The sequence below is a fragment of the Salmo salar genome, chromosome ssa09 (assembly GCF_905237065.1).
Source record: "Salmo salar chromosome ssa09, Ssal_v3.1, whole genome shotgun sequence".
Classification (NCBI taxonomy): domain Eukaryota; kingdom Metazoa; phylum Chordata; class Actinopteri; order Salmoniformes; family Salmonidae; genus Salmo; species Salmo salar.
The window spans coordinates 86,919,250-86,991,338 of NC_059450.1; the positions used below are offsets into that span (position 1 = coordinate 86,919,250).

At 44.1% G+C, this 72,089-nt stretch overlaps 1 protein-coding gene across 1 annotated transcript; it reads right to left on the reverse strand.

Annotated features, from left to right (window-relative positions):
• Positions 1–2,033: 2,033 nt before the first annotated feature.
• On the reverse strand, positions 2,034–40,249 carry frmpd3 (FERM and PDZ domain containing 3). The gene is made up of 15 exons (XM_014213170.2): positions 40,137–40,249; positions 38,882–39,042; positions 38,511–38,613; positions 37,530–37,575; positions 31,759–31,863; positions 26,097–26,204; positions 23,326–23,457; positions 22,921–23,040; positions 22,345–22,481; positions 19,971–20,097; positions 15,346–15,435; positions 14,838–15,017; positions 10,355–10,490; positions 8,556–9,524; positions 2,034–7,416 (listed from the first exon to the last, which is right to left on the reverse strand). Exons 1-15 carry the CDS (start codon positions 40,175–40,177, stop codon positions 4,547–4,549), a joined length of 5,325 nt encoding a protein of 1,774 aa, XP_014068645.1. The 5' UTR covers positions 40,178–40,249; the 3' UTR covers positions 2,034–4,546.
• Between the last annotated feature and the right edge of the window lie 31,840 nt (positions 40,250–72,089).

Genomic DNA, 72,089 nt, shown 5'->3' on the forward strand with positions numbered 1-72,089 from the left:
ACTGTTAAACAGCCATCACTAACATTGAGTGGCTGCTGCCAACATACTGACTCAATCTCTAGCCACTTTAATAATAAAAAATTGGATGTAATAAATGTATCACTAGTCACGTTAAACTATGCCACTTTATATAATGTTTACATACCCTACACTACTCATCTTAAATGTAGATACTGTACTGTATACCATCTACTGCATCTTGCCTATGCCGTTCGGCCATCACTCATCCATATATATTTATATGTACATATTCGTATTCATTCCTTTACACTTGTGTGTATAAGGTAGTTGTTGTGAAATTGTTAGATTACTTGTTAGATATTACTGCATGGTCGGAACTAGAAGCACAAGCATTTCGCTACACTCACATTAACATCTACTAAGCATGTGTATGTGACAAATAAAATTTGATTTGATTTAGATTTGTCTCAATCCAACACATTCGCCTTGTCGCCCTTCCGCATCTGTGATGGAAAATGGCAGAGCTACAGCTTTGTTTGTCAAACCAGGAGACATCCCGAAAGTCGGTCTTCTCACAAAAACATCTGTATCATGGGCACTCTATAGAAAGGGGAGACTCTCACAAACACAAAGGTGTTCTCCATTTCGATCTACGACCCACACAATCCCCACAAGACTCGTCGGAAGTTGGTAAAGCTGATGTGCCAACTTTTGTCTGTAGTGTCCGAAACATTTGGGCTACAAACTAATATGACCCCACTGTAGAAAGGGGAGACGCTCACGAACATGATGGCGTTCTCCCTACAAGTCTCACAGGACGGGTCTAAAGGTAACCCATACAAATGAATGGAAGAATGGAGGTAGTTTTTTGCCAACAAAAATAAGGGGTTAAATATGTTAATAAATATATATTTAGATATTATCTGAGCTTTCTTATAACTTCCAGAAATAGGACAGACACTTATGTTATTCAATGCGTTTCAAAAGGCCAAATTCAATATTTTATCAAATATTTGTTTTCATTTTTTTGGGGGGGGGGATACCTAAATGCGTCCTAAAATTCCAAATCAAATAGCTAAATGATCCATGGTATGTTCTTCTGGGAAAAAAATCCATATGTCAGCTCTGAACCCCTCTCACGGTTTAGACTTTTAAGAAATTAACACGTATCGCTTACCGTACAGTTTTGGAAGCATAAGGACCTTATCTTTCATATCAGCGAGAAATAATTTTCAAAAGGTTCAATTGATACACCTTGATAGGGTTAGCGTTCCCAAACGGCCATATCTCCATGTTACAGAGAGTGTTTGCGGAAGACAGAGGGATCACATGTGCTAATTAGCTTTCAAGCATACTACGAATACCTGTGTGTAATGGAAGAAGGCCGCCAGAAAGGTGCTGTTACACTGAAAAATACTGTTGGCTGCAACTGTGATGAAGACGTTTAAAACAGTGTACAGCAGTGGAGAATGCTGAGGGGAGGACGGCTCATAATAATGGCTGGAACGGAGGATTTCATATTTTCTGAATATTCTCAGGTGTTTTGGAGTACTGCCTGCAATTGCACACAAATGTTTAATGACAAGAATGAAGAAAGTATGGCCAAGTAAAGGTTAGTGGAAAATATCCTGAGTAGGGCTAAAGAGCAGCCTATGAAGAGGTTTAGCTCTGCTGCAGAGGTTTAGCTCTGCTGCGGAGGTTATGTCTACATTGCTAATATTATGCCATGTTCTCTGCAGTAATGTGTTGGCAACGAGTGAAGTTTGGGTTGACATAAAATAGCCTTCAAGCTTTTGGAGTGATATGCTTAGTGACTGAGCAACATGTTCTCTGAATGTAGCCCGACAATAGAGGCCACAGTAATCTAGGCCAGAATTTTCGAGAAGGACAACATGGATTCGTAGCTACGTGGCTACTTCTGCCCAATGCTCGGTAAGGAAAAGGAAATCTCAAGTAAATCTATTTCATATTAATTTGGAAGTGAATGTCAGATGAGGCCCAAATAACTTGAATGTATCAAACACACATTTCAATCTACACCTAATGTAAATGTGACGTTTCCAAACTGAAGATTATAACTTCAAAACACTTTATTGCTCTTTAAACATGAGACAGGTTATACAGACAGAAGAACACAGTGAAGACAAGATTATTGACAAATAAATACTAAGTAAATAAATAAGTGCAAACAAACACAGTGGAATAGGCCATGAAACATAGGTTCATTATGTTATGGAACATAGGTCCATTACGTTATGGAACAAAGGTCCATTACGTTATGGAACATAGGTCCATTACGTTATGGAACATAGGTCCATTACGTTATGGAACAAAGGTCCATTACGTTATGGAACATAGGTCCATTACGTTATGGAACAAAGGTCCATTACGTTATGGAACAAAGGTCCATTACGTTATGGAACATAGGTCCATTACGTTATGGAACATAGAGACACATTCACGAATATGGCAACAACGCAACTCAACAATGACAACCACACAATATATTTGTATATTATCATTACGTCAAAAACGAAATGTTTGAAAACATTTCCAGGTGGTCTTGGTGAGAGAATGTTGCTTGATACAGTAAATATTTTGTTTTTATAAAAATAAACATGTCCCATGCTTTATACTCATTATATACTCTTAAAATATACGTTTTCGCTATTAGTTTTCTATGGAACATAACTACTATAAATGATACGGTACAGACATGTTTTGTCTTTTTTTACAAAACGGTGAAGAATTCGGAACCAATCTTCACACGTCAGTTAGTAATTTAAAAGTGTTTTCCAGGTTCACAAATATTCCAACTGTTTTACAATATTTACATCTTGAGTGTAGAATAACACAACTCCGCATAAAGAATTTCCATTGCAAAACATTATTGGCATAAGTAGCCTCCTCATATTTTTGTGGGTGTATATTCTTTCTTTCTCACTTCATAAAACTAGTAGTAACACTGTACCTGCCAACACCACTTGTAACTTGACCGTTTCTGCTTCTTGTAACTCCAAGAACAAAGGTAGAATTGGGGAAACATGCAAGACAGTAGTGCAGTGAAAGAATTCACGTGGCCTGGTATGAATAGTATCCTGTCAGAGTATAACAGTTATGGACAGAGTCTGAATAGTTTCTGTTGAGGTTAGCTGTAGGCTGCTTCGATCTCTGTGGTTTGACAACAGGATGAGACAGAAAGACGTTTTCAGACAGAAAACACAGGTGTCAGTTTTATTAAAATACATAGAAAACTACTTTGTGTGTTAGTGATTTATATATATCTCCTGTATTGCACAAGGGATAACAGCACATATAGAGAGCAAAAAGTATAACCCCATTGAATTGTTTGTGACACAGAATCCTGTAAAATAATTGTAGAGAAGAATATAGCAACTTGAATCTTTTGTAAGATGAAATAGTTTATAAAATGGAAGGTGTATGAGGAGTTTGTTTTCTAGAGCAGTGTTCAGTTGACTGAATGTAAACAAAACATGAACTTAGAGCATGTGTGAGCGGGAGCAAATGCTGAAGGTTGTGCAAAAGTCGAAGGCTAAGCTTGCTAAAGTAGATCTCTCATTTACAAGTGTTGATGTGCCGGTTTAGTGTGGATTGTGATTGTCGTGTGTGAGTACTGTGTGTGTGTCTCTAACCAAGACAGCAATTTGAGGTTGACTACACTAAATACTGCAGAGTGGGGCTGCCTTCATTTCCTTCATGAAGAACATTGATCCTACCCAGCTGATTGGTTAGCCACTAGTGAGTTAGCGTTTCTGTTATATCTGCTCACACTAGGTGTTACATACCTGTGGTTTTATTCTACCGGTGAGTAATTGGGCCCCATGTCTGTTTTATATCAACCCAATTCAAATGTGTGGATTTTCCAATCTTACAGGAGGTACAATTTCCAACATTGTGAATGTGATATTGTTGAGGTGCAGGTCATGGCATTGTCCGGATGACCAACAGAACTTATTGTGTCACAACAGTTAGAAAATGTAACAAACAAACACGTCAACTACTAACCCAGGCTTTGGACTACCTAATTCACAGAATTCGCTACTTTGACGTTTTCTCTGCGGTATTTTTGCCCAGAGCACATTAAAATGTCTTTAGATTTATTGTAGATGTATTACTCTTTATATTTGTTATACTCAATATCATTTTATATATTATTTTCATTATTTTTATTCTCCACAAAATGGTATACTTTGCTAAAAAGATACAACTCAAATATACATAGAAAAGAATGAGAAGGACCTCTGTAATGTGAGAGTTGGCATGGAGGAGTGGTTAGCCCTGTTTTCACCCAGCATTTCAGAGGTGTAGGTCCTTGCACCTTTTGTATAGCGGTGCCCAGGCGTCTGTCTCTTATGCTAGAACACCACAGGGCCACTCTAGGCTGCAACTGCCACAGCCCCTGTAAACGCATAATGGAGCAGTTGCATTGCGGTTTTTGCTGAGGATGGATCATTGCATGTCCTGTAAACAATAAATAACTACTGGGCATTAAGAGTGTGGACTCAGCCACCCACACTCCCAACTGTCATATATGATTATTTACTAACTTACCCCTTCTTTGTCTCTACTGGGTAGGCAGGGTTTTGATTGGGCGAGAGAGGGAGCCCATGTTAGTGGTGATTGTAGTAACTTGGGGACTCACACTCTTGTTAGGCAGACTACTGGAGTGGCCCATCGCCTCCTCGGCTGCACGCAACAGCAAAGTGTAATTGATAGCAACCTCTTCAACCTTCCGCAGCAGCTGCAGCCTTTGGGCCTCTGAACGCACCCCTCTAACCAGCTTGATGAATGTCTGAGTCAGTTCGCAGAGGACCAGGAAGCTGGCCGTAACAACGCTCAGCATGCGAGTGGGGCTCTTCTCGACGCTCGCCACCCGCCTGCACGCCGCCCTGAACTCCTTGAAGCGCACTGCCAGCTCCTGCTTGTACTCGGCGATCCGGGACGGCTGTAGGCGTGATTCGTTATCCACCTGGGGAATGTTAGCGCACTGTCGCAGGATTGCTAGCAGCTCATTAGCATCCAGCTGAGCATTGAGAAAACCGTCCGGCAGGCTGAACGTCTTCCCTTGCAGGGATTCGACCCTCGCCAGGCTCCCCTCCAGAGTCCCACAGGCCCGGAGGTCGATCTCCTGTGTCTGCGGCTCCTCTTCTTCTTCTTCCTCTACTTCCTCCTCCTCCTCCCCGCTGCAGCCCTCAGCATGGAGAACCTGGAGCGTTTTGCTGACAATGGGCAAGGTCTGAGAGCCCAGTTGCATCCCGGGCAGGACCTGGAGGGTGGTGGAGTAGGAGAGCTCTTCTTTCTCGCTGCTCTCATCTGCCGCCTCACACTTCCTGTAGCAGAAACAGAAGGAGCAGCACTTCTCCTTGTCGTCACTGTCCTCGCTAGGCAGCCCCAGCAGCATCTCCGTCGGCGCCCCCTCTCTGCTCTCCCTCAGCAGCTCTTCTCCCTGGATGAAGAACACTCCTTTCTTCCCCTTTGCCTCTGCAGCAGTCGTGTGAGTTTGAGTTTGATTGTGAACGGGCTCCACGGTTGTTGGAAGCCTCAGCCCTGCGGCCCTCACTCGCTCCATCTCCTTCTCCAGGTTCTTGGCTTTGGGTTTGACCTCGGTGTACAGCTGGGTGCCTTCAGCGTTGTCCACCTCTCCGATGCTATACCGCCTCTGGAGCTTCTTGTACTGCGGGGCGCCCATGCAGTCTGGTGTGCGAGACGTGCAGGTGGGCAAGCAGGAAGCCTGCTCCCCCCTTGGTTCCCGTGACTCCAGACTGGTCGAGCGGATTCGGGTGGTCTTGATCTCTAAGGTCTCAGGTCTCCTCTGACCTCCCTGGAGGTGAGGGGTTTTGGAGGTCGCTGGAGGGCTCTTGGAGCGGGGTCTCTCTCTACCTCTATGCTGCTGTGTCTCTGCAGTTGAGCCGACCGGCGTATCAGGCAGCCGGATGCCTCTGCACATCCTCTTGCAGTCGCAGCTGCGGCGTTGTTCTCTGGAGATTCCAGGGGCTTTTAGCACAGGACTTGTAAGGAGCTGGCAAGCACATGGGGTGCATGAGGGGACTGGCGAGGATCCCTGGGGTAGGTACTCGCCCCCAGACGACTTGGGCTTCAGAAGTTCTTCCAGAAACTCTAACTCGTACTGCCGGACCTTCTGGAGCTGGGCTCGGCGCTCATCAGTCTCCCGCCGAATCCGAGCTGGGAACGTGGCCGACAGAAGGTTCTTGATACTTAGGAAGGGAGCGCTACGCTGGGCCTTCCCTTTACCGCCACCCTGGTACTTGCTGTCGGCAGATGGGAGAGTGGAGACCTTGTCCACAGAGCAGGTAGGGTGTGTGGGGTCTCCCAGGAGAGGTAATGTCTTCGGGGGGCATTTATGTGGCTCAGCTTGAGCTTTACCCTGAGACCTCTCTGCCTTGGCCTCTGCTGCTTCCTTCCTCTCAGCTTTCACAGGAATGTGTGGGGACTGGGAGTACTTGGTTGGAACTTGGGGTCTTGTCTTGGCCAAGACGGGGTCTGCTCCTGCTCCTCCTGCTGCTCTCGCTGCGCTCTCTTTGCTGCTGGCCAGTTGGAGGCCTTTGGCACAAAGACGCTCATCATCTGTAGGGGAAGAGGAGTGGAACACCACCACCTTCTGGGTATGTGGATCCTTCAGTCTTAGCTGTGGCCCGGGTTCTCTAACTGGGCACGTGCAGAACAGGTCATCAATTGGAAAGAGGTCTTTAGAGCTTGAAGGCTTGATGGTCTTGCTAGAGGCAGTCTCGGCATCTTGGCACATGTTTGTGGGGCAAACCTTGGCGGAGGCAGTTCTGTCCACAGGCAAGAGAATGGGTAAGGCTTTGTTGGTAGTGTCCGGGCTCAGCTGCTCAGACTTCTTCCCCTTGACCCCCGCAGAGAAATTCGGGCTTAGTTTGCCCACAGCAGTACCGGGCGACCTTTGATCCTTGCCGACCTTAGGTGCCTGCCCTGGATCGGAGACTTTCAGCTCCTCAGGTGACTTCGCAGGGCGGTCTGGGGTGCACGCTTTGGTGGGCTCTGGTTTTGCCTTCTTGCCTTCACTCGGCTCACTCTGCGTTGGGTCTTGGGTAACGTCACTCCTCTGCTCCACTGTGCTGAGAGCTGGACTGGCAGTCTCCTGACCAGGGCTAAGCTTTAGGGGAACAGTCTTACTGAGGATAGCTGGTTTCGAGGGGAAGCCGCCGCGGATCTGACCCATGGAGAACGCACCGCCTCCAATAGTCTGGGTGGTGCAGCCTGGTATGGCCAAGGGGAAGTCTCTGCGACTGAAGATACGCTCCTTGTTGATATGGTGGGCCAGCAGGTAGGCCTGGTTCTGGTGCTGCTTCATGGCCGACACCATCTCTGAGACGTCTGTCAGCTCAGAGGAGTTGGTCTCGTGCCCTGAGTCTAGCGATGACTCAGGCGTAATGGCCGCCAACACAATCAACCCTATGGAAAGAAAGAAACACAAGACACTATAAGGGTCACACGGACGTCAGACAATATCACAGACAGATGGAAAACAGTCATTGATTTCTGAAAGATGGCACATCAAATACACTGTTTCTAAGTACTTACACTTGTAAAAATCTCTTGATGTTTCTTTTAAAGCTCTGCTAACCGTCTCTGAGCAAAACCTTGTTTTGCATCAAACTGAATTTTAATCAATACTGAGTAAACTCTTGTTTTTCTCTCGCTATCAAAAGATACAACACAAGAGACTATGTTCAGTGTCAAGCAGTGTGCTGTCAAGCCAGCCCTAATTCATCAGGGCATGAACTCACAAGATGTCTAAAGTGTTCCACAGGGATAGTGGCCCATGTTGACTCCAATGCTTCCCACAGTTGTACACACGGGAAACTGTTGAGCATGAAAAACCATGAAGCATTGCAGTTCTTGACACACTCAAACCAGTGCGCCTGGCACCTACTATTATACCCCGTTCTAAGGCACTTAAATCTTTTGTCGTGCCCATTCACCCTCTGAATGACACACATACACAATCCATGTCTCAAGGCTTAAAAATAATTCTTTAACCTGTCTCCTCCCCTTCATCTACACGGAAGTGTACAAAACATTAGGAACACCTGCTCTTTCTATGACAGACTGACCAGGTGACAGATATGATCCCTTATTGAAGTCACTTGTTCAATCCACTTTAATCATTGTATGTGTGTCATTCAGAGGGTGAATGGGCAAGACAAAATATTTAAGTGCCTCAGAACGGGGTATAGTAGTAGGTGCCAGGCGCACTGGTTTGAGTGTGTCAAGAACTGCAATGCTTCAGGGTTTTTCACGCTCAACAGTTTCCAGTGTGTACAACTGTGGGAAGCATTGGAGTCAACATGGGCCAGCATCCCTAAGGGAAAGCTTTCAACACTTCCATGCCCTGATGAACTGTAGAGGGCAAAAGAGGGTGCAACTCAATACTACTGTTTTGTACACTCAGTGTATAAAAATATTTCAAAGTGCGACTTAGTAGTCACTGTGCCCTAAAATGAACCATTAGCACTGAAAGGAGCCCTTGGTGGTTAGATTAGACTCTCTATATGAGAAGAAGTCCATATAGCATGAAACGGCATGTTGACCTGTGGTCTGAGCTGGCTGTTGGGGGTGATGGGGGAAGTCCTCTGATGCAGCTAGGGCCTCCAGGGCCTGCAGAGTGGACACCAGAGCATCATCCAGCTCCTGGGCATGGTCCCGTACTGTCCTGGTGGCCACGTTGTCTATCAACGTCACTGGGACATCCTCTGGAGCTGGTACCACTTCCTTGGAAGAAGCCTTGGCAGAGCTCTTGCTGACTGCAGCCCCAGTTGCAGGGCTTGGACGGGTGACGGGGTTGGGTCGAGAATTCTTTCCTCTCTTGGCCTCATCTTCATCCGAGCTGTTGTCCCTGAACCCAGGTGGAGGAGCAGCAATGGCCGGATGGGGCAGCTGCAGCTTTCTTCCTACGTCCTCCACCTCTTCTTCCTCCTCCTCTTCATTCCCCGGGGGAGGCAGGGCCATCAGGTCTACTGCACCTCCATCGCGGGAGGCACAGGCGCTGGAGCAGTGCTTTGACGAGGCGCCGCTGTGTCCACCGTTCAAGGCCACAGCCACAGCCACTCCCTCTGCCCTTAACCTGGCCTTGCAGGAGTCACAGAAGAACCGTGTAGTTCGCTGGGACTGCCCCATGGTTTGGGCTCTGCTCCTGAAGGTCACTGAGCTCTCCTGGACGGGGCTTTCTGGCCTCCCGGCGATCGTCTCTGTTTTCTGCAGCGTCGGGTCAGACTTGGTACGGGGCCGCCCTGGTGCCTCTTGGGAAATTAAGTTCTCGTTGACGTCGAGCTCGGGTTCTGCCTGCATTTGGAGCTCCTGCAGCTGTTGTTGCTCCCGGAGATGGATGTGGCATAGACCCAGGTGTTGGGACTCTGCGTGCAGTGGGGCGGCAGCTGTCTTCTGAGACTGGGACCCTGGGTCCCTCGTATGGGGTCTTTCCCTCTCGTCCCCTCGTCGGTCCCCACTGGACGCCACTGTGGTGCCGGAGCGCGGGTGGGCGTGGTGGGAACCTCTGTAATCTGCGGACAGAATTTTCAGAGCAGTTGAGAGGCTGAGAGGTGAGGAAACGCATGGGAGGATGGAGTGGGTCCTTATGGGAAAATAGAGGCGAAGGCTGGTGGATTTTTTTCAGTGATAGATGCTGGATACTGGAGTTGGAGGTAAGTCTGGTGGGATGTTATGGGACGTAGCGGCCTTCCTCTCATGCAGGCACACCAGCACAGCAGATGGAAACAGAGCTGTGCATGTTTGAATATTACATGTATATTTCACAGAAAAAAAGCAAGGTAAAACCACAAAATGTTACCCTACGCAAGGAAAAGGGAGAGAATAGTCCGATGAAGATGAGATCTCAGGATGGAGATGGGAGGAGCGACAGCAGAGGTGATTGGTAGCTGTTGATATGGTTTAGGTCCAGATGCACATATTCATTATGGAGAAGCAGGTCTCAGTTCAGTTGGATTGAGTAGAGTTGGTTGCAGTATAATGGTTTACATGCAATGCCTCATACTTGCAGACACACACTAAAACCTGTAAATGGAATCCTTGAGATTGAAACTGATATTCAGTTAACGTGGCTTTGGATACTGAGTTTGGATACTGAGTTTGGATGTTGAGTTTTATTGATAGAAAATGTAGCCAAAGCAAAGAGTATGGAAAGGATTTTAACCGTAAATGAAAAACATTTTCAGTTTTATCTAAAGCTAATAATAATGGAATCTCTATAACAACCTCCCGAAACACTAGACTTACAGATCCATTTCTTAAACATCAACAGATATTGTAAATATATAGTTTCATTGCAAGTCCTAACTAGCAGTATAAATCAAGGAGGTGACTACTAACATACCTGCCTTGATCATATAAGACTGACCAGGTGTCCGGTAGTAGATGGTTCGTTTGGGATCCACAAACAGCTTGTAGTAGCCGGAGATGAGACAGGCGAAGTTACTGGCATCAGGCCACTCCATCAACAGGACCAGAGGCTGCAGGGAGCAGAGTGGATAATTAAGATTTAGATGTAGATTCCTTTATTGTCCAATTGTACACAAGGCCCAACGGAAATGTGTCTTCTGCTTTATCCAATGATGTACAGTGCATTAGGAAAGTATTCAGACCCCCTTGACTTTTTCCATATTTTGTTATGCTACAGCCTTATTCTAAAAATTATTACATTATTTTAATTCCTCATCAACCTACACACAATACCACATAAAGTGAAAACAGGTTTTTAGAAATTGTTGAAAATGTATAAAAAATATAAACAGAAATATCTTATTTACACAAGTATTCAGACCCTTTGCTATGAGACTCAACAATGAGCTCAGGTGCATCCTGTTTCCATTTATCATCCTTGAGATGTTTCTACAACTTGATTTGATTCCACCTGTGGTAAATTCAATTGATTGGACATACGGTCCCACATTTGACAGTGCATGTCAGAGCAAAAACCATGCCATGAGGTCGAAGGAACTGTCCCTAGAGCTTCGAGACAGGATTGTGTCGGGGCACAGACCTGGGGAAGGGTACCAAACATTTCTGCAGCATTGAAGGTCCCCAAGAACACAGTGGCCTCCATCATTCTTAAATGGAAGAAGTTTAGAACCACCAAGACTCTTCCTAGAGCTGGCCACATGGCCAAACTGAGCAATCAGGGGAGAAGGGGCTTGGTCAGCGCGGTGATCAAGAACCCGATGGTCACTCTGACAGAGCTCCAGAGTTCCTCTGTGGAGATGGGAGAACCTTCCAGAAGGACAACCATCTCTGCAGCACTCCACCAATCAGGCCTTTATGGTAGAGTGGCCAGACATGACAGCCCACTTGGAGTTCACCAAAAGGCCCTTAACGGACTCTCAAAACATGAGAAACAAGATTCTCTGGTCTGATGAAACCAAGATTGAACTCGTTGGTCTGAATGCCAAGCGTCTCATCTGGAGGAAACCTGGCAACATCCCTATGGTGAAGCAGGGTGGTGGCAGCATGATGCTGTGCAGATGTGTTTCAGTGGCAGGAATTAGGAGACTAGTCAGGATCGAGGAAAAGATGAACAGAGCAAAGTACAGAGAGATCCTTGATGAAAACCTGCTCCAGAGGGCTCAGGATTTCAGACTTGGGCGAAGGTTCACCTTCCAACAGGTCAATGACCCTGAGCACACAGCCAAGACAACGCAGGAGTGGCTGTGATAGAAAAATGACATATTTACCTGGTTTGCTTGATATTAATAGTTAGCAATAATAGTTAACAAATAGGATATTTCTGTTTTGTTTAATTCTGTGTTTTCATGGGCTCCACTCTAGTTCCCTGCAGCTAATTTGGACGTATGGTCACCAGAGATGACTTGAGCTGACAAATTAGTTAACGACTGCATTACGTAGACAAGATGTGTTGGGTGTAACCGAGATAGAGATAGCCAGGAGGAGTTTAGAACAATTCCTCATTGCTCAAAATCATCCTTGCATCTGGGAAACTAAACCAGAAGGGGTTAAGACAACAACCCACGTGCAGATAACAACAGGATGAACCCAGAGTGGCTTATGATGCTCCTTGGTCTGCATGAGGGGGGTTGAACCAACCATGACTGAGCATTGTTAGTGTCAGCTATATATAGGACTCTGCATTTGTGTAAAGGTTAGGGTACTCGGTCCAACACTCAAGGGTGGGAGGGTCGACCAGCCTCATTATTGCAATAATTAATTGATATTAAATAAAGATAATTGTCATTTCTTCAAATAATCTCTTTCAGTACTGAATTTCCACGACACAAGTCTCTGAATGTCCTTGAGTGGCCCAGCCAGAGCCTGGACTTGAACCTGATCAAACATCTCTGGAGAGATCTGAAAATAGCTGTGCAGCGACGCTCCCCATCTAATCTGACAGAGCTTGAGAGGATCTGCAGAGAAGAATGGGAGAAACTCCCCAAATACAGGTGTGCCAAGCTTGTAGCGTCATACCCAAGAAGACTCAAGGCTGTAATCGCTGCAAAAGGTGCATCAACAAAGTTTTTTATTTATTTTATTTATTTCACCTTTATTTAACCAGGTAGGCAAGTTGAGAACAAGTTCTCATTTACAATTGCGACCTGGCCAAGATAAAGCAAAGCAGTTCGACAACATACAAAAACACAGAGTTACACATGGAGTAAAACAACATACAATCAATGATGCAGTAGAAGAAAAAAATAAATAAGACTATATACAATGTGAGCAAATGATGTGAGATAAGGGAGGTAAAGGCAAAAAAATGCCATGGTGGCAAAGTAAATAAAGTATAGCAAGAAAAACACTGGAATGGTAGATTTGTAGTTTGAAGAAAGTTCAAAGATAAAATATAAATAATATGGTGCAAAGGAGCAAAATTAATAAAATAAATAAATACAGTAGGGGAAGAGGTAGTAGTTTGGGCTAAATTATAGATGGGCTATGTACAGGTGCAGTGATCTGTGAGCTGCTCTGACAGCTGGAGCTTAAAGCTAGTGAGGGAGATAAGTGTTTCCAGTTTCAGAGATTTTTGTAGTTCGTTCCAGTCATTGGCAGCAGAGAACTGGAAGGAGAGACGACCAAAGGAGGAGTTGGCTTTAGGGGTGACCAGAGAGATATACCTGCTGGAGCGCGTGCTACAGGTGGGTGCTGCTATGGTGACCAGTGAGCGGAGATAAGGGGGGACTTTACCTAGCAGAGTCTTGTAGATGACCTGGAGCCAATGTGTTTGGCGACGATTATGAAGCGAAGGCCAGCCAACGAGAGCGTACAGGTCGCAGTGGTGGGTAGTATATGGGGCTTTGGTGACAAAACGGATGGCACTGTGATAGACTGCATCCAGCTTGTTGAGTAGGGTATTGCAAGCTATTTTGTAAATGACATCGCCGAAGTCGAGGATTGGTAGGATGGTCAGTTTTACGAGGGTATGTTTGGCAGCATGAGTGAAGGATGCTTTGTTGCGAAATAGGAAGCCAATTCGAGATTTCACTTTGGATTGGAGATGATTGATGTGAGTCTGGAAGGAGAGTTTACAGTCTAACCAGACACCTAGGTATTTGGAGTTGTCCACAAATTCTAAGTTAGAACCGTCCAGAGAAGTGATGCTGGACAGGCGGGCAGGTGCAGGCAGCGATCGGTTGAAGAGCATGCATTTAGTTTTACTTGTGTTTAGGAGCAGTTGGAGACCACGGAAGGAGAGTTGAATGGCATTGAAGCTCGTCTGGAGGGTTGTTAACACAGTGTCCAAAGAAGGGCCAGAAGTGTACAGAATGGTGTCGTCTGCGTAGTGGTGGATCAGAGATTCACCAGCAGCAAGAGCGACATCATTTATGTATACAGAGAAAAGAGTTGGCCCAAGAATTGAACCCTGTGGTACCCCCATAGAGACTGCCAGAGGTCCAGACAGTAGGCCCTCCGATTTGACACACTGAACTCTGTCAGAGAAGTAGTTGGTGAACCAGGCGACGCAATCGTTTGAGAAACCAAGGCTACTGAGTCTGCCGATGAGGATGTGGTGATTAACAGAGTCAAAAGCTTTGGCCAGGTCAATGAATACGGCAGCACAGTATTGTTTCTTATCGATGGCGGTTACGATGTCGTTTAGGACCTTGAGCGTGGCTGAGGTGCACCCATGACCAGCTCTGAAACCAGATTGCATAGCGGAGAGGGTGCGGTGGGATTCGAAATGGTCGGTAATCTGTTTGTTGACTTGGCTTTCGAAGACCTTAGAAAGGCAGGGTAGGATGGATATAGGTCTGTAGCAATTAGGGTCAAGAGTGTCACCTCCTTTGAAGAGGGGGATGACAGCAGCTGCTTTAGTACTGAGTAAAGTGTCTGAATACTTATGTAAATGTGATATTTCCGGTTTTTTATTTGTAGCAATTTGCTAAAATTGATAAAAAACTGTTTTTGCTTTGTCATTATAGGGTATTGTGTGTAGATTGATGAGGGGGGGAAAAAACAATTTAGTCCATTTTAGAATAAGGCTGTAACGTAACAAAATGTGGAAAAAGTCAAGAGGTCTGAATACTTCCCAAATGCACTATGTATTGGCTTTATCTCACCCCCTCCGAAACACACACATCTTCATACACAGAGGTTGGAGCAGGGATGGAAATGAGTTTGGAGGCTTCAACAAAGCATTTTACTGTATATTTAATATAATGACCATACCGGTACTTCAACTTGGTTTATCTCACAGGTTTGATTTAATTGAATTTGAAAGGAATTCTTCTGTGCAGCGAAAATCTATGTTTGGTACCATGGCCTACTAGTATGGTGCAATGAGTTCCACCCTGAGCTTCATAATGTCTTTCTAAATCTATAGTTGTACATGTGTTCAATCTGTCACATACCTTGGCCTCCTGTATGGCCACCTCTACACGGGCAACGCCCTGGTTCTCCCTGTGCAGCTGTATCTTAGCAACACGACTGAACTCTGTCAGAACCGTGGTCAGGTTGTTTTTGAGGTCGATCACATGACTGATGCCGTGCCGCGGACCCACCAGCAGTGTAGTGGCCGACTGCTTCTCATCCTGTGGATCAATTAGTCAATCAATCAATCAAACATTCTATCAACACAGAGAGAGCTCTGAATTCATGGAACAACAGCATAGAACTTAACTCAGAAACATGCATTCTTCAAAATTATATGTACTGTAGTATATATATACACATGTATGTAGATTCAGTTTGGAGTTGACTATACTTGTTATATCAGTTTGGATGTCTGGCCTGGGATGCTACAAGGCTACAGGAAAACATAAACATGAGCTGTACCTTGACATAAGAGAAATTCAGTGTGGGACTCATATAATGTGGGAATACGATATGGGCATGTTTATAAGAGAATGTTGCCATTACTAGTCCGACGGTGTGGAACAGCAAGCCTCCAAAGGGCGGAAGATCGTTGAGCACACGCATGTACTGCAGCTTTCCCTGGAGAGGAGGGACCTGTCAGTAGACACAACACAACACTCAAGGGCCCAGTCTCAACAGTCTCTAGTGGCTTCCTCTACTCGTCTCATCTCCTTGATCTGCACTAACATCACAGGTGAAATTAAAAACGTTGTTGTATTTGTATTTGTTTTTATTATGGATCCCCACCACTCTTCCTGGGGTCCAGCAAATTTAAGGCAGTTTATACAATTTTAAAAACAGTACAATACATTCACAGATTTCACAACACATTGTGTGCCCTCAGGCCCCTACTCCACCACTACCACATATCTACAGTACTAAATCCATGTGTATGTATAGTGCATATGTTATCATGTGTGTGTTTGTGTGTATGCATGTGTCTGTGCCAATGTTTGTGTTGCTTCACAGTCCCCGCTCTTCCATAAGGTGTTTTTTTATCTTTTTAAAAAAATCTAATTTTACTTCTTGCGTCAGTTACTTGATGTGGAATAGAGTTCCATGTAGTCATGGCTCTATGTAGTACTGTGCGCCTCCCATAGTCTGTTCCGGACTTGGGGACTATGTAGAGACCTCTTGTGGGGTATGCATGGGTGTCCGAGCTGTGCGCCAGTAGTTCAGATAGCTCGGTACATTCAACTTGTCAATACCTCTCATAAATACAATTAGTGATGAAGTCAATCTCTCCTCCACTTTCAGCCAGGAGAGACATGCATATTATTAATATTAGCTCTGTGTACATCCAAGGGCCAGACGTGCTGCCCTGTTCTGAGCCAATTGCAATTTTCCTAAGTCCTTTTTTGTGGCACCTGACCACACGACTGAACAGTAGTCCAGGTGGGACAAAACTAGGGCCTGTAGGACCTGCCTTGTTGATAGTGTTGTTAAGAAGGCAGAGCATCGCTTTATTATAGACATACTTCTCCCCATCTTAGCTACTACTGCATCAATGTTTTGACCATGACAGTTTACAATCTAGGGTTACTCCAAGCAGTTTAGTAATCTCAACGTGCTCAATTTCCACATGATTTATTATAAGATTTAGTTGAGGTTGAGGGTTTAGTGAATGTTTTGTTCCAAATACAATGCTTTTAGTTTTAGAAATATTTAGGGCTAACTTATTCCTTGCCACCCACTCTGAAACTAACTGCAGCTCTTTGTTGAGTGTTGCAGTCATTTCAGTCGCTGTAGTAGCTGACGTGTTGAGTCATCTGCATATGTCACATCTGCTCCTGCTACGCCCTCTGGTGTTCATCCGGTGTCTTCTTGACCTGCAGTTACTCCCCCTGTACTCTCTCTCTCTCCCTCTCCCTCTCCCTCTCTGTGTGATTGTGTGGTTGGAGACAGGTGTGCTGGAGTCAGAGCAGATCCCTACCAGCTGCAACTCGTTCCATATCAAGACCTCTACAAATACTAAGTCCTGCCACTTCCACTCTGCCAGATTGTAATCTCTGCTCATTACCGCTCTGTCTCTGGCTCCTGTTTCACATCTCACCACCCAACTACCTTGCTCTGGATTTTACTCACTACCACTACCTTGGATTCTCCTCAGGACCTGTTTCCCCTGTTCTACTCAGCCAACTCCAACCTCAGTCTCCACATCTGTTTTTTCTGCAACTTATCCAAGCTACCCCGGATCTGCACTCCATATCTCTCTGTGTAACAAATATTTTGGTTCATTCATCCCCGTTTCCTCATCTGAGTCTGCTCTTGGGTTCCCTGGTGTCGCTCCGCTTAACAACATACATAGACACTCTGGCTTTAATCAAAGTCAGTCGCATGTCATTAGTAAAAATGTAAAAAAGCAAGGGCCTAAACAGCTACCCTGGGGAATTCCTGATTCAGAAGTTTACTAAGGGTTGGTAACAGGTTGATTGGTCAGCTATTTGAGCCTGTAAAGGGGGCTTTACTATTCTTAGGTAGCGGAATTACTTTATCTTCCTTCCAGGCCTGAGGGCAAACACTTTCTAGTAGGCTTAAATTGAAGATGTGGTAAATAGGAGTGGCAATATCGTCTGCTATTGTCATGACTTCCACCGAAGGTGGCTCCTCTCCCTGTTCAAGCGGCGCTCGGCGGTCGTCGTCGCAGGTCTGCTAGCTGCCACCGATTCCTTTTAATTTGGTTTTGTCTGTCTTGTTTCACCTGTGTCTAGTTTAGGTTAATTAGTGAGGTATTTAATCTCGCCCTACCAGTTTGGTTTCGTGCGGGATTGTTTGTGTACCTGTCGTTGGTTTGGGTTGCGTTTTATTTTATTCTGTTAGACAGGTGTATTTTCTGGATTGTGTTCCGGATTATTTAGTGGGCTGCTGTTGTGGTCCTGTGCCTGTTCTCTGGATGGACTCTTTAATAAAAGCCTTCTCTATATATTTACTTTCCTGCGCCTGACTTCACACCCACCTCTCCTAGGGAGCATCTGACAGCTATTATCCTCAGTCATTTTCCATCCAGATGGTCCAACCCCGGTGGCTTGTCGTTGTTGATACACAACAATACTTTTTTCACCTCTTCCACGCTGACTTTTATAGAATTCAAAAGTACAATTCTTGTCTTTCAAAATTTGGTCCGATATACTTGGATGTGTAGTGTCAGCGTTTGTTGCTGGCATGTCATCCCTAAGTTTGCTTTTCTTGCAATGAAAAAGTAATTTGTAGTTTGCAATATCAGTGGGCTTTGATGAATCAGATGGCTCATTCAATGTTGTTTTTTTCACCAAGAATTTCATTTAACGTGCCCCAAAGCTTTTTACTATCATTTTTTATATAATTTCTTTGTTTCATAGTGTAGTTTCTTTTTATTTAGTTTAGTCACATGATTTCTTAATTTGCAGTACGTTTGCCAATCTGCCAGACTTAATTGCCATACATTTTGCCTCATCCCTCTCAACCCCACAATTTTTCAATTCCTCATCAATCCAAGGGGATTTAACAGTTGTTACAGTAATTTTCTTAATGGGCGTGTGCTTATTAGTAACTGGAAGAAGTAGTTTCATAAATGCGTCAAGTGCAGCGTTTGGTTGCTCCTCATTACACACCATGGACCAGCAAATATTATTTACATCATCAACATATGAATCATTACAAAACTTATTGTATGACCTCTTATACACTATATTAGGCCCAGCCTTTGGAACTTTGGTTTTCCTAAATATGGCTATTATATTGTGATCACTACATCCTATGGATTTGGATACTGCTTTAAAGCAAATATCTGCAGCATTAGTAAAGATATGATTAATACATGTTGATGATTTAATTCCTGTGCTGTTTGTAACTACCCTGGTAGGTTGACTGACAACCTGATCCAGGTTGCAGACACTGGTTACAGTTAGAAGTTTTTTCCTGAGTGGGCAGCTTGATGATAGCCAGTTAATATTTAAATCACCCAGAAAATATACTTTTCTGTTGAGATCACATACATTATCAAGCATTTCACACATATCATCCAGATACTGACTGTTAGCACTTGGTGGTCTATAGCAGCTTCCCACAAGAATGGGCTTTAGGTGAGGCAGATGAACCTGTAGCCATATTACCTCAACGGTATTTAACATTAGATCGTCTCTAAGCTTCACAGGAATGTGGTTCTGAATATAGACCGAAACACCGCCTCCGTTGGCATTTCTGTCTTTTCGGTAGACGTTAGAACCATGTATTGCTACCACTGTATCATCAAAGGTTTTATCTAAGTGAGTTTCAGAGATAGTCAGAATATAAATGTCATCTGTTACAAGCAAGTTATTGAATTCATGGACCTTGTTTCTTAGGCTACATATGTTAATATGGGCTATTTTTAGCACTTTTCTGGGTTGATTGATTGTTTTTAATGCTTTACTGGGAAGCCTATCAGAGATAGACTTACTCATGTTATTTACTTTGGAGCTGAAGTGGTCTTCCTACTATTGCACACCACCTCAGTGCTAACAGTGTAACTCTGGTTTATAGGCTTATGATTACTGCTTACAATAGCTGTAGAATAAACAGATGTATTCGGTGCAATTAGGGGTACATAAATTAAATTACTTGCATTGTTTGCCAATGCCCTAAGATCATGTACATTTAATGCAGCATTATGACGACTCATTGTAACAACGGTAGGGATTAACTGAGCTGGTCTTGGATCATTTACCAGTCATTGTTTCAACGCAGCCTTGAAATGCGAGTCCAGGAGTCAAGTTGGCATCCTCCATATTGCTTTCACTTATCTTGTGATTTCAGATCAGTGATGAAGGAGAGGAGACGAGAAGGAGAAGCCACTTAATACGGTTTAGATTCACCCAAGGATGACAAGACGGACACGGTCGCTAGCTCCTGCTATTGAGATTCACCCAAGGATGACCAGTGGATTCTCGCCTGCAATACTGTACATGTCCTGTTGGTGGCACTGTTTCGCCATGTAAAGGAGCACCAGCACACTGTTTAACCACGTTTGAAACGCCACAGCCAGTCAGAAGATTAACTGCGAGTGCAAGATGAAAGGTACAATGAATCTGAAATACTTAGTGTTATAGCTCTGCTGTATGTAGAGAATATTTACTGATCGGAAGGTCATTGTGTGACAGAGGAGAGATCACCTTGTTGCCTGAGGGAGGCAGATGCTGATAGGTCTTGAGCAGCTGTGACAGGGTCTTACACACATTCTTCTCCTTGATGGTGGGAAGTAGAGTGAGGGGGAGGAAAGGTTCCAGACCCCACTCCTTCCTGGGAATGGAGAGAAAGAAAGAGAGATGAGGAGAGCAAAGGGAGAGAGAAAGAGAGAGGGAGGGAGATGGTATAATGAGTCAGATGCTGACAGCTGTGGGACCATGTTTATCTCTCAGGGAGAGACCCCCAGGGAAAAACTCGAGGGCCACGTCCCAAATGGCACCCTATTCCCTTTATAGTCCTGTGGGCCCTGGTCAAAGGTAGTGCACTATATAGGGAATAGGGTGCCAGTTGGGACGCAGTCAAAGACTCAAGGAGCTACTGCTCCTATTTTCTGTCACACTGACAGGGTTGACAAGGCCCCCCTCAGAGTCAGACTCAGACAGGAGGCAGAACACTGGCTCTACTCTGTCTGTGTAACTGAATGCAATAAAATGCAATGACTTGCGATGAATGTCATTTCATTGTATTCCCTCACATACTATGTAGTTGTTTTCTTCTAGTTGAATGCACTGATTGTATGTCACTCTGGATAAGAGTATCTGCTAAATTAGTAAAATGAATGAATGTCTGTCTGTCAGAGTGAGTTAGTTATCTGGTATAATGTCTGTCTCTCAGAGTGATCTACACTACACAAAAATATAAACACATGCAACAATTTCAAAGATTTTACTAAGTTACAGTTCATGTAAGGAAATCATTCAATTGAAATAAATGAATTGGTCCCTATTCTATGGATTTCACATGACTGGGAATACAGCTATGCATCTGTTGGTCACTTGTAGGGGCATTGATCAGTAAACCAGTCAGTATCTGGTGTGACCACCATTTGCCTCATGCAGAGTGAAACATCTCCTTCACATAGAGTTGATCAGGCTGTTGATGGTGGGCTGTGAAATGTTGTCCCACTCCCCTTCAATGGCTGTGTGAAGTTGCTGGATATTCGTGGGAACTGGAATATGCACTGTTGTACACGTCGATCCAGAGCATCCCAAACATTTTCAGGCCATGGAAAAACTGGGAAGTGTTCAGCTTCTAGGAATTGTGTACAGATTCTTGTGACATAAGGCCGTGCATTATCATGTTGAAACATGAGGTGATGGTGGTGGATGAATGGCACAACAATGGGCCTCAGGATCTCGTCACGGTATCTCTGTGCATTCAAATTGACATTGATAAAATGCAACTGTTTGTTTTCCGTAACTTATGCCTGCCCATACCATAACCCCACCACCATGGGGCACTCTGTTCACAATGTTGACATCAGCAAACCGCTCGCCAACACGTCGCCGTACGCTGTCTGCCATTTGCCAGGAACAGTTGAAACTGGGATTCGTCCGTGAAGAGCACATTTCTCCAGCGTGCCAGTGGCCATCAAAGGTGGGCATTTGCCCACTGAAGTCGGTTACGGCGCGAAATTGCAGTCAGGTCAAGACCCTGGTGAGGATGACGAGCATGAAGATGAGCTTCCCTGAGACGGTTTCTGACAGTTTGTGAAGAAATTCTTCGGTTGTGAAACCCACAATTTCATGAGCTGTCCGGGTGGCTAGTCTCAGACGATCCTGCAGGTGAAGAAGCCGGATGTGAAGGCGGCTTATGGTAGAGAAATTAACATTAAATTATCTGGCAACAGCTCTGGTTGACATTCCTGCAGTCAGCATGCTAATTGCACGCTCCCTCAACTTGAGACATCTGTGGCATTGTGTTGTGTGTCAAAACTGCACATTTTAGAGTGGGCTTTAATTTTATACATGTGTAATGATCATGCTGTTTAATCAGCTTCTTGATATGCCACACTTGTCAGGGGGATGGATTATCTTGGCAAAGGAGAAATGCTCACTAACAGGGATGTAAACAAGTTTGTGCACAATTTGAGAGAAACATTTCTGGGATCTTTTATTTCAGTTCATGAAACATTGGACCAACACTTTACATGTTGAATTTATATTTTTGTTCAGTATAGTTATCTGGGAATGTCTGTCTGTCAGAGTGATCTAGTTAACTGGTAAGTTGGGGATATAAGGGAATTTTAATTCTAAAAGGAATTTATTGGTGTCAGAGTGACTTGAGCTCGTGGTTTGAGTGGTTTCTGCTTTTAATATTAGATGGATTAATTATGGATCATTCTGATATACTTTTAGAACTCAGCTGGATACCACACTTCAGCATATTAGAGCTAAGACATTTTTTATGAAACATAATGGAATACGGAGACATACATTTCGTTCTGTGAAGTGTCTGAGTAATGAGTCATGCAGCTGAGCGATCCATTTTGTCGTCAGACACACACACACACACACTTACTCCACATTCTTGAGCGAGATCTTCTGATTGGGTCTGGCCGATGACACTGTGATGTAGATATGAAGCGCTGCCAGCTGCAGTGTGACGTCAGACTTCCAGTCCATGCCGAAGCGCTCTTTGATGACGTCATTGCGACTCTGTGGTGGAGTGGGGGTAATGTCATGTTATTCAGGTTATACAGTTTTAGGTACAGCTATAACATAGATGGATTTCCTTGTCAGGAACTTCTTCCATCAATCTTCTTTATATGGGGGAGACAGAGAAATATTGAAGTTGCACTGATTGCTTCATTGATTTGTGTTGGACGAGACGTGAAACTGGTTTTGCTACGTCTATATACCATCTTGGTATGGCAGAATCTCTAGGGTGTGAAATGTACTGTAACTCCATTCTAGAATGAGATGGGGAAGGACATACATATGGAACTACTCATGTATGCCAGAGGTTCTAATCCTTCAGTTGGCTCAGCTGAGGGGCTCCACTGCAGAAAGAACCCCTTGACAATCCAAACAGAATCATGAGGTTTGTATCCATGGTATCCCCACCTGTAGAGGTACCTGAAGGCTGTATCCCTACCTGTATGTAGAGGTACTCGAAGGCTGCAGGGTCCCTCCTGAGCAGGTCTGCTGGGTCCTTGGGGAAGAAACAGATGCGAAAGAGACACTTCATCCCCTGGAAATACGTCCTGTGCACCACCTGAGGAGAAAGAGGGAGACGGCATGAATAACACCTATATCATAACAGCTTCCTTCCCAACATAGTAGAAAAACACAGCTAGTCATTGGAAGTTGATACCATGCCATATCGAGTGTAATGTAATCTATAGATTCTATTTCTATGGCCAAACTGCCATGGTGTAAAGGGATTTGTCCTTGGTAGTGATTCAGTCTGGTTTAACCAGGCTATATTACACCCACACTGCTCTTAGAATGACTATAACACGGTGATCAGGAGGAATACAGTAACTGTCGGCTCCCTTACATGTGAGAGCGGCTGGTTCTCCTGCAGCAGGTGCAGTCTCTGGTTCTGGTCTAGCCCACCTGACTCCAGCACCAGGGCAAAGTGCTCGATGTAACGCAGGGACAGGCGGTCCTGCAGGGACGAGATCACATCCTAGAGAGAGAGAAAGAAACGGGGAGAGATTTCTTTGGAGTTTATGGGTAGTGTCTATCTCTTGCAATGTTTATTCAATATTTAATGTCCTCCTGTGTTGTGATTTTTAACTGTGTGATGTTGATTTTTCTGCTTGTGGCACAAATAGACCAAACTATCCTGTTATCTTCTCCACTCAGGGTTCAGAGGTCATTCCTTATCTGCATTATGATGACCTGCCAGAGGAAAATAAGATATGGCTTTCTACGGGTCCACAATGGCACCCTATTCCCTATAATAGTGCACGTATTGTCAAAAGTAGTGCACTATGTAGGGAAAGGGAATAGTGTATTATTTCGGACGCATCCCATGTATCCATAATGGTCAGAGTAAATACAGGCGAGAGCTCTATTTGCTCTCTCACAGTGTTGCATTGGGATCAGTGTTCTGTACTACTAGCTAGGTTTCCATGGTGACAGATTTTCATGCGAATATTCTAAAATCCACAAAGAAAATATGTGCATTTTCCCACCAGTGGTGTTTCCACCAAACGGACTTGTGTAGGATAAAAGTCAGTATGTGATGACGTAGTGCACATACACAATCTACTTTTCCGCTTACGTTTTCATGTACTGAATACAAATCAAAAGTTTAATGTGTTTCCATCAGCTTTTTCAAATCTACCAATAGTTTTGTCACAAAAACAGTTGCGTTAAATAGCAAATGCGTCTACTCTGGTTTTGGTACCTGCGCTCTAGCCAACAGCTCACAGATACAGTGCTGGTAGCCTAGTCTACAATGAGATTATTATGGATATGAGCAAGAATATTAAAAATTTTCAAACGGCAGTTAAGCATCGATCATGAAACCAGAATACGACCCTCGATATTTATTGGAAATGAGCATCAAAATCACCCTGTGAAGTTCATAAATGATTTCATCTGTAGTGGAAGGACTACACACCATATCATCGTGTGACTCCAAGTTTACATCGATATGATGGTTATTATATAAATATTTATGCATGAATCCGTTTCCATCACAATTTCTCACATAATCAATTTTACTTACACAAAACTATCCCACCATGTCGAACGAACAAATGATCTGTCTACATTTGTACAATTGTACCGAAACTTCCTGTTCCCGTCACAGCTGTCGTGTTTTAAAAGAATTATAATTTTCTCTCTCTCTCTGTGTCTCTCTCTGTGTCTCTCTCTGTGTCTCTCTCTGTGTGTCTCTCTCTCTCTCTCTCTCCTGATCAAAAGTAGTGCACTATATAGGTAACAGGGTACCATTTGGGACTCAGCACTGAGTGTTCTTCTCTCTGCTTCTTGCGTTGTGGCTTCATAAGGGGAAGATTTCATAACATGTTTCAACTCAGACAAATACAGTCCTCGGATAGTGTGTGTGTGTGTGTGTGTGTGTGTGGAGCCAGCGATCTATCATAATTGGTAGTTTGTGTACTGTAATCTCCTAAATGGAAGGGTAGAAGGTGGCTGAATATCCTAGCAACAGAGACGGAGATACATTCACCTTGAATCACAGTGGTGCGGACAAAAACTGACTGTCTGCTAAAACAAAACAAGGATAAGCTGTATTGGCAATATTAACCAAGGATTACAATGACACAAATCTGATACATAAACAAACTGTGGATAGAGAAAACCCTTCATTTTATTTCCTCCCTCCCTTTCTCTCTCGCTCCCTCCCTCCATCCATTTCTTAATCCCACTCCCTGAATGAGCAGGAAAAGGGATTTCTGAAATCTAATAATGTGCCTTAATGAGTCTGGTAAGAGATGGCAGAGCCTGGTAAGAGATGGCAGAGCCTGGTAAGAGATGGCAGAGCCTGGTAAGAGATGGCAGAGCCTGGTAAGAGATGGCAGAGCCTGGTAAGAGATGTCAGAGCCTGGTAAGAGATGGCAGAGCCTGACAGTAGATAGAAGTCATTACTATCTGCCTCCTGACTGACTGCTGTATGCCATTACAATATTACAGTATGCGCCTCAAATGCCACCCTATTCCCTTTTTAGCACGCTCATTTTGACCAGAACCCATAGGGCTTGGGTCAAAGTAGTGCACTATATAGGGAATAGGGTGCAAGTTCAGACGCAAGCACAGTCATTATAAAATACTGGTAATTGAAGGAAGTGGGCTTCTCATAATTAGGCCTGTTCGTGAAGCACTGTGCGGGGAGTCTTACCATCAGTGGCGTCATTCAATATTTTTACGATGGTTATACCAACTGGGCACAGACGTCAGTACAACGTCTAGTTTTGATTTACATTTGGTTGAGTTGTCAACCAACTTGAATAATTTAAAAAACAAGTTGGATTCCCATTACGTGGATGACTTTTTGCAAAATCCAATCAGTTTCTCATGTTTATGTTTCATCTGTCGGTGCTACAAAGCAACATTTGGTGTTATATGAAGCTTTACCGCTTGCTCTGCAATATAAGTAGTATTTTACAATGTATTGTTGGCCTATTTAATACAGATAAATGGGCACAGTAGGCAATGTAACCAATCACAGCCCTCCCTTTACTTGTATCATTGCACATCCTGCAAATCACCAGCAGAGGGCGACTATTTTAAATCAATCATCACATTCACTCTGTTGGTAATGTTTACAAATTGGATCATACACTGTATACGTACCCTGACAGTGGTGCGGCTGTCAAACGTAAAGGACTTGATCTGACCATTCTCCAGGAACACCTTCAGCACATTTGGTATGAGTAGCAAAGAGTCGTCCTTTAGCATTGTCTGTGAGAGAGAGGGAGAGATGCAGAGATAGAGGGTGGGAGAGAAAGAGGGTGGAGAAAAAAAGAGAGCAAATATAAAACCTTAGTGCCTCTTCTAGCAGTTAGACAGAGGTAAGATGAGGTATCTGAGAAAGTACTTAAATGGTTAATATCCTACATCAACATGGTACAGTACATCTAATCAACCCCAGAGTAGGGGATCAGGGCTATAATTAAATGAAGTCGGAACTCCGGAACTGTGGAATGTGCAGAGAGAAGTACATTCCATCTAAAAGCAGTTCAGAAGGGAACAGGCTGGAGCTTTCAGAGTTCCATGGAGGAGCAAAACCTTCATTGAACCGGAGCAGCCTGAATAGGGACACAACTCAGCTTTAGGACTCCTGCCTGGATATATTGTGCTGTGATTAAAGAACAGCTCATTACATTTCCTCAATGCATCAATTTAATATGCATGTGCCAGTGCTGCAAGTACAATTGGACGCTAGCTGGCTGAATAGACTATAAAGTGTGATGGTTGCGTAGGCCAGGGAGAGCTGCAGGAGGCCTGAGGATGACTGCTGCAGGAGGCCTGATGACTCAAGGTTATTCTGCTTTTATCAGCCACTCATCAGAAAAGGTTTCCTCTGCCGGAGTTGATTTCAGTTCAGGTAGGGGGTCAGGGCGTGACAGATATTCACTCTCTCCAGAGGTGGTGTCATCAGGAGGGTAAATGAGGGAAGTAGAGAGAGTTGGTCACTCAAAGCCCTCGTTATTCACTACCGTTCAAAAGTTTGGGGTCACTTAGAAATGTCTTTGTTTTGAAAGATATATTATTTTTTTGTCCATTAAAATAACATCAAATTGATCAGGAATACAGTGTAGACATTGTTAATGTTGTAAATGACTATTGTAGCTGGAAACGGCTGATTTTTAATGTGATATCTGCATAGGCGAAAAGAGGCCCATTATCAGCAACCATCACTCCTGTGTTCCAATGGCACGGAATGCTGGCCTTCTAGGCAGAGTTGCAAAGAAAAAGCCATATCTCAGACTGGCCAAGATCAAGATGGGCAAAAGAACACAGACACAGGACAGAGGAACTCTGCCTAGAAGGCCAGCATCCCGGAGTCGCCTCTTCACTGTTGACGTTGAGACTGGTGTTTTGTGGGTACAATTTAATGAAGCTGCCAGTTGAGGACTTGTGAGGCATCTGATTCTCAAACTAGACACTATAATGTACTTGTCCTCTTGCTCAGTTGTGTAATGACAGCGGTGAACCTTTTCTCTTCCCCAGTCTCTACCTCTCAATCTGTCTCTGACCACCCCCCTTTCTCTCTCTCTTTCTGCTTGAATTAAGTTCAGTTGATCATATGGTATATCAAAGATATAAGGTGCGTAGAAATCCGAAGAGGGTGGCCAGCAGAGATAGGTGGGAGGGGCTGAGGGAAGTTGAGGGTTGGGAGGGGCTGAGGGAAGTTGAGGGTTGGGATGTGGAATTGGAGACAAGTGGGAGTGGAGTTGCTAGGCGGGGATAGAATGACTGTCAAAGAGAAAAGGGAAAAAAATGTAAAAATAAAACAAAACAAAAAGTACATTTGAATGACACTGAGAGGCAGCGTTGTTACAGCAAAGGAGGGAGGTGAGGGGAGCTGGAGGCAGGGGGAGGGAGGTGAGGGGAGCTGGAGGCAGGGGGAGGGAGGTGAGGGGAGCTGGAGGCAGGGGGAGGGAGGTGAGGGGAGGTAGAGGCAGGGGGAGGGAGGTGAGGGGAGCTGGAGGCAGGGGGAGGGAGGTGAGGGGAGCTGGAGGAAGGGGGGAGGGAGGTGAGGGGAGCTGGAGGCAGGGGGAGGGAGGTGAGGGGAGCTGGAGGCAGGGGGAGGGAGGTGAGGGGAGCTGGAGGCAGGGGGAGGGAGGTGAGGTAGAGGCAGGGGGAGGGAGGTGAGGGGAGCTGGAGGCAGGGGGAGGGAGGTGAGGGGAGCTGGAGGAAGGGGGAGGGAGGTGAGGGGAGCTGGAGGCAGGGGGAGGGAGGTGAGGGGAGCTGGAGGCAGGGAGGTGAGGGGAGCTGGAGGCAGGGGGAGGGAGGTGAGGGGAGGTAGAGGCAGGGGGAGGGAGGTGAGGGGAGGTAGAGGCAGGGGGAGGGAGGTGAGGGGAGGTAGAGGCAAGGGGAGGGAGGTGAGGGGAGCTGGAGGCAGGGGGAGGGAGGTGAGGGGAGCTGGAGGCAGGGGGAGGGAGGTGAGGGGAGCTGGAGGCAGGGGGAGGGAGGTGAGGGGAGCTGGAGGCAGGGGGAGGGAGGTGAGGGGAGGTAGAGGCAGGGGGAGGGAGGTGAGGGGAGGTAGAGGCAGGGGGAGGGAGGTGAGGGGAGGTGGAGGCAGGGGGAGGGAGGTGAGGGGACTACATCTACTATGGATGTGTCCCAAATACTATGTACGGAATAGGGGCCAATAGAGAACTATGTAGGGAATAGGAGCCAATAGAAGACTATGTAGGGAACAGGAGCCAAAAGAGAACTATGTAGGGAATAGGAGCCAATAGGAAACTATGTAGGGAATAGGAGCCAATAGGAAACTATGTAGGGAACAGGGGCCAATAGAGAACTATGTAGGGAACAGGAGCCAATCGAGAACTATGTAGGGAACAGGAGCCAATAGAGAACTATGTAGGGAACAGGAGCCAATAGAGAACTATGTAGGGAACAGGAGCCAATAGAGCACTATGAAGGAAATAGGGTGCCATTTGGGACAGAGCACTTGTGGCTCTAATAACGCTCCATTTCTCTATGGCTGCATCCAAAACAGAGCCCGTATATAGTTCACTGTTTTTGACAGGAGCCAATTGGGTTCTATGTAGGAAATAGGGTGTCATTTTGGAGGCAGACCCTGCACTGCTCTGCTCCATGCTCGGCTCACACAGCACAGCCTGTTATGCTAAATTCAACCTTTATTTCTGCCACCATCACCCTCCTCGGGTGTTAGAGAGAAGCCACGGTGGACTAGGAGGAATTCTAAACTACACCCTTTTTGGTTCCAGGTAGAACCCTTTTGGAAAAGGTTTTATATGGAACCCAAAAGGGTTCTACCTGGAACCAAAAGGGTTAAAACCTCTTAGGGCTAGGGGGCAGTGTTCGGAAGTTTAGATAAATGACGTGCCCAAAGTAAACTGCCTATTATCAGGCCCAGAAGCTAGGATATGCATAAAATGGTAGCATTTGATAGAAAACACTCTGAAGTTTCTTAAACTGTTAAAATAATGCCTGTGAGTATAACAGAACTGATATTGCAGGTGAAAACCCGAGGAAAATCCATTCCTAATTTTTTTTTTGAGGTCACTGTCCATTTCAACGCTTGTCTATGGGATATACAAATAAATAGCTTCCAGATTGCAGTTCCTATGGCTTCCACTAGATGACAACAGTCTTTAGAAAGGGTTTCAGGCTTGTTTTTTGAAAAATTAATCAGTAGTTGTAGTTTTTCAAGGTGGCTCTCATTTTGACTGTAGTCTTGTGGCGCGCGTGGATGAGGCCCACACCTCGTTATTTATCTCCGGTATTGAACATACTACATTCCGTCTTAAATTTGATCGTTTATTTACATATTAGGGTACCTGAGGATTGATTAGAAACGTTGTTTGACTTGTTTGGACGAAGTTTATTGGTAACTTTTGGGATTCCTTTGGATGCATGTTGAACTAGTGGAACGGGTGGATTACTGAATCAAACGCGCCAACTAAACTGACTTTTTTGGGATATAAAGAAGGACTTAATCGAACAAAACAACCATTTGTTGTGTAGCCAGGACCCTTGGGATTGCAAACAGAGGAAGATCTTCAAAGGTAAGTGATTTATGTTATCGCTATTTCTGACTTTTGTGACGCCTCTGCTGGTTTGGAAAATGGTTTTAATGCTTTTGTATGCGGTGCACTGTCGTCAGATAATCGCATGGTATGCTTTCGCCGTAAAGCCTTTTTGAAATCTGACAAAGTGGCCCGGATTAACAAGAAGTTAAGCTTTTAAATGATGTAGGACACTTGTATGTTCATGAATGTTTAATATTACAATTTTGTAATTTGAATTTGGCACGCTCCAGCTCACCGGATGTTGTCGATTTTGATCCCAATAACGGGATCCGTGAGGGGGCAGTTCAAAAAAGAGTTAAGAAAATATTTACCAAATAAACTAAATATTTTTTTTGGTACATATATAGTAACAGCGGGTAGCAGCAGTGTACAAAACAAATGGGGGGGGGGGGGGGTCAATGTAAATAATCTGGTGGCCATTTGATTAATTGTTCAGCAGTCTTATGGCTTGGGGGTAGAAGCTGTTAACTCTCCCCTTAGCTCCCAGGTAACTCTCCCATTAGCATATGGTAACTCTCCTATTAGCACCCAAGTAACTCTCCCCAGTAACTCTCCCATTAGCTCCCAAGTAACTCTCCCCAGTATCTCTCCCGTTCGCTCCCAAGTAACTCTCCCCAGTATCTCTCCCATTAGCTCCCAAGTAACTCTCCCCAGTATCTCTCCCGTTAGCTCCCAAGTAACTCTCCCCAGTATCTCTCCCGTTAGCTCCCAAGTAACTCTCCCCAGTTATCTCTCCCGTTAGCTCCCAAGTAACTCTCCCCAGTTATCTCTCCCGTTAGCTCCCAAGTAACTCTCCCCAGTATCTCTCCCATTAGCTCCCAAGTAACTCTCCCCAGTTATCCCTCCCGTTAGCTCCCTGGTAACTCTCCCGTTAGCTCCCTGGTTATCTCTCCCGTTAGCTTCCCAGTTATCTCTCCCATTAGCTCCCCAGTTATCTTTCCCTTTCACAGTATCAAAGGCTGTGCAACTAAAGCCTAATTTGTTATTCATAAATTGCATAACAGCTGCCAATAGGAACAGTGAGAGGTAAACTCGTTGGCTTACCTGTATAGCCAAACCCTCTGGGGTTCGAGAAGAGGACTCAGTCTGCATCCCAAATGGCACTCTATTCTCTATATAGTGCACTAATTTTGACCAGGGCCCATAGGCCTCTGGTTAGAAGTAGTGCACTATGTAGGGAATAGAGTGTCATTTGGGACACTTACTCAGAGCTGCGAAGCAGTAGGGAGAGGACCTTCACAGCCAAGCAGGGACTTTACATCTCAGCTCTCAGCCAGCCTAACACTGTAACACTGCTGCTGCAGCTGAATTCAAAATGTGCCCAATGTTTAATAAACATCTTAGAAACAGTTTAGAGGTGCAACCTGTGCTCTACCAGAGAGAGGGGACATCGATCTGGAGGAGAACAATTTATAATAAAAAAGCTGCAAAAGCTGCACAGCTGCACTGTGTTGGACCCAAGGCTGTTTTGTATGGTGCAGGTAGTCAGCTACCCAAAGAGGAAGAGGATGTTCAACCATGTTTAATCAGCCAGGAGACAGGCCCAGGCCCAGGGTAAAGAGAGAATAAATAGAGAACATTTTAGAGAGAAGTGGAGAAAGAGTGAGTAGTGAGAGAAATTCTGTTTGAGAAAAATAGAGTGTGAGAGATAATTAAAGACTGAGAAAGCAAGAATGACTGAGAGGGAGACAGAAATGGAGAGAGAGAGATAGGAAGAGTATACTTACTGAGTCTGGGTCACTGAAGGACACTTGCTCTGAAAAGCGCACTTTGGGCGGGTTAGTTCTCAGATGGGCCTTCTTAGCTGCACTTATAAAGGCTGACTTAGGTGACTGGAAGAGAGGAGAGGGAAGAGGAGGAGAAACAGGTGACTGGAAGAAAGGAAAGAGGAGGAGAAACAGGTGACTGGAAGAGAGGAAAGAGGAGGAGAAACAGGTGACTGGAAGAGAGGAGAGGAAAGTGGAGGAGAAACAGGTGACTGGAAGAGAGGAGAGGAAAGAGGAGGAGAAACAGGTGACTGGAAGAGAGGAGAGGAAAGAGGAGGAGAAACAGGTGACTGGAAGAGAGGAAAGAGGAGGAGAAACAGGTGACTGGAAGAGAGGAAAGAGGAGGAGAAACAGGTGACTGGAAGAGAGGAGAGGAAAGAGGAGGAGAAACAGGTGAATGGAAGAGAGGAGAGGAAAGAGGAGGAGAAACAGGTGAATGGAAGAGAGGAGAGGAAAGAGGAGGAGAAACAGGTGAATGGAAGAGAGGAGAGGAAAGAGGAGGAGAAACAGGTGACTGGAAGAGAGGAGAGGAAAGAGGAGGAGAAACAGGTGACTGGAAGAGAGGAGAGGAAAGAGGAGGAGAAACAGGTGACTGGAAGAGAGGAGAGGAAAGAGGAGGAGAAACAGGTGACTGGAAGAGAGGAAAGAGGAGGAGAAACAGGTGACTGGAAGAGAGGAAAGAGGAGGAGAAACAGGTGACTGGAAGAGAGGAAAGAGGAGGAGAAACAGGTGACTGGAAGAGAGGAAAGAGGAGGAGAAACAGGTGACTGGAAGAGAGGAAAGAGGAGGAGAAACAGGTGACTGGAAGAGAGGAGAGGAAAGAGGAGGAGAAACAGGTGACTGGAAGAGAGGAGAGGAAAGAGGAGGAGAAACAGGTGACTGGAAGAGAGGAGAGGAAAGAGGAGGAGAAACAGGTGACTGGAAGAGAGGAAAGAGGGAGAAACAATATCGCAATCTGTCTCCATAGCTTATAAGACATTTAGGGTTTATTCACTGCATTAATAATAAAATTAAACAAATTAGAAAAGTTTTCATTTGATTTTATGCTTTGAAACCATTTAGTTATGTTTGGCAAAAACGTGATGTAGTTAGATGGTTAAATAATTAGGACGTTTTACATTAACGTTTAATTACATGCCTGGCTGAGCATGGGTCTGTAATTACAAAGGCAACAAAATAAGTGATACGTGTTTGTGCATAAAACAGTGCTTTTGAAACAGACTGTTGACACAAGAAATTCTAGCAGTAGCCATGTAGCCTATAAAGGTGTTTTTGTTTAGTAGCACTGCACACTAAAAACATTAGCGTTCTTTGGGAAGGGTGATGGTTCTATGTGGAACCATACAGACCAAAAGAACCCTTTGAGCCCAATGGTTCTTTGCAGTTCAAAAAAGGGTTAGTTCCTCTTTTAGTGATAATTAAAATGTACGCAGCGGAGAAAAGTAAAAACACTTTAAAGTATTACCTATGTTTTGTTTTTTTTGGGGGGGGGTGTATCTGTATTTTACTTTACTATTTATATTTTTGACAACTTTTACTTCTACTTCACTACATTCCAAAAGAAAATAATATAATTTTTATTCCATACATTTTCCCTGAAAACCAAAAGTACTCATTACATTTTGAATGCTTAGCAGGAATGGTCCAATTCATGGTCCAATTCACACACTTATCAAGAGAACATCCTGGGCTCACTAAACAGAGAACATCCCCAGTCATCTCTACTGCCTCTGATCTGGTGGACTCACTAAACAGAGAACATCCCCAGTCATCTCTACTGCCTCTGATCTGGTGGGCTCACTAAACAGAGAACATCCCCAGTCATCTCTACTGCCTCTGATCTGGTGGACTCACTAAACAGAGAACATCCCCAGTCATCTCTACGGCCTCTGATCTGGTGGACTCACTAAACAGAGAACATCCCCAGTCATCTCTACTGCCTCTGATCTGGTGGACTCACTAAACAGAGAACATCCCCAGTCATCTCTACTGCCTCTGATCTGGTGGACTCACTAAACAGAGAACATCCCCAGTCATCTCTACTGCCTCTGATCTGGTGGACTCACTAAACAGACAACATCCCCAGTCATCTCTACGGCCTCTGATCTGGTGGACTCACTAAACAGAGAACATCCCCAGTCATCTCTACTGCCTCTGATCTGGTGGGCTCACTAAACAGAGAACATCCCCAGTCATCTCTACTGCCTCTGATCTGGTGGACTCACTAAACAGAGAACATCCCCAGTCATCTCTACGGCCTCTGATCTGGTGGACTCACTAAACAGAGAACATCCCCAGTCATCTCTACTGCCTCTGATCTGGTGGACTCACTAAACAGAGAACATCCCCAGTCATCTCTACTGCCTCTGATCTGGTGGGCTCACTAAACAGAGAACATCCCCAGTCATCTCTACTGCCTCTGATCTGGTGGACTCACTAAACAGAGAACATCCCCAGTCATCTCTACGGCCTCTGATCTGGTGGACTCACTAAACAGAGAACATCCACAGTCATCTCTACTGTCTCTGATCGGGTGGACTCACTAAACACAAATGCTTTGTTTGTAAATGATGTCTGAGTGTTTGAGTGTGACTCTGGCTATCCGTAAATAACAAAAACAAGAAAATGGTGCCATCTGTTTTGCTTAATATAAGACATTTGAAATGATTTATACTTTTACTTGTGATACTTAAGTATATGTAAAACCAAATACTTTTATGCTTTTACTCAAGTAGTATTTTCCTGGGCGACTTTCACTTTTACTTGAGTCATTTTCTATTATATGAAGTATGACAGTTGGTTCTGAAGTTGGTTCTGAAGTTCTGAAGTATGACAGTTGGTTCTGAAGTTGGTTCTGAAGTTCTGAAGTATGACAGTTGGTTCTGAATTTGGTTCTGAAGTTCTGAAGTATGACAGTTGGTTCTGAAGTTCTGAAGTATGACAGTTGGTTCTGAAGTTGGTTCTGAAGTTCTGAAGTATGACAGTTGGTTCTGAAGTTGGTTCTGAAGTTCTGAAGTATGACAGTTGGTTCTGAAGTTCTGAAGTATGACAGTTGGTTCTGAAGTTGGTTCTGAAGTTCTGAAGTATGACAGTTGGTTCTGAAGTTCTGAAGTATGACAGTTGGTTCTGAAGTTGGTTCTGAAGTTCTGAAGTATGACAGTTGGTTCTGAAGTTCTGAAGTATGACAGTTGGTTCTGAAGTTGGTTCTGAAGTTCTGAAGTATGACAGTTGGTTCTGAAGTTGGTTCTGAAGTTCTGAAGTATGACAGTTGGTTCTGAAGTTGGTTCTGAAGTTCTGAAGTATGACAGTTGGTTCTGAAGTTCTGAAGTATGACAGTTGGTTCTGAAGTTCTGAAGTATGACAGTTGGTTCTGAAGTTGGTTCTGAAGTTCTGAAGTATGACAGTTGGTTCTGAAGTTGGTTCTGAAGTTCTGAAGTATGACAGTTGGTTCTGAAGTTCTGAAGTATGACAGTTGGTTCTGAAGTTGGTTCTGAAGTATGACAGTTGGTTCTGAAGTTCTGAAGTATGACAGTTGGTTCTGAAGTTGGTTCTGAAGTTCTGAAGTATGACAGTTGGTTCTGAAGTTCTGAAGTATGACAGTTGGTTCTGAAGTTCTGAAGTATGACAGTTGGTTCTGAAGTTGGTTCTGAAGTATGACAGTTGGTTCTGAAGTTCTGAAGTATGACGGTTGGTTCTGAAGTTGGTTCTGAAGTTCTGAAGTATGACAGTTGGTTCTGAAGTTCTGAAGTATGACAGTTGGTTCTGAAGTTGGTTCTGAAGCTCTGAAGTATGACAGTTGGTTCTGAAGTTCTGAAGTATGACAGTTGGTTCTGAAGTTCTGAAGTATGACAGTTGGTTCTGAAGTTCTGAAGTATGACAGTTGGGTACTTTTCCACCACTGAATGTATGAGCAGTGGCTCGTTTGAATATTTGGGGGCGTGGTTTGTAAATAGCTCTTTTTGTTCAACTGTGAGTGAGAGAGTCATTCCAGTTTATCTAGTCTGTTGTGTGATGTTAATTCATGTTATATTAAATTATAGCCAGTGAAAGTGTCTTACAAAAGACTTACAAATGGCTTTCTGAGAATTGTTAATGGAATCCCAGTCTTCAACTTGTCAATAAAACACAACAATAAAACCTATGGAATTGTAACAATATAATATGGCTATTAAACCACGTTAAAGCCCTCCATATGGTTCTTTCCATGACATTGAGTGACCAGGTCAAAGTTATAAACCCATATTGACGTCACTTGTTAAATCCACTTCAATCAGTGTAGATGAAGGAGAGGAGACAGGTCAAGAACTGCAACGCTGCTGGGTTTTTCATGCCTACTTCACACAACTGTGGGAACCATTGGAGTCAACATGGGCCAGCATCCCTGTGGAACACTTTTGACATCCTTGTAGAGTCCATGCCCTGACGAAGTAGAGTCCATGCCCTGAGGGCAAAAGGGGGCGCAACTCAATATTAGGAAGGTGTTCCTAATGTTTTGTACACTCAGTGTAGAGCGTTTCTCCATAAAGGTTCTATAAATAACCATAAAAAGGGTTCTATATCGCCCCCAAAAGGGTTGTAACCATAGCGGAACCCTTTTTTAATGGTTCTTTATAAAGGGTTCTTTAATTAAATGGCCACCGGACTATTTACATTGACCCCCGCCTCCATTTGTTTGGTACACTGCTGCTGCTCACTGCTTATTATCTGTGCATAGTCACTTCACCCCTACCTACATGTACAAATGACCTCTAACCTGTACCCCCACACAGTGACTCGGTACCGGTACCCCCTGTATATAGCCTCGTTATTGTGTACACTTTTTTAAATAATTTTTTACTTTAGTTTATTTGGAAAATATTTTCTTAAATCTTCCTGAAGTGCACTGTTGGTTAAGGGCTTGTAAGTAAGCATTTCATGGTAAGACCTACACTTGTTGTATTCGGCGCATGTGACAAATAAAATTTGATTTGATTTGATTTATAGCACCATACAGGTTCCATTTAGAACCTTATGAGCATGGGTCTTCATTGAACCTTAAAAATAAACTTTTCATACAGCACCAAAAAGGGTTCAGCTATGGTCACAAGCCAAATAACCCTTATTTGGCACTGTATAGAACCATTTGTTTTTAGTGTGTTTGAAGAGTACTTACTGACAATCACATGACACACAGTAAAAATAGGGAGGGAGAGAATGAAGGAGAGAGATAATGTGGGAAAGAGATAATGATGGAGAGAGAGAATGAGTGAGAGAGAGAGAGAATGAGTGAGAGAGAGAGAGAATGAGAGAGAGAGAATGAGAGGGAGGCAGAGAGAGAGTGGAAGGCAGAGAGAGAGTGGGAGGCAGAGAGAGTGAGGGAGGCACAGAGAGTGAGGGAGGCAGAGAGAGTGAGGGAGGCAGAGAGAGTGAGGGAGGCTGAGGGAGGCAGAGAGAGTGAGGGAGGCAGAGAGAGTGAGGGAGGCAGAGAGAGTGGGGGCAGAGAGAGTGGGGGCAGAGAGAGAGGGGGCAGAGAGAGAGGGAGGCAGAGAGAGGGAGCGAGAGAGAGAGCAGAGAGAGGGAGAGCAGAGAGAGAGGGAGAGCAGAGAGAGGGAGCAAGAGGGAGAGCAGAGAGAGGGAGCGAGAGGGAGAGCAGAGAGAACAGGAGAAATGGAGGGATAAAGAGATACAGATAGAGCTTGAGAATGTCAAGGAGACGGTGAGAGAAACATTGAGCGAGAGCTGTGTATTGTTACCTGGTGAGGCTGCAGCACAGTGAGAACTATGGAGTCTTTGCAGCATCTATAGAGAGGACAGGCAGCAGACATGAGAAGGGAGAGGAGTGTGGAGTGGGTTAGGTAACACTAGAGCTGTGGCTTTGGAAGAAACGGTACTGTTTTTACCTGCTGGACCTCCTCTCTGTTCTCTATGATTCAATGACTCATCTGTCTCATTATGTTTCCATGGAACACATGAGGCTTAGAGACAGACTATTTCCCCATGACTTTAGCCTTCAAACACACAGCACGATCCCCACTGTACTGCTGCTGCTGCATTTACTGCAAATATTCTGCTCTTAATGTGTTGTATAAGCTAAGAACAACATTCCCTCCAAAGCTTCGTCCTGTTCGAGACTCACATCAGGTGTAGGTTATAGACTCACATCAGGTGTAGGTTATAGTCTCACATCAGGTGTAGGTTATAGTCTCACATCAGGTGTAGGTTATAGTCTCACATCAGGTGTAGGTTATAGACTCACATCAGGTGTAGGTTATAGACTCACATCAGGTGTAGGTTATAGACTCACATCAGGTGAAGGTTATAGACTCACATCAGGTGTAGGTTATAGTCTCACATCAGGTGTAGGTTATAGTCTCACATCAGGTGTAGGTTATAGACTCACATCAGGTGTAGGTTATAGACTCACATCAGGTGTAGGTTATAGACTCACATCAGGTGAAGGTTATAGACTCACATCAGGTGTAGGTTATAGACTCACATCAGGTGTAGGTTATAGACTCACATCAGGTGTAGGTTATAGACGAACAACAATCTAGACACACATAGCATTGGATTCTTCTCCTCGACTCATTCCTTACCCCCCCAACCCTCGCTCTACCATCCTCGCCAAACCATCCACCCCTCGACCTCCCCCATCCTCCCCCCACCAACCTTTGGCCTCCCCCACCCCTCGAACCTCCCTCCCCTCTCCTCTGTGGTGATATAAAGGATGTTACCTTACAAGGTCTATGACTCTCTCCCGGGAAGCCTCGCTCACAACCTCTTCATTGATGGCCAGGATCTGGTCTCCAGGGAGAAGCTTGCCGATGGACGGGCCGTCTGGGACAGCACACACACACACACACACACAGACACACACACACACACACACACACACACACACACACACACACACACACACACACACACACACACACACACACACACACACACACAATCGCACACACACACACGCAGAAGGACACTTAGTCTATGCGTAACAGACGGACACACAGTAGTAGACATCAAACTAACAACACTCACATCGTCTCTCTATCTATCTCTCGCTCTATCGCTCTTGCTCACACACACACAGATCCCTGCCTACCTGCAGAGACAGAGCGTACGATGACTGGTCTCTGGCTGCCTGCTATGAATCCGAAGCCTTGGCTGGGGTGGCGCTGAATGCAGACCTGTCGAGCTGAAGCTGGGCCAGGAGTCAGGCTACCACTGTCCATACCATCCTGGCTCTCTTCTAACATCGCAGGGCTGCACCGGGAAACACACACACACACACACACACACACACACACACACACACACACACACACACACACACGTTTAGATACAAAAATAAATAAGTGTGTATGCGTCTGTGTCTGTGACTCATTATGTTCCCTATGTAGGGTGTATATGAGGTAGGAAATATCCTATGTAGGGTGTATATGAGGTAAGAAATATCCTATGTAGGGTGTATATGAGGTAGGAAATATCCTATGTAGGGTGTATATGAGGTAGGAAATGTCCTATGTAGGGTGTATATGAGGTAGGAAATATCCAATGTAGGGTGTATATGAGGTAGGAAATATCCTATGTAGGGTGTATATGAGGTAGGAAATATCCTATGTAGGGTGTATATGAGGTAAGAAATATCCTATGTAGGGTGTATATGAGGTAAGAAATATCCTATGTAGGGTGTATATGAGGTAGGAAATGTCCTATGTAGGGTGTATATGAGGTAGGAAATGTCCTATGTAGGGTGTATATGGGGTAGGAAATGTCCTATGTAGGGTGTATATGAAGTAGGAAATGTCCTATGTAGGGTGTATATGAGGTAGGAAATATCCTACGTAGGTTGTATATGAGGTAGGAAATGTCCTACGTAGGGTGTATATGAAGTAGGAAATGTCCTACGTAGGTTGTATATGGGGTAGGAAATGTCCTATGTAGGGTGTATATGAAGTAGGAAATGTCCTATGTAGGGTGTATATGAAGTAGGACATGTCCTATGTAGGGTGTATAGGAAGTAGGAAATGTCCTATGTAGGGTGTATATGAAGTAGGAAATGTCCTACGTAGGTTGTATATGAGGTAGGAAATGTCCTACGTAGGGTGTATATGAAGTAGGAAATGTCCTATGTAGGTTGTATATGGGGTAAGAAATGTCCTATGTAGGGTGTATATGAAGTAGGAAATGTCCTATGTAGGTTGTATATGGGGTAGGAAATATAGGGTGTATATGGGGAAGGAAATGTAGGGTGTATATGGGGTAGGAAATGTCCTATGTAGGGTGTAAGTCAAGTACTCCATGTAGAGAGAAATAATGTGTTTGTGTGCCCTACATAGGGAGGAAGTGTAGCGTACCTGTCACATGTGTTTGTGTGTCCATCCTGGACCTTGGCCATCCCCTGAGAGGAGGGAGGAGCATGGGGTGGGGTCTCACAGCATGGAGCTCGCTCTGATTCTCAATCATTCACCTGAGAGGAGGGAGGATGGACGGAGAGGGAGAGTAGGGAGAGGGAGAGGGAAGGATGGTGAGAGAAGGATGAAGAGAGGAGGGATGGGGGGTAGGGCATTATATACGAGATGAAGGGGGGAGAAGGAAGGGAGGAGGGAATAACATTACAGATTGACAATAAGAGCGATCAGAACACTGAAGCAAATTCGAACAGAGCCTATAATATTTAATGCACTCTACTTGCTGCAGAGTAAAATACTCAATTGGTATAAGCCAGGGGTATTCAACTCTTAGCCAACGAGGTCCAGAACCTGCTGCTTTTCTGTTCTACCTGATAATTCATTACATCCACCTGGTGTCCCAGGTCTAAATCAGTGCCTGATTAGAGGGGAACAATGGAAAAAAAGCAGTGGAACTGGCTTCGAGGTCCAGAGTTGAGTTTGAGGGGTATACTGTAGGCTATTTGTTGTTATAAAACCATCATACATTTTCTTTCAAGCACAATTTGTAGTCTGGCCACAGAGCAGCATGGCTTCTACACAGGGGCAAAAATTACTATTGTGATGTTGAAAGATGCAATTTCACAGAACACACACACTCTGCCTGCGTCCCAAATGGCTCCCTATTCCCATAGGGCTCTGGTCAAAAGTAGTGCACTACATTGGGAATAGGGTGCAATTTGAGACAACCTCAGTCTCAGTCACAGTCTTCAAAACACACATCTCCAACACATTCAACATACTGTGTTGTAGTTTCTTCCAAAGCTGCTGACTCCAGATATAAAAACCCAGGTGGTAACAGAAGAAGGAGAGTGAAAGAGGATTTGGGGAACAGAGAGATGGAGTGTTTATGCACTGCAGGCCTTATTAAATGTATCTTCTGTCAGAAAGCAAAACACTTCAAATCTGTGGAAGGCAGGACAACTGACTGAACCTTGCATCTGATGGCTCTGGTGATGAAGAGGCAGCTGAAGTCAACAACAGCAGCCAAAGACTGGGCTCATGTCAAACAACACATTCTCATTTCCAGATGCCTGAGTGGGAGTTAGACGTAGATGGAGAGAGATAGAAAGAGGATACACACAGGTGGAGAGAGATAGAAAGAGGACGCACACAGATGGAGAGAGATAGAAAGAGGATGCACACAGGTGGAGAGAGATAGAAAGAGGACGCACACAGGTGGAGAGAGATAGAAAGAGGACGCACACAGGTGGAGAGAGATAGAAAGAGGACGCACACAGGTGGAGAGAGATAGAAAGAGGACGCACACAGGTGGAGAGAGATAGAAAGAGGACGCACACAGGTGGAGAGAGATAGAAAGAGGACGCACACAGATGGAGAGAGATAGAAAGAGGACGCACACAGGTGGAGAGAGATAGAAAGAGGACGCACACAGGTGGAGAGAGATAGAAAGAGAGCGGTATAGTGTTGTTTTATCTCAATTTAGTGAGCTGCATATTCTGACAGTGTCTGCCTAAAGATGAGACACTGGTTAGAATTTGAATGGGACGTTGCATCAGACGGACACAGAGAGAGAAATATATAAAAGAGAGGGAGATAGAGACAGAGAGAGATAAGGAAAAGCTCATCGTTATTCAGATACTGTTGATCCATTATGCACACAGTGTCTGGTCTGTGGAGAGGCATGGATAAATACAGGGATGACAAGCCATCAATAACATGAGCACAGAGGGGTCAATGGTTGATATTTAAGTTCTGTCACATTTGTTTTTCCTGATAACGACAAACGGCATTGGAAGAAAATGTCACCTCTCCAATCACAACACAGCATTAATGGTCCCTGACTAATCTATGACAGGCGATCAATTGACGATTGATATTCGTTTCAATGATCTCTCATCAAGGGATAAACTCATTATAGCAGTTTGCTAAGAATTAACTAAAGTGATTAAAGGTGGTGTTCCAAATGACACCCTTTTCCCTTTATAGTGTCCTACTTTTATATGGAATGTGGTGGCATTTGTGAGGAAGACATAGTACAATATAAACCCAGCTAGAACATTTGGTTTCTTGTAAGTTGTGGGAACGTATGTTTTTGGTTTCACATTGGTTGTTGGAATGAAGCACACTTTTCCTGACCGGTAAAACCAAACGTTTTTTTAAACGTTCTGAGAACAGAAGTGAAAATTTCACTTGTTCTGGGAATGTTTATTTTTAGGTTGCAGGGAGGATCTGAGAACTTTTTACTACGCTCAAGTCCTGAAATTCCCACAGAAGAATGTTGTTTCTTAACGTTCTTGGAACAATTTGAGAACATTCCCAATGTTCCTCCTAGAACATTACCAAAATTAAAACAACACAACAGTAAGCATGTCGTCCCCCATGAATGACGTAGGTAACTAGACACTGTTTGCTGGGATGTTGTTTTCAGAAACATGTGAAACTCCTGATGAATAATGTGTATTGTTTATGGTACAGTGGGGGAAAAAAGTATTTGATCCCCTGCTGATTTTGTACATTTGCCCACTTACAAAGAAATGATCAGTCTATAATTTTAATGGTAGGTTTATTTGAACAGTGAGAGACAGAATAACAACAAAAAATCCAGAAAAACGCATGTCAAAAATGTTATAAAAGGATTTGCATTTTAATGAGGGAAATAAGTATTTGACCCCTCTGCAAAACATGACTTAGTGCTTGGTGGCAAAACCCTTGTTGTCAATCACAGAGGTCAGACGTTTCTTGTAGTTGGCCACCAGGTTTGCACACATCTCAGGAGGGATTTTGTCCCACTCCTCTTTGCAGATCTTCTCCAAGTCATTAAGGTTTCGAGGCTGACGTTTGGCAACTCGAACCTTCAGCTCCCTCCACAGATTTTCTATGGGATTAAGGTCTGGAGACTGGCTAGGCCACTCCAGGACCTTAATGTGCTTCTTCTTGAGCCACTCCTTTGTGGCCTTGGCCGTGTGTTTTGGGTCATTGTCATGCTGGAATACCCATTCACGACCCATTTTCAATGCCCTGGCTGAGGGAAGGAGGTTCTCACCCAAGATTTGACAGTACATGGCCCCGTCAAATGATGCGGTGAAGTTGTCCTGTCCCCTTAGCAGAAAAACACCCCCAAAGCATAATGTTTCCACCTCCATGTTTGATGGTGGGGATGGTGTTGTTGGGGTCATAGGCAGCATTCCTCCTCCTCCAAACACGGCGAGTTGAGTTGATGCCAAAGAGCACCATTTTGGGCTCATCTGACCACAACACTTTCACCAGTTGTCCTCTGAATCATTCAGATGTTCATTGGCAAACTTCAGACGGGCATGTATATGTATTCTTGAGCAGGGGGACCTTGCGGGCGCTGCAGGATTTAAGTCCTTCACGGTGTAGTGTGTTACCAATTGTTTTCTTGGTGACTATGGTCCCAGCTGCCTTGAGATCATTGACAAGATCCTCCCGTGTAGTTCTGGGCTGATTCCTCACCGTTCTCATGATCATTGCAACTCCACGAGGTGAGATCTTGCATGGAGCCCCAGGCCGAGGGATATTGACAGTTCTTTTGTGTTTTGCAGAGGGGTCAAATACTTATTTCCCTCATTAAAATGCAAATCCTTTTATAACATTTTTGACATGCGTTTTTCTGGATATTTTTGTTGTTATTCTGTCTCTCACTGTTCAAATAAACCTACCATTAAAATTATAGACTGATCCTTTCTTTATCAGTGGGCAAACGTACAAAATCAGCAGGGGATCAAATACTTTTTCCCCCCACTGTATTTAAGTCCGAACTGTAGCATAGACTCTCTTTGATTCTAAGTATGAAGCATCACCAGGTGTTGCAAAACCTACTCATATTTTGTGATTATGCACTTGTGACTAAGTAGCCTATAGCTGTCACAATGTAATTGTTCTTTCTCTCTCTCTCTGCACCCTGCCACTTCACACCGATCTTTCTCCCTCCCTCCCCTTTTCTCTGCTCACTTTTCACCGTCGGTAGGGAAGGACACCCATTCTGTTGTTCCATCATGGAGCCTCCTAGGGATTGGTTATTCCTCAGTGGTCTGTGCCAGCTGTATACCATTATGCATGTCATATCTTCTCAGCACCACAACCTCAGCCCATCCATGCCAAGAGAGGGGGCTGGCTATGTGTACTGACCAAGGAGTTAGCATAAATATCCCTGCTAAGGAGAGAGAGCCCACACTTAACCTCGTCAAACACAGACATTACTCACTGGGGCCAGAGCCTGGAATCCAGTGGCCATTACCCCACAGTCAAAAACCCATATCTTGGAACCCGTAATCTATTCTAGAACCTATAGAACAGGAGCCCAGAGAGTGTCAGACAGACAATATGTCCGTCCCATATCTATGGTGTAACTTACGGTAAAATAATTCTAGGGGTTGCACAATTTAGGTTGAACAATTCCGGATTTCCTACTTATTTCCCTCTGATTCCCGGGAATCCTCCAACCCGGATTTCTGGAAAACCTGAACATTTTTGGGAAAATTACCAGAATTTTGCAATGATAAGACAGCCTGCGCACATTGAAGAACCTCTGAGTTCTGCAGGCCAGCTAAATAAGATCTCTGGTGTTCAGCAGGCCAGCTAAATAAGATCTCTGGTGTTCAGCAGACCAGCTAAATAAGATCTCTGGTATTCAGCAGACCAGCTAAAGAAGATCTCTGATGTTCAGCAGACCGGCTAAAGAAGATCTCTGGTATTCAGCAGGCCAGCTAAAGAAGATCTCTGATGTTCAGCAGACCGGCTAAAGAAGATCTCTGGTGTTCAGCAGACTGGCTAAAGAAGATCTCTGGTGTTCAGCAGACCGGCTAAAGAAGATCTTTGGTGTTCAGCAGACCGGCTAAAGAAGATCTCTGGTGTTTAGCAGGCCAGCTAAAGAAGTTTTCTGAAGTTCAATGCTTTTGTGTTCTGAATGAGTGAACGCAATCCTTTCCCTTCCCAGTTTGATTGACAAATTAATTAACAAATGGATGAATTAGTTACAAGTCACCGCTGGCAGCCACTGAGCTGGAGTCAGCCCAGGGTTCACTGAATGTAAAAAAATAGTTTTAAGTTATTTTCTGTTCAATAACTCATTATACAACCACTGTGTTCAGTGTTCAATACCTCATGCTACAACCACCGTGTTCAGTGTTCAATACCTCATGCTACAACCACTGTGTTCAGTGTTCAATACCTCATGCTACAACCACTGTGTTCAGTGTTCAATACCTCATGCTACGACCACTGTGTTCAGTGTTCAATACCTCATGCTACAACCACTATGTTCAGTGTTCAAAACCTCATGCTACGACCACTGTGTTCAGTGTTCAATACCTCATGCTACGACCACTGTGTTCAGTGTTCAATACCTCATGCTACGACCACTGTGTTCAGTGTTCAATACCTCATGCTACGACCACTGTGTTCAGTGTTCAATACCTCATGCTACAACCACTGTGTTCAGTGTTCAATACCTCATGCTACAACCACTGTGTTCACTGTTACTTGACTTATGGGACTTAATCCTAGGAGTAAAGGATCAAGGCTACTGCTGCGAGGAAAAGACAGGAGAGGACAGTGAAAGATTCAAAGATCGAGACAGGGAGAGACCGACAAAGACAGGGAGAGAGAGACAGACAAAGAAAGGGGGGGAGACAGAGAGAGAGGGAGAGAGAGTGAAAGAGAGAGACAGACAAAGAGAGGGAGAGAGAGTGAAAGAGAGAGATAGACAAAGAAGGGGGGAGAGACAGACAGAGAGAGGGAGAGAGAGTGAAAGAGAGAGACAGACAGAGAGAGGGAGAGAGAGTGAAAGAGAGAGGCAGACAGGCAGGCAGCCTGGAGGACACAGAAGCTTTCCAGATAAACAACAATCCAGTAACAGTGGCCTTTATTGAGCGAGGAGGCCCAGGAATTCTGTCAAGAACCACCTCGCCAATGGCATCGACAAGCATGGCCATTTCCATGGTTACCACAGCGCTAGCACGACAGTGGGGGATGATGATGATTGTCACTAATAATAATAATAATAATAATAATATTTGGGGCTACTTATATTTGTCCTATTAAACAAGTGTCTAATGAAAATGTGTTTCTTGCATATCCTAACTTCCTCTGAGACACCGCTAGGGAATGGGGTCACCATTGTACAGCACCCCTGGAGCAATTAGAGTTAAGTGCATTGCTCAAGACAGATTTATCACCTTGTCGGCTCCGGATACCTCGCACCACAATGATTATGGTGATGGTGATAAGGAGTGATGATGGTGATGAGGCGACAGCTTGGTTAGGTTACAGACGACTGGCTTCACTTGGCTGCTTCACAGAGAGTCCCCCTACAGCCAGTGTGGCCAGATGCTCAAACATTCCCGAGCACCAGGCACAGACCGAACCAATCCATTCTGCCCCTCACCCAGGCAGGCTTTGCCCTGTGGTGGTGCTTCAGGGGGTGGCTAGCCCTTCTGTGGGGAGGCTGGGAGACTGGGAAATGGAGGAGAAATTGACCATCTCTGACCTTTTAAATTTAATACACTCTGGAATATAACATCTGTACACTTGGCAATGGTACAACTACAGATGTCGGATCTTAATTTGACCTGTTTTGTTACAGGAGGAAAAAAATCCTGCAGCAGGAGGATTTGAATAGCTGAAGAAAGATTTATATTCGCCACTAGGGGGCAGCTGGAAGCAATGTTTATATACAATGCAATACCGTACCTACATTGTACCTTGGACTGCAGGTCCACTGGGCGCCAGTTCAAGTAGCCTATTTAGGCTATGTGCAGGCTACAACGTGTCTCGTGTGAATTCTTATGTGTATGATAATAAATTGACATATTTGTATAAGGTAGATTTATTTTCGTAAGGGAAAATCTTTTTTTTTATAAATACATTTTTTATTTATTAAATGTATTATATACAAGCAACAGGCATCAATTATTGGTGACCTCTGTGCCTGTGTGGTCCAACAGTTACAGCCGTTGACCCTGGCACACATTTGTTGGAATCTGACCCACTGCCCTTTGACTCACCCTCCCCCATCTCCCCATCTCCCCTTGTCCCCCTGTCTCCTCCATCTCCCCATGTCCCCCTGTCTCCTCCATCTCCCCATCTCCCCTTGTCCCCCTGTCTCCCCCATCTAGCCTTGTCCCCCTGTCTGCCCATCTCCCCTTGTCCCCCTGTCTCCTCCATCTCCCCCATCTCCCCTTGTCCCCCTGTCTCCTCCATCTCCCCCTGTCCCCCGGTCTCCTCCATCTCCCCCATCTCCCCTTGTCCCCCTGTCTCCCCCATCTCCCCTTGTCCCCCTGTCTCCTCCATCTCCATCATCTCCCCTTGTCCCCAAGTCTCCCCCATCTCCCCCTGTCTCCCTCATCTCCCCCTGTCTCCCCCTGTCTCCCCATCTCCCCTTGTCCCCAAGTCTTGATTAAAGTCTCCCTGATCTCCCCTTGTCCCAAAGTCTCCCCCATCTCCCCTTGTCCCCAAGTCTCCCCCAAGTCTCCCCTGTCTCCCTCATCTCCCCTTGTCCTCCTGTCTCCCCCATCTCCCCTTGTCCCCCTGTCTCCCCCATCTCCCCATCTCCCCTTGTCCCCCTGTCTCCTCCATCTCCCCATCTCCCCTTGTCCCCCTGTCTCGTTCATCTCCCCATCTCCCCTTGTCCCCCTGTCTCCCCCATCTAGCCTTGTCCCCCTGTCTCCCCATCTTTGCACCCTTGTCCCCCTATCTCCTCCATCTCCCCCATCTCCCCTTGTCCCCCTGTCTCCCCCGTCTCCCCTTGTCCCCCTGTCTCCTCCATCTCCCCCATCTCCCCTTGTCCCCCTGTCTCCCCCATCTCCCCTTGTCCCCCTGTCTCCTCCATCTCCATCATCTCCCCAAGTCTCCCCCATCTCCCCCTGTCTCCCTCATCTCCCCCTGTCTCCCCATCTCCCCTTGTCCCCAAGTCTCCCTGATCTCCCCTTGTCCCAAAGTCTCCCCCATCTCCCTCTGTCTCCCCCATCTCCCCTTGTCCCCAAGTCTCCCCCAAGTCTCCCCCTGTCTCCCTCATCTCCCCTTGTCCTCCTGTCTCCCCCATCTCCCCTTGTCCCCCTGTCTCCCCCATCTCCCCTTGTCCCCCTGTCTCCTCCATCTCCCCCATCTCCCCTTGTCCCCCCATCTCCCCTTGTTCTCCTGTCTCCCCATCTCCCCTTGTCCCCCTGTCTCCCCCATCTCCCCTTGTCCCCCTGTCTCCTCCATCTCCACCATCTCCCCTTGTCCCCCTGTCTCCTCCATCTCCCTTGTCTCCCCCATCTCCCCCTGTCTCCCCCATCTCCCCTTGTCCCCAAGTCTCCCCCATCTCCCCTTGTCCCAGAGTCTCCCCCATCTCCCTCTGTCTCCCCCATCTCCCCTTGTCCCCAAGTCTCCCCCATCTCCCCCTGTCTCCCCCATCTCCCTTGTCCCCCTGTCTCCCCCACTCCCTGTCCCCAAGTCTCCCCCAAGTCTCCCCCTGTCTCCCTCATCTCCCCTTGTCCCCAAGTCTCCCCCATCTCCCCTGTCTCCCTCATCTCCCCTTGTCCCCAAGTCTCCCCCAGTCTCCCTCATCTCCCCTTGTCCCCAAGTCTCCCCAATCTCCCCCTGTCTCCCTCATCTCCCCTTGTCCCCAAGTCTCCCCAATCTCCCCCTGTCTCCCACATCACCCCTTGTCCCCAAGTCTCCCCCATCTCCCCTTGTCCCCAAGTCTCCCATCTCCCCTTGTCCAAGTCTCCCCCATCTCCCCTTGTCCCCAAGTCTCCCCATCTCCCCTGTCCCCAAGTCTCCCCCATCTCCCCTTGTCCCCAAGTTCTGTCTCCCCCATCTCCCCTTGTCCCCAAGTCTACTGAAGTCTCCCCATCTCCCCTGTCTCCCCCATCTCCCCTTGTCCCCAAGTCTCCCTCATCTCCCCCTATCTCCCCCTGTCTCCCCCATCTCCCCCTGTCTCTCCAACCCTCTTCTATCTCTTCAATAAAAGCTCCAAAAAATTAGGAAAGGGACTGCCCCATTCCTTCAAAAATACCTTCAATAAATCATTGGACAAAATACATTTTCATTGTGACCCCATGCCCAACATAAAACGTGATTATAAATAATACAAGGTAGGATAAATTGATTCATAGAACATGCACAGACCTACCAAGCAACAATAGATGCTTTGCTAAATGAAATGTAAAGCGTCAATAGATGCAATGCTAACTGAGATATAAAGGAACAATAGATGCTATGCTAACTGATATATAAAGGAACAATAGATGCTATGCTAACTGATATATAAAGGAACAATAGATGCTATGCTAACTGATATATAAAGGAACAATAGATGCTATGCTAACTGACATATAAAGGAACAATAGATGCTATGCTAACTGGTATATAAAGGAACAATAGATGCTATGCTAACTGATATATAAAGTAACAATAGATGCTATGCTAACTGATATATATAAAGCAACACTAGATGCCATGCTAACTGATACATAAAGGAACAATAGATGCTATGCTAACTGATATATAAAGAAACAATAGATGCTATGCTAACTGATTTCACCATTGAAAGAGAAAACAAACATAGAAATAGAAAATAAACTCCATATGCTGAGATTCAGGTCTGGCATTTTGAGGTGGAAATTAAACTTCAGAGGACTTTTAAGCCTTGAATACTTTCCAAGTTTGCCATTTCACTTTTGATTAACGCAGTGAATGAGTGGAGGAGTTCCACCATCAGATCGTTAATTTTTCAATTAATTTAGATAGCCTATGGTGTAGTGGTGCCTGGAGAAGTGGGTATACCAAACGGCCCGCCTGCCAAAGGAAAAGCTCCCTGTGTGAAAAACAGTGACATAAATTCTGCATGACCTAAAATGATGAATCCCACATTAGCCCAAGCTGTACTGTGCAAGTAGGCTAATAGTGGGCTTACTATTGAAGGTTGAGACACTTCAGCACTGCGATGTAGTGGCTTAGACCGCTACATCACTCGGGAGGGCACCAGGAGACCACTTTTGAGGTCTGAGAAAACATTTGAGTGTAGTTATACTTCAATTCAAGTGCAGGCATGTATAACTCTTGTTTGTTTAGTGGTGTTTCTGTAACAAATGAGATGGAGTTCGCAAAACAAACGGCCATTGGATTGATGCAAATAATTATATCATTCTGCCAGGTAAACAGGCTACTTTGTAGCTAGTTAACATTTAATTGAGAATGTTTTTGGGAAAACCTTTCCATCCATCTACCAGACGATGGTTAGGCCTACCATTAGCATCGCAATATTTCTCCTGTCCTTTAACTGTTTGAAACTGGACATTTTACTTCATATTATGAGGCATGTCTTACTTTGATTCAAAGTAGCCGATAGCCAAAATCCCACCATAGAAATTTTGAGGCAATTATTTAATAAAGACTTCCTCAAGTGTGTTTTCCTGTTCTATTCGTTTTTCTTTCAACTTTATTTCATTGTCTAGCAGCCAAAGGCATTATCCTAGTGATATTAGAAACTATGATAGTTGTTGCATTTATAGATCAACCCCTATTTCAAAAATGTTTACGGATATTTCCATCTGTATCCATGAAACTGCTCGCATGTGCAATACACGTTTTAGAAGTGTTTTCCAGCAAATTGCATTAGAGAACATTTGCAGTTAGACCTACCACCATGTGCCCATTGCTGCGCGTAAAATGTGAAGAAATAATAGTTTATCAACATTGTCAGCTAAACATTCTGATCTGTTCCATCAGCCTTATTATTACGTGACAATAGATAGGCTGACAGGTAGCCTACAAAATCTATTGGATATAATGAAATAACATAGGGCCTATTGCGACCATCGATGGCACTAGATTATCTCTAGCTGATGTCTTGTCAAACTATCAATCAGTTGTGTTGTGATAAGGTAGGGGTTGAATACAGAATATAACCCTATTTGGTGAAAGACCCAAGTCCATATTATGGCAAGAAGAGAAATGACAGTCCATCATTACTTTAAGACATGAAGGTCAGTCAATCTGGAACATTTCAAGAACTTTGTACATTTGTTCAAGTGCAGTCGCAAAAACCATCAAGCGCTATGATGAAACTGGCTCTCATGAGGACCGCCACAGGAAAGGAAGACCCAGAGTTACCTCTGCTGCAGAGGATAAGTTCATTAGAGTTACCAGCCTCAGAAATTGCAGCCCAAATAAATGATTCACTGAGTTCAAGTAACAGACACATCTCAACATCAACTGTTCAGAGGAGACTGCATGAGTCAGGCCTTAATGGTCAAATTGCTGCAAAGAAAACACTACTAAAGGACACCAATAACAAGAAGAGACTTGCTTGGGCCAAGAAACATGAGCAAAGCACATGAGACCAGTAGAAATCTGTCCTTTGATCTGACGAGTCCAAATTTGAGATTTTTGGTTCCAACCGCTGTGTCTTTGTGAGACGCAGAGTAGGTGAACGGATGATTTCCGCATGCGTGGTTCCCACCGTGAAGCATGGAGGAGGAGGTGTGATGGTGTGGGGGGGCTTTGCTGGTGACACTGTCTGTGATTTATTTAGAATTCAAGGCATACCCAACCAGCATGGCTACCACAGTACTCTGTAGCGATACGCCATCCCATCTGGTGTGCTTAGTGGGATTATCATTTATTTTTCAAAAGGACAATGATCCAACACACCTTCAGGCTGTGTAAGGGCTATTTACTCAAAAAGGAGAGTGATGGAGCGCTTTATCAGATGATCTGGCCTCCGCAATTACCCGACCTCAACCCAATTGAGATGGTTTGGGATGAGTTGGACCGCAGAGTGAAGGAAAAGCAACCAACAAGTTCTCAGGATATGTAGGAACTCCTTCAAGACTGTTGGAAAAGCATTCTACAAGAAGCTGGTTGAGAGAATGCCAAGAGTGTGCAAAGCTGTCATCAAGGCAAAGGGTGGCTACTTTGAAGAATCTAAAATATATTTTGATTTGTTTAACACTTTTTTGGTTACTACATGATTCCATGTGTGTTATTTCATAGTTTTGATATCTTCACTATTATTCTACAATGTAGAAAATAGTAAAAATAAAGAAAAGGTGTGTCCAAACTTTTGACTGGTACTGTATGTATATAAAGTGCATTCGGAAAGTATTCAGACCCCTTGACTTTTTCCAGATTTGTTACGTTACAGCCTTAGTCTGAAATTGATAAAAAAAATTGTTTCCCTCATCAATCTACACACAATACCCCATAATGACAAAGCAAAAACAGGTGTTTTGAATTTTTTGCACATGTATAAAACCCCCCCCCCCTGAAATAATCACATTTACATAAGTATTCAGACCCTTTACTTATCCCAAAGCCACTCCTGCATTGTCTTGGCTGTGTGCTTAGGGTCGTTGTCCTGTTGGAAGGTGAACCTGCCCCAGTCTGAGGTCCTGAGTGCTCTGGAACAGGTTTTCATCAAGGATCTCTCGGTACTTTGCTCTGTTTATCTTTCCCTTGATCCTTACTAGTCTCCCAGTCCCTGCCGCTGAAAAACATTGCCACAGCATCATGCTGCCACCACCCTGCTTCACCATAGGGATGGTGTTAGGTTTCCTCCAGACGGGACGCTTGGCATTCAGGCAATAGAGTCTTGGTTTCATCAGACCAGAGAATCTTGTTTCTCATGGTCTGGGTGTCCTTTAGGTGCCTTTTGGCAAACTCCAAGCGGGCTGTCATGTGCCTTTTACTGAGCAGTGGCTTCCGTCTGGCCACTCTACCATAAAGGCCTGATTGGTGGAGTGCTGCAGAGATAGTTGTACTTCTGGAAGATTCTCCCATCTCCACAGAGGAACTCTAGAGCTCTGTCAGAGTGACCATCGGGTTCTTGGTCACGTCCCTGACCAAGCCACTTCTCCCCTGATTGCTCAGTTTGGCCGGGCGGCCAGCTCTAGGAAGAGTCTTGATGATTTTAATCTTCTTCCATTTAAGAATGATGGAGGCCACTGTGTTCTTGGGGACCTTCAATGGTGCATTTTTTTTTTGGTACCCTTCCCCAGATCTGTGCAATCCTGTCTCGGAGCTCTACAGACAATTCCTTCAACCTCATGGCTTGGTTTTTGCTCTGACATGCACTGTCAATTGTGGGACCTTATATAGATTAGACAGGTGTGTGCCTTTCCAAATCATGTCCAATCAATTGAATTTACCACAGGTGGACTCCAATCAAGTTGTAGAAACATCTCAAGGATGATCAATGGAAACAGGATGCACCTGAGCTCAAGTTCGAGTCTCATAGCATAGGGTCTGAATATTTATGTAAATGTGATATTTCATTTTTACATTTTTTATACATTCCCACAAATTTATATAAACCTGTTTTCACTTTGTCATTATGGGGTATTGTGTGTAGATTGGTGATTAAAAAACGTATTCAACCCATTTGAACATAAGGCTGTAATGTAACAAAATGTGGAAAAAGGGAAGGGGTCTGAATACTTGCATGCCATAGTGTATGTCTATCTTGTCTTATTATGCTATATAACACAACAGTTGTTGATGTGTATTGATGCATTTCAAATACATTCTTGTACATTGGTAAATTTTTACCCTTATTTTACCAGGTAAGTTGACTGAGAACACGTTCTCATTTATAGCAATGACCTGGGGAATAGTTACAGTGGAGAGGAGGGGGGATGAATGAGCCAATTGGAAGCTGGGGATGATTAGGTAAATCAGCTTTTAGTTTTCTTCCACCTTATTTGTGGAAGAATCTTCAAAATGTTCTTAAAATTGATGTTTAATGGCAGTTCAGAAAGCTGATAGAGGACTTCATTACTGATGAATGTGTTTGTTTTTTATGACTGTTTTTCTATCTGCTTGCATTTTGTATTCATATTGATGTGTGTATTTTGTATTCATATTGATGTGTGTATTTTGTATTCATATTGATGTGTGTATTTTGTATTCATATTGATGTGTGTATTTTGTATTCATATTGATGTGAGTATTTTGTATTCATATTGATGTGTGTATTTTGTATTCATATTGATGAGTGTATTTTGTATTCATATTGATGTGTGTATTTTGTATTCATATTGATGTGTGTATTTTGTATTCATATTGATGTGTGTATTTTGTATTCATATTGATGTGAGTATTTTGTATTCATATTGATGTGTGTATTTTGTATTCATATTGATGTGTGTATTTTGTATTCATATTGATGAGTGTATTTTGTATTCATATTGATGTGTGTATTTTGTATTCATAATGATGTGGGTATTTTCTGTAGTTTATGTAATTCAGGGCTCATCTGTCAGAGACCTTGGTCTCAGTTTGACTCTCTGATAAAATAAAGGTTTCAGAAAAGAATGGTGGTCATATTTGGAATTTAGCAAGGACACCGGGGTTAACGCCCCTACTCTAACGATTAGTGACCACAGAGAGTCAGGACACCGGGGTTAACGCCACTACTCTAACGATTAGTGACCACAGAGTCAGGACACCCGTTTAACGTCCCATCCAAAAGACAGCACCCTACACAGGGCAATGTCCCCAATCACTGCCCTGGGATGTTTTTTAAAAAACTAGCGAAAAGAGTGCATCCTACTGGTTCTCCAACACCACTTCCAGCAGCATCTGGTCCCCCATCCAGGGACGACCCTGCTTAGCTTCAGTGACAAGCGAGCAGTGTGATGCAGGGTGGTATGCTTCTGACATAGGACTGCAGTAATAGGACCTATAGTAGCAGTAGGGCAGTTATTAATATTCATTCTGGTGCTTTTAGCATTTGAGCGAGCGAGAGAGGGATTTTTACAGCAGCTATTGGTCCGAATGACATGACTGCCCCCGCATGGAGAGAAAGAGAACTGCAGGTTTTCAGTGAACATATCGAAATCACAAGGCTCATTTTAATTTCCTGATGCACAGGATAAAATGTTGCGACTAAAGAGTGATCAAATTAAGATCCGATATCTGTATAGCTGTACCATCGTCCATAACACATATAGAATGACTGACTATTTTGCTGTAAGGAAGTGCAATATAGAGTATATAAATGAAAAATAAACAAAATAAATATAAACGGCTTGATTAATAATGTTAACCAGTACAGGACAGATGATGTATTATAATTGGGTTATCTGTGATATAGGAGTTTATTCAATTTCAACTAGTGTCTTGGTAACATTCTAAACAGAGATAAATCCAGCAAAAGTATGGAGTTAAGGCTATGCCTGTGTCCCAAATGGCACCAAATTCCATATTTAGTTCACTACGTTTGACCATGGTCCACAGGATTCTGGTCAAAAGGCTGCCAACATTTAGCCTCAATCTGAGTAAATCCTTAAATCTGCATAAATCCTGTTAGCTTCATGAAAGAAGACCCAGTAATCTCCTGTGAGATGAGACTTCCCAGACAAACAGACAGATATCCCCTGTCAGACGTCCGACTCCACTCTCTCTCACACACACACACACACACACACACACACACACACACACACACACACACAGAGTATGCAGTGTATTGTAGCCACCTCCTGTCCTTCATTTATTTTCAATTGTAAGAGACGATAAACTGTGCACTAAATATGAATACTGTTTATCTGCCTGGAGAAGGCTAGAGAGCTTTGTGAACTGCTGTGATAGATAGACTTAGAGAGAGAGAGAATCAAGTGATCCTATCTACTGGGGCCTGACTTACCTAATACTTGTTGCCTATTCCAAAGGGCTGGTTGAGGTTGGCCCATTGAAAGCCTGCAGGATTCAAGCACCATTCATATAATTCCGATTGGAACGGCACTGATGATAAATGTTATATTGTGTGTTTCTAATCCACCAGGGCTTATCTGTTCAATATTGATGCAAACATTTCACTATAAATGGAATTGGCTTTGCTCAGACAGTGGGCTTTCCAACTCTGTATTCATGAAATCTCTCGTTTTCCTTCTCGACTTCCATTTCTTTATCTCTTTCTCTTTTTCACCCCTCTCTCCCCATCTCTTTGCCTGCATTTCCATCACTTTACCAGTCTCTCTCTCTCTCACACTTTTTCTCTATCCCACCATTCCTTGAGCTGTGATCGACAGCACTTTAACGATCTAGACTCAGAATCCATCTCGGGAGGCGCACTTGACATCCTCAGAGAGAGAGGGAGAAAAAGAGAGAGAGGGGGGAAGAGGAGAGAGTTGGGTGGAGAGAGAGTGCGAGATGAAGAGAGAGATATAGGCAGAGACAGAAAGACAAAGATGGACAGATATAGAGAGCTGTATTTGTTCATACTGTCTAATGGGGTAAAGACACAAAAAAGCTGGGTTTTTTACATACAGTCTAATGGGGTAAAGACACAGAGAGCTGTATTTGTCCATATTGTGTATTTGTCCATATTGTCTAATGGGATAAAGACAGAGAGCTGTGTTTGTCCATATTGTGTATTTGTCCATATTGTCTAATGGGGTAAAGACACAGAGAGCTGTATTTGTTCATACTGTCTAATGGAGTAAAGACACAGAGAGCTGTATTTGTTCATAATGTCTAATGGAGTAAAGACACAGAGAGCTGTATTTGTTCATAATGTCTAATGTGGTAAATACACAGAGAGCTGTATTTGTTCATACTGTCTAATGGAGTAAAGACACAGAGAGCTGTATTTGTCCATACTGTCTAATGGGGTAAAGACACAGAGAGCTGTATTTGTTCATACTGTCTAATGTGGTAAATACACAGAGAGCTGTATTTGTTCATACTGTCTAATGGAGTAAAGACACAGAGAGCTGTATTTGTCCATACTGTCTAATGGGGTAAAGACACAGAGTGCTGTATTTGTCCATACTGTCTAATGGGGTAAAGACACAGAGAGCTGTATTTGTTCATACTGTCTAATGTGGTAAATACACAGAGAGCTGTATTTGTTCATACTGTCTAATGGAGTAAAGACACAGAGAGCTGTATTTGTTCATACTGTCTAACGGAGTCAAGACACAGGGAGCTGTATTTGTTCATACTGTCTAATGGGGTAAAGACACAGAGAGCTGTATTTGTTCATACTGTCTAATGGGGTAAAGACACAGAGAGCTGTATTTGTCCATACTGTCTAATGGGGTAAAGACACAGAGAGCTGTATTTGTCCATACTGTCTAATGGGGTAAAGACACAGAGAGCTGTATTTGTCCATACTGTCTAATGTGGTAAAGACACAGAGAGCTGTATTTGTCCATACTGTCTAATGTGGTATAGACACAGAGAGCTGTATTTGTCCATACTGTCTAATGGGGTAAAGACACAGAGAGCTGTATTTGTCCATACTGTCTAATGGGGTAAAGACACAGAGAGCTGTATTTGTCCATACTGTCTAATGGGGTAAAGACACAGAGAGCTGTATTTGTCCATACTGTCTAATGGGGTAAAGACACAGAGAGCTGTATTTGTTCATACTGTCTAATGTGGTAAAGACACAGAGAGCTGTATTTGTCCATACTGTGTATTTGTCCATATTGTCTAATGGGATAAAGACACAGAGTGCTGTATTTGTCCATACTGTCTAATGGGGTAAAGACACAGAGAGCTGTATTTGTTCATACTGTCTAATGTGGTAAAGACACAGAGAGCTGTATTTGTCCATATTGTGTATTTGTCCATATTGTCTAATGGGATAAAGACACAGAGTGCTGTATTTGTCCATAATGTCTAATGGGGTAAAGACACAGAGAGCTGTATTTGTCCATACTGTCTAATGGGGTAAAGACACAGAGAGCTGTATTTGTCCATACTGTCTAATGGGGTAAAGACACAGAGAGCTGTATTTGTCCATATTGTCTAATGTGGTAAAGACACAGAGAGCTGTATTTGTCCATATTGTGTATTTGTCCATATTGTCTAATGGGATAAAGACACAGAGTGCTGTATTTGTCCATATTGTCTAATGTGGTAAAGACACAGAGAGCTGTATTTGTCCATATTGTGTATTTGTCCATATTGTCTAATGGGATAAAGACACAGAGTGCTGTATTTGTCCATACTGTCTAATGGGGTAAAGACACAGAGAGCTGTATTTGTTCATACTGTCTAATGGGGTAAAGACACAGAACTAAAGACCTCTCTCTCTCTCTCTCTCTCTGTCCCTCTCTCTCTGTCTCTCTCTCTCTCTCTCTCTCTGTCTCTCGCTCTTTGGCTCTCTCTCTCTTTGGCTCTCTTTCTGCTCGAGCTTCTCTATCCCAGGCCTGCCTGCCGTCCAGGTCTACTCTACCCAGTTAGACCTCATTCTTCTCTCCACACAAGTGGCTCCCCCACCAGGTCCAGATGGCATCCATTCAGGAAGTACCGCTGAGTGGTTCCTGACTTTTGCTTTCTGAACATGTTGCTCTACCTGTTCTCTGCCTCAGCCTGACTGGCGGCCTGAAAATGGATCATGCCAGCGGGCAGAGGCGACAGGCTCACAGCGTGTGATTGATATAGCAGTGAACGAGTAAGACCTTTCTGGTTTTAAATTGAGTTTGGAAAATGCCAGTGAATGTTTAGAGAGTGAGAGGTGGTGGCAGAGACGTTTTGTTCGCACTTCCTTTTCCTTCTGTTTCGCCTCCCAGAACAATTATTACACGTCTGTGTCCAAAATGGCACCCTATTCCCTATATAATACACAGGGCACTGGTCAGAAGTGGTGTACTATATAGGGTATAGGGTTCCATTTCAGATGCACCCACTGTGTCCTCATTTGCTCTGTGCAATCTCAAGCTGCTGAGAATAAACACGTTGGCTGTGCTAATTACCTTATGGCTCGATAAGTAATGGCGAGGGAGCCGGGCCTAGACCCCACTGAGATCCGGCTAGTTCTGGATGTGACGTGCACACACCTGTTACAGTTCAATTATGGGAACGATCAGACAAAAAGTCATTATCCTGTCTCTCAGAGTGACTAAAATATAGTTCCCAGAAACGGTGGCGAAACGACTACACGTCTATGTATGTGTGTGCAGCTGGTTGTTAGCTGAGGCTGGAGGGCTGGGAGGTGGCTATCTGTGTGTCATGGATGGTGATTGGTTGAATAGAAGGGTACTGATGATGTCAACAGTGTGACCTGTGTGCTGATACAGAATCACCAACCATGCCAGGCTCTAGTCCACACCCTGTCCCCATGCCCCCATGTCCCCATGCCCCCCTGTCCCCATGCCCCCACACATCAACACTCTGCTGTTCTGCTCTGCTCAGAGAAAACCAACACACACACACACCGTCTTTCCCCCACCCATCTGGGCCCAGAAGGAGTGAATGTGTTTTTAGTAGAGATGCTTCAGGTGAACTACGTCGATGTAAGGCGTAACCTTCCCTGACACCTGGAGGCAGCAGAGCAAGGTTCCTGGGAAGGGAAAACGTCTACAGGCTTTAGCGCGCTACGTTACCATGGTTACGTTGACCACAAATGACCAGGGTTCAACACTGAGCGGTATTGAGTATTGACTGTTGACACAGGGATGAACTGAGGGCTCGCTGTCTGCCTATTTCTCCCAGAAGTTTTGTTTTCTCACAAATTGCAGGGCGGGTTAAGGGTGAATATGTTAAAAGAAAGACATGGTTTGTGGAATTGCATTCCGAGCTGAACACGACCTCCTTTGTAATGAAGTTCAGAACATTGAGGGAGATACATCGCCCCATTATCCCAGCCTCTTCAAATTGAGTGCTGTGCATAAAAGCAAACCTCCAACATCAAAAACAAGTCGAGAGAGAGAGAGAGAGAGAGAGAGAGAGACCGCAACGATCTGAGAGTCAAACATATTACAGTTAATACTTCATCAACAGTGCAGGCTGCTGGGAGGAGGACGGCTCATAATAATGGCCGGATGAGAGTAAATGGAAGGGCATCAAACACATGGAAACCAACGTGTGTGATGTGTTTGATACCATTACACTGATTCCGCTCCAGCCATCACCATGAGCCCGTCCTCCTCAATTAAGGTGCCACCAACCTCCTGTGTTCATAAATATTCTACAGCTAAAACCTGGGACAAAGAAGATCTCAGATCTCTCTCACATACGGTATGCCCCATCCCTCTCTGTCTCTCTCTCTTTCATTCCCTTCTCTCTCTCACATAGGGTATGCCCCCTCCCTCCCTCCCTCTCTCTCTTTCATTCCCTTCTCTCTCTCACATAGGGTATGCCCCCTCCCTCTGTCTCGCTCTCTCTCTTTCATTCCCTTCTCTCTCTCACATAGGGTATGCCCCCCCCCCCCTCTCTCTCCCTCCCCTGATTTTCATTAACACTAGACAGAGATAAATGAAGTCAGATGACAGAGGACAACCTTTCCTACAGGGATATCTGAGTAGGATAAACAGATTCATTTACATGTCAAATCCCCATGTTGGAAAGAACGTTGGTCCAGACATTCTACACTCTACAGATAGTACATGCGGTTAAGGAGTCGATGGAACGCAGACGTTTCATTGACCAGATTGGTGCACATTCACCAAGTCTTGTCTAGCAAATTGAATATCTTCAAATCCGTCAGGACTTACTGTATGTATTGTAACAGGACCACAATGTGGTTTCTTAAGTTCCATTTGGATATATTTGGCTGTTTTCGCTGCATAACATGTAGAACTTGTAGCTTCTCAGGTTTAGAAAAAGTGACTGCTAAATGCTAACTCCCATTCTTATAAGCTGGTAGCATAGCTAGCATACAGAAATATAGCTAGCAAACAGAAATCGGCAGTGGTAGTCAAAGTCGTTTTTTAGCTGTAATGCAGTTGATTGGTAACGATGACATGAACATGTGTTGGGGTTGACGTCCATACAAGCATTATACTCAGATTTTTACCTCAATGTAGTGTGAAATACACATAAACGACAGCCTAAATGTAGAATCATTTTGCTGGGGGGCAATGAGGAGACTCGAGATCTTTCCCCCATGGCCCTTTCCCCGTGTGTTTCCATGGCAATTCCATTGTTTGGTCGAGTTCGATTGACCTCTTTACTGCATCGATGATCCAGACAGTCTACATTCTACAGAACAATGGTCCAGACATTCTACATTCTACAGAACACTGGTCCAGACATTCTACATTCTACAGAACACTGGTCCAGACATTCTACATAACACTGGTCCGGATATTCTACATTCTACAGAACAATTGTCCAGACATTCTACAGAACACTGGTCCAGACATTCTACAGGACTATGGTCCAGACATTCTACATTTTACAGAACACTAGTCCAGACATTCTACATTCTATAGAACAATTGTCCAGACATTTTACATTCTTTAGAACTCTTGTCCAGACATTCTACATTCTACAGAACAATTGTCCAGACATTCTACATTCTACAGGACACTGGTCCAGACATTCTACATTCTACATAACAATTGTCCAGCCATTTTACATTCTACAGAACACTGGTCCAGACATTCTACATTCTACAGAACACTGGTCCAGACATTCTACAGGACAATGGTCCAGACATTCTACATTCTACAGAACACTGGTCCAGACATTCTACATTCTACAGAACAATGGTCCAGACATTCTACATTCTACAGAACACTGGTCCAGAAATTCAACATTCTACAGAACATTGGTCCAGACATTCTACAGAACATTGGTCCAGACATTCTACATTCTACAGAACAATGGTCCAGACATTCTACATTCCACAGAACACTGGTCCGGACATTCTACATTCTACAGAACAATTATCCAGACATTCTACATTCTACAGAACACTTGTCCAGACATTTGTCATGGAAATTTCAAGATTATATTATAACTCTGACTGGTGTGTGAAGTTTGTAACTCTCCTCATTTGGTAATGCAAAAATTAGCCACCACACATTCTACATTCTTCAAAACACTGGTCCAGACATTCTACATTCTAGAGAACACTGGTCCAGACATTCTACATTCTACAGAAAAATTGTCCAGACATTCTACAGAAAAATTGTCCAGACATTCTACATTCTACAGAACACTGGTCCAGACATTCTACATTCTACAGAACACTGGTCCAGACATTCTACATTCTACAGAACAATTGTCCAGACATTCTACATTCTACAGAACAATTGTCCAGACATTCTACAGAACACTGGTCCAGACATTCTACATTTTACAGAACACTGGTCCAGACATTCTACATTCTACAGAACAATGGTCCAGACATTCTACATTCTACAGAACACTGGTCCAGACATTCTACATTCTACAGAACACTGGTCCAGACATTCTACATTTTACAGAACACTGGTCCAAACATTCTACATTTTACAGAACACTAGTCCAGACGTTCTACATTCTACAGAACAATTGTCCAGACATTCTACATTATTTAGAACACTTGTCCAGACATTCTACATTCTACAGAACAATTGTCCAGACATTTTACATTCTACAGAACACTGGTCCAGACATTCTACATTCCACAGAACACTGGTCCGGACATTCTACATTCTACAGAACAATTGTCCAGACATTCTACATTCTACAGAACACTTGTCCAGACATTTGTCGTGGAAATGTCAAGATTATATTATAATCTTGTATTGCATTATAATGGTTGTTTTATTCGACAGAATAGAGTATTCTGTTAACTATTGTGTGTGTGTTTTACTGAGGAGGGCCTCTATGAGATAGCACTGACAGAGGAGATTTACGATGTCTTTGGGTGATAAAACCTAAAGAGCATTCCAGAGAACATGAGCTAATGGTTCTGTTCTATACCGTTCCAGGAACGAGATTAGAACCTCGTCTTAGGGACCACACTGAACGATAATTTATAGCGAATGCTATCTGGCTATGGGATACTCCTCTCTCAAGTAAAAGTCTTTCTTTGTGAACTGTTTCTAAGATCTGTGGTTCGTCATGTACGTTGAGAGGGGTGTATCTTGGCTATAAAAGATCTTTGTACTTTTGTGTTGTCACTTTTCAATGGTTCATTAGAGATAGCGCTTCATTGAAAGTCATTGCTAATACAAAGCTCTTAATTATTAAAGATGTAGTTTAAGTATAACTCTGACTGGTGTGTGAAGTTTGTAACTCTCCTCATTTGGCAATGCAGAAATTAGCCACCACACATTCTACATTCTTCAAAACACTGGTCCAGACATTCTACATTCTAGAGAACACTGGTCCAGACATTCTACATTCTACAGAACAATTGTCCAGACATTCTACATTCTACAGAACACTGGTCCAGACATTCTACATTCTACAGAACAATTGTCCAGACATTCTACATTCTACAGAACAATTGTCCAGACATTCTACATTCTACAGAACATCGGTCCAGACATTATACATTCTACAGAACAATTGTCCAGACATTTTACATTCTACAGAACAATGGTCCAGACATTCTACATAACACTGGTCCAGACATTCTACATAACACTGGTCCAGACATTCTACATTCTACAAAACAAAGGTCCAGACATTATACAGAACAATGGTACAGACATTATACATTCTACATAACAATGGTCCAGACATTCTACAGAACACTGGTCCATACATTCTACAGAACAATGGTCCAGACATTCTACAGAAGACTGGCCCTTACATTCTACAGAACAATGGTCCAGACATTCTACATTCTACAGAACACTGGTCCAGACATTCTACATTTTACAGAACACTGGTCCAAACATTCTACATTATACAGAACACTGGTCCAGACATTCTACATTCTACAGAACACTGGTCCAGGCATTCTACATTTTACAGAACACTAGTCCAGACATAACACTGGTCCAGACATTCTACATTCTACCAAACACTGGTCCAGGCATTCTACATTTTACAGAACACTAGTCCAGACATAACACTGGTCCAGACATTCTACATCCTACCAAACACTGGTCCAGACATTCTAAATTGTCATGACTGTCCATGAGAATCCAAATAGATCAGATCAGGTTTGAAGTGAATAACTTCAATCAGACACCCTCTCGTCTGCAGAGGAGAAACCGGTTGGGATTAACAACTCATGTCCTGTTGTAAATCAAGGGGAGAAGATTCAGGTCTCCCTCTCCAATATTCACCAAAGGAATGTACTTTGTTTCAAGAGACTTTGCCCGCCGAAACTACAACACATTCAAAAGCGAATACTGGAACAATATTTCTAACATCGAACGTGGGGAATGGTCAAAGGCAATCTATAGAACACTAATGCCATTTTGTTTGTTATTTTGTGATGTCATACAGTATTTTTTCTAAAAAACTGTAACTTACTTGGAAAGTATACCCACTACATGTATGAAGTGTCCATCCTATGCGTTGTACATTTAATATGAAAAATAATGAAAGTGTTTTTGTTAAGAGAGGGATGTGATTTGAGGAGCTATAAGAGATATTTGTTTTACATAAACTTTGCAAGTGACAAGTCACGCCTCCGAGTGAGGTCAGAGAGCGTGTCAGCCTGACGGAACCGCCCCTTTCGAACAAACTGAATAAATTATGGGTAAAGAAATGAACATGTCAGACCAGAGAGACGTAAAGCTGCAGCTGCACCCTTAAAGTGGTCTGAACTTTGAATCTCAAAATGAGGTAGAGATGATAAACCCACCTCCCGGACAATCACCGGTACAGCTGTCCTGAGTAAAGTATCTTCAAAAGTGAATTTAAGTGGGACTATTTTACTACTGTGCTCAAACCATCGTATTACTCTACTCTCATCACCCCACTGGGAACCATTGACATGGCTGGCAAGCCTATCTTCAAAGAAGCATCTTCCAGAGGGAATGGAAGGAGAATAAACTCTGTAGTTCTGTTCAGGACTACACGACAAGTCACTGGATACCAGACAACTGCAGAGGAGAACAACAGTAGAAGACTTATTGGAACCCTTTTGGACAATCAGAGCCTAACCAGTGTGCCACAAAAAGGCCTGTCCACCGTGGGACAAACCCGCCATTTCATTCCATATCAAGCCCTCTACAAATACTCAGTTCTTCCACTTCCACTCTGCCAGATCGTAATCTCTGCTCATTTTGCCGCCCTGACTCTGGCTCCTGTTTACCTGTTCCACATCTCACCACCCTGCTACCCTATTCTGGACTCACCACACCACCACTCCCTTGGATTCCCCTCCGGACCTGTTTACCCTGTCCCAACCTATTACACTCCAACCTCAGCCTACACATCTGGTTTTCTACAACTCATCCAAGCTTCCCCGGATCTGCACTCTATATCTCCCTGTTTTACAATAAATACCTTGGTTCATTCATCTCTGTTTCTTGGTCTGAGTCTGCTCTTGGGTTCCCCTGTGCCACTCCGCGTAACAATATGATTACTGTAAGTGAGAGTAGTTTCTAAAATGTTCCACTGTTAAGTGTCTCTGTCCCTTTCTGCACCCCCCTCCATCTCTTTAGTAACAAGCAGCCATGTTGTGTCATTCCGCTAGGGAACTGTTTTTAATGTATTAAGTGTCTATGTTTATCCTGTGTTACCATTTAATTAGCTAGTAAATAAATTATTAAACCAATTTGTGTGGTACTGAATCATAAGTAAGGCTGGGATTTTTGCAGATGCAAGAAGGTTACGACTGTTCAGAATGATGATATGATACGAGATTATGATTAATTAGTTGAATGTTTGTAGATGTGATAGGAAAATACCTTTTAGAGCTTAATTAGGGAGATTGTAACTCTTTAAACAACCACTCTCGTGGTGCCTCAGATCCTAATGAGTTAATTATTACATGATTCATTTAATCGGGTGACAATTAAAAATAGTTAGTTAATTAAATAAATAATAGTCATCAGATTAATGTTAAAGTTAAAGTCAAGTCACGACAACATTCTACAGAACAATGGTCCAGATACACTACAGATAATGGTCCAGACATTCTAGTCCATGTTCTAAAATTCTACACCTACAAACATATGGGCTATGCTTGGCCCTACAAGTCATATTCACCCTCATGGAGAAGAAATGTGTTCTTCAGGGTCTACCCACAGCCTGTGGGTCACCAGTCCAAGGGCCTCTTACTAAAGGCACTTTCTTCCTCTTGGCTGGTCTGATCTGATCTTCGCTGGCCTGGCTTGACCCTTCACGCTTTCACTATTAATATCATCATCACACCCCGCTGTGACCTTCACCAGTGCATGGGAAATAATACCCCATACACCACCCTGAGAGGAGAGCACAGTCCTCTGTGACGGACCATCCCTCTGCGGCCTATGCAGTTAAAATTGCTGCTCTGTGCTGGAGATGCTTGAAATGCTTGTGCCTCGTAAAATGCCGCTAGTCTGTCTGTAGCTACTGTAACTCCCTTGTTTTTCTGTCTGTCTGTAGCTACTGTAACTCCCTTGTTTTTCTGTCTGTCTGTAGCTACTGTAACTTCCTTGTTTTTCCGGCTGTCTGTACCTACTATAACTCCCTTGTTTGTCTGTCTGTAGCTACTGTAACTCCCTTGTTTTTCTGGCTGTCTGTAGCTACTGTAACTCCCTTGTTTTTCCGTCTGTCTGTAGCTACTGTAACTCCCTTGTTTTTCTGTCTGTCTGTAGCTACTGTAACTCCCTTGTTTTTCTGGCTGTCTGTAGCTACTGTAACTCCCTTGTTTTTCTGTCTGTCTGTAGCTACTGTAACTCCCTTGTTTTTCTGCCTGTCTGTAGCTACTGTAACTCCCTTGTTTTTCTGGCTGTCTGTAGCTACTGTAACTCCCTTGTTTTTCTGTCTGTCTGTAGCTACTGTAACTCCCTTGTTTTTCTGTCTGTCTGTAGCTACTGTAACTCCCTTGTTTTTCTGGCTGTCTGTAGCTACTGTAACTCCCTTGTTTTTCTGTCTGTCTGTAGCTACTGTAACTCCCTTGTTTTTCTGTCTGTCTGTAGCTACTGTAACTCCCTTGTTTTTCTGGCTGGCTGTAGCTACTGTAACTCCCTTGTTTTTCTGTCTGTCTGTAGCTACTGTAACTCCCTTGTTTTTCTGGCTGTCTGTAGCTACTGTAACTCCCTTGTTTTTCTGTCTGTCTGTAGCTACTGTAACTCCCTTGTTTTTCTGTCTGTCTGTAGCTACTGTATCTCCCTTGTTTTTCTGGCTGTCTGTAGCTACTGTAACTCCCTTGTTTTTCTGGCTGTCTGTAGCTACTGTAACTCCCTTGTTTTTCTGTCTGTCTGTAGCTACTGTATCTCCCTTGTTTTTCTGTCTGTCTGTAGCTACTGTAACTCCCTTGTTTTTCTGTCTGTCTGTAGCTACTGTAACTTCCTTGTTTTTCTGTTTGTCTGTAGCTACTGTAACTCCCTTGTTTTTCTGTCTGTCTGTAGCTACTGTAACTCCCTTGTTTTTCTGGCTGTCTGTAGCTACTGTAACTCCCTTGTTTTTCTGGCTGTCTGTAGCTACTGTAACTCCCTTGTTTTTCTGTCTGTCTGTAGCTACTGTATCTCCCTTGTTTTTCTGGCTTTCTGTAGCTACTGTAACTCCCTTGTTTTTCTGTCTGTCTGTAGCTACTGTAACTCCCTTGTTTTTCTGTCTGTCTGTAGCTACTGTATCTCCCTTGTTTTTCTGGCTGTCTGTAGCTACTGTAACTCCCTTGTTTTTCTGGCTGTCTGTAGCTACTGTAACTCCCTTGTTTTTCTGTCTGTCTGTAGCTACTGTAACTCCCTTGTTTTTCTGTCTGGCTGTAGCTACTGTATCTCCCTTGTTTTTCTGGCTGTCTGTAGCTACTGTAACTCCCTTGTTTTTCTGGCTGTCTGTAGCTACTGTAACTCCCTTGTTTTTCTGGCCGTCTGTAGCTACTGTAACTCCCTTGTTTTTCTGTCTTCATCTCATCGTTCCCATTGGGCACACACTGGTTGAATCAACGTGGTTTCCGCGTCATTTCAATTAATTGACGTCTGTGCCCAATGAGCTCTCTTTCTTTCTCTCTATCTGCAAACCATCCCTCCTTTTGTTTTTTATCTGTGATGTCATTCTAATATATGTGTGATGCCATTCTAATGTATGTATGATATCATTCTAATGTATTTATGATATCATTCTAATGTATTTATGGGAATTCAACAACATAATGCCGGTATCCACCCTACTATTTACAGTGCATGGCTGATACATCGCTTCGTTCGAACTAGTTTGGAACGTTGGATATTGGAAGACAGACACTGTCTGATAATGACATTCTCCTTTAATTAGAGTCAGTTATGAGCTAGCGGTGGGGTGCAATGCCATGACGACGCTAAGCTAAGCTCAGCTCCACTGAGATCAATGGCATAGTCCTGCCTGAGAGAGAGAGAGAGAGAGAGAGAGAAAAACATAAGAGCAAGAGAGTGATAAGCATCTTACTAAACCAGAGCCCATCTTTCATACATGGAAGTATAGCGTGGGTTAGCATTTAGCAGCTAGCTAACCCAAATACTGTCTGTCATACATGGAAGTAGCATGATTTGAGTTAGCGGTTAGCTTAGTGGCTAGACAAACAGATGTTCAGCATCATCTCTCAACAGGTCAATGCATCGTTGCAGGACTTACATGATACAGGACACAAGGTTAAGAAGATCTGCTCTTGCATGTAATAACCTGACTCCTCTCCCCAACACTTCCTGCTGTAAGCCCACTGGGCACAGACATCATTTCAATGTCTAGTTTTGATTTCCATTTGGTTGAGTTGTTAACTAACGTGACTTCAATGGGAAATCAACAAAACATTTCACCATGTGATTACATTTAGGTTAAAAGTTGGGTGAAAAAAACATTGACATTTTGAACCATGGATCCTGTTAGAATTTCTTTACTGGTCTTTGTAACCATATTTGTCACATGTTCTATTGCCTCTAGCAACTAGACAGATACAGTGGTAAGCACTCATCAGCTTGAATGGCGTCCCCTGGATACCCTTGTTCTGACCATCTTATCGTTCTACAGAGAACAAATCTTTTAGTTTGTAAAGTACATTCGACTAATTTCTAATTAACCCTTTGGCCTGTGTGTCTCATAATTTTATCGGCAAGGACAGCTCAAAGGATATGAAATGACATATATTCTGAAAGGTAACACATAGCTCCTTACATAGAGTGGCCAACTGACTACCAGAATACAGCACTCTTAACCCAAATTCAGTTACGATGCCCATTTCTCATAGAACCAATCCCAGTTGATCCTGACACAGTCTAGGTCTAGGGGCTCCAGGAGCATATTATGCTGCGTCACACATTATTATATCACATTAACCATCTCCAGTATCATACATTATCACATTAACCATCTCCAGTATCACACATTATCACATTAACCATCTCTAGTATCATACATTATCACATTAACCATCTCCAGTATCATACATTATCACATTAACCATATCCAGTATCATACATTATCACATTAACCATCTCCAGTATCATACATTATCACATTAATCATCTCCAGTATCATACATTATCACATTAACCGTCTCCAGTATCACATGAACTATCTCCAGTATCATACATTATCACATTAACCATCTCCAGTATCACACATTATCACATTAACCATCTCTAGTATCATACATTATCACATTAACCATCTCCAGTATCATACATTATCACATTAACCATCTCTAGTATCATACATTATCACATTAACCATCTCCAGTATCATACATTATCACATTAACCATCTCTAGAAATTAACATCTCAGTATCATAATATATACCATCTGCATACATTATCACATTAACCATCTCCAGTATCACACACACACACACACACACACACACACACACACACACACACACACACACACACACACACACACACACACACACACACACACACACACACACACACACACACACACACACACACACACACACAGCAGAGAGCTGCTGAATCACATAGCAGAGAGCTGCCGAATCACATAGCAGAGAGCTGCTGAATCACATAGCAGAGAGCAGCCGAATCACATAGCAGAGAGCTGCCGAATCACATAGCAGAGAGCTGCCGAATCACATAGCAGAGAGCTGCCGAATCACATAGCAGAGAGCTGCCGAATCACATAGCAGAGAGCTGCTGAATCACATAGCAGAGAGCTGCCGAATCACATAGCAGAGAGCTGCTGAATCACATAGCAGAGAGCTGCCGAATCACATAGCAGAGAGCTGCCGAATCACATAGCAGAGAGCCCCGAGAGACCAAGGATCCAATCTTATTAAGCCCCCCCGGGCTCTGGTCAAAAATGTGTGCACTATATAGGGAATAGGGTGCCATTTGGGATGCATCCTTTACCCAGTCAGCAAGCAGCATGCTTATTGGTTTAAGTGTGCCATGGTGAGGGTAAATTACAGATATTCGAGAGATAGACACAGAAAGTTAATACCCAATTACTCTGGGGGTGGATGAAGTCAGATGCTGCTTGTTAGTCTAGCACCAAGGGCCTCCTCTGTGGGGCTCGGCAGTAATGAAAATGCAAGCTGCGGAATCATGTTGAACTGATGAAACAGCAAATGAAATGCACCGTCTCTACAATACTCCTGCCTTATGATCTGTATGGCATATATGCAGTCAAATAATTAAGACATGTTTTGTGGCTGCACATGACAATCTGTGTGTGTGTGTGTGTGTGTGTGTGTGTGTGTGTGTGTGTGTGTGTGTGTGTGTGTGTGTGTGTGTGTGTGTGTGTGTGTGTGTGTGTGTGTGTGTGTGTGTGTGTGTGTGTGTGTGTGTGTGTGTGTGAAGGAGAAAAAGAGAGAGAGGGAGCAGAAGAGAGAAAGAGAAGATGGCGAAAGAGAGAGAACACTTAGTCCAGGAGAATATCTGCAGTCGTGTGGGTGAACTGAGGGTGAAATGAGAAAGGAGAGAGATGGCAGAAGAGACACATCACAGAGATACTGCACTGAGATACATCACAGAGATACTGCCAGAGAGAAAGAGTGCCTGAAAGCAGAAGAGGGAAATAAAGTGTTGAGTGTAGACTAAAACCAAACAGAAATGGGAAGCAAGGGAAAAGGAGTAGGGAAAAAAAACATTGCGAGTCACTCTCTCTCTCAGTTAGCTGTAGGTACCTTGGGGATTCCATGTAGCACCTCTGCTCCCTGAGCTGCCATTTTGGGGATTCCGTCTAGCACCTATGCTCCCTGAGCTGCCATTTTGGGGATTCCGTCTAGCACCTCTGCTCCCTGAGCTGCCATTTTGGGGATTCCGTCTAGCACCTCTGCTCTCTGAGCTGCCATTTTGGGGATTCCGTCTAGCACCTCTGCTCTCTGAGCTGCCATTTTGGGGATTCCGTCTAGCACCTCTGCTCCCTGAGCTGCCATTTTGGGGATTCCGTCTAGCACCTCTGCTCCCTGAGCTGCCATTTCTTTATTTTTTGGACTGAGACGGTTCCAGTTGATTACATGATGAGGTATCTGGCTGGAGCTGATACTAGAGCCTTAATGCACTACACCTGCTTAGCTTTAACCTACAGCCTCTAGCTACTAGCTGTTGGCTTTAGATGTGAGTGTACACACATGTCCAGAGACAACAGGAGGCTGCTGAGGGGAAGACAGTTCATAACAACTGAGGGAATGGAATGCTATCAAACACACAGAAACCACGTGTGTGATGTATTTGATACCATTCCACCGATTCCACTCCAGCCATTACCATGAGCCCGATCTCCTCAATTTTAAGGTGCCACCAATCTCCTGTGCCAGAGACCCAAATCAACCCTTTGCTCCTCTCATGAACTTCTTGGAGAACTATATGGCTAAAAATAATCTGATTGGTCCAAAAGACACCAAGAGACTGTTAGCCTTAGTTTGCATAGCCCTCATTTAAAGTGAATACACCACAGTTAGCCTTTTAGCATGCAGGCCAGTGAGCATGTAGCCTCATAGCTCGTATCCCAGTGTTGGGGACTGAGACAGAGAATGAGTCTGTAGCCTCATAGCTCGTATCCCAGTGTTGGGGACTGAGACAGAGAATGAGTCTGTAGCCTCATAGCTCGTATCCCAGTGTTGGGGACTGAGACAGAGAATGAGTCTGTAGCCTCATAGCTCGTATCCCAGTGTT

What these genes read in the sequence shown, in the direction of transcription:
- frmpd3 (XM_014213170.2), bottom strand. Translation starts at nt 40,177, where the DNA reads ATGGCCAAGGTCCAGGATGGACACACAAACACATGTGACAG. An exon ending in CTGTGCTGCAGCCTCACCAG is followed by an intron (nt 31,864 to 37,529) that starts GTAACAATACAC and finishes CCTCTCTTCCAG; the next exon opens with TCACCTAAGTCAGCCTTTAT. An exon ending in TCGAGTACCTCTACATACAG is followed by an intron (nt 22,482 to 22,920) that starts GTAGGGATACAG and finishes ACTCCACCACAG; the next exon opens with AGTCGCAATGACGTCATCAA.